The 55,517-nt window shown below is 41.7% G+C and overlaps 3 protein-coding genes across 3 annotated transcripts; 2 read left to right on the top strand and 1 right to left on the bottom strand.

The window, feature by feature from the left end:
• Positions 1 to 19,288: 19,288 nt before the first annotated feature.
• On the top strand, positions 19,289 to 24,869 carry ANP32D (acidic nuclear phosphoprotein 32 family member D; the record flags this gene model as incomplete). The annotated part of the gene is given in 2 exon segments (XM_032143884.1): positions 19,289 to 19,651; positions 24,852 to 24,869. Coding segments are annotated over 2 exon segments (381 nt in total), but the record flags the coding sequence as incomplete, so codon positions are not given.
• Positions 24,870 to 42,798: 17,929 nt separating this feature from the next.
• On the top strand, positions 42,799 to 45,859 carry LOC116461886 (olfactory receptor 8S1). The gene is made up of 2 exons (XM_032143883.2): positions 42,799 to 43,568; positions 45,697 to 45,859. Exons 1-2 carry the CDS (start codon positions 42,799 to 42,801, stop codon positions 45,857 to 45,859), a joined length of 933 nt encoding a protein of 310 aa, XP_031999774.2.
• Positions 45,860 to 48,486: 2,627 nt separating this feature from the next.
• Positions 48,487 to 54,303, bottom strand: LALBA (lactalbumin alpha). Its single transcript, XM_032143741.2, has 5 exons — positions 54,194 to 54,303; positions 50,711 to 50,862; positions 49,904 to 50,062; positions 49,332 to 49,407; positions 48,487 to 48,820 (listed from the first exon to the last, which is right to left on the bottom strand). Exons 2-5 carry the CDS (start codon positions 50,841 to 50,843, stop codon positions 48,760 to 48,762), a joined length of 429 nt encoding a protein of 142 aa, XP_031999632.1. The 5' UTR covers positions 50,844 to 50,862; positions 54,194 to 54,303; the 3' UTR covers positions 48,487 to 48,759.
• Positions 54,304 to 55,517: the final 1,214 nt, after the last annotated feature.

Below are 55,517 nucleotides of genomic sequence, written 5' to 3'. Positions count from 1 at the left end.
TGGCCTGCCTTGCTAGATTGGGGAAGTTCTCCTGGATAATATCTTGCAGAGTGTTTTCCAACTTGGTTCCATTCTCCCCATCATTTTCAGGTACACCAATCAGACGTAGGTTTAGTCTTTTCACATAGTCCCAAATTTCTTGGAGGCTTTGTTCATTTCTTTTTATTCTTTTTTCTCTAAACTTCCCTTCTCTCTTCATTTCATTCATTTCATCTTCCATCACTGATACCCTTTCTTCCAGTTGATCGCATCTGCTACTGAGGCTTCTGCAATCTTCACGTAGTTCTCGAAACTTGGCTTTCAGCTCCATCAGCTCCTTTAAGCCCTTCTCTCCATTGGTTATTCTAGTTATCCATCCTTCTAATTTTTTTTCAAAGTTTTTGACTTCTTTGCTATTGTTTTGAATTTCCTCTCGTAGCTCAGAGTAGTTTGATCGTCTGAAGCCTTCTTCTCTCAACTCATCAAAGTCATCCTCCATCCAGCTTTGTTCTGTTGCTGGTGAGGAACTGCGTTCCTTTGGAGGAGGAGAGGTGCTCTGTTTTTTAGAGTTTCCAGTTTTTCTGCTCTGGTTTTTCCCCATCTTTGTGGTTTTATCTACTTTTTGTCTTTGATGATGGTGATGTACAGATGGATTTTTGGTGTTGATGTCCTTTCTGTTTGTTAGTTTTCCTTCTACCAGACAGGACCCTCAGCTGCAGGTCTGTTGGAGTTTACTAGAGGTCCACTCCAGACCCTGTTTGGCTGGGTGTCAGCAGTGGTGGCTGCAGAACAGCGGATTTTCGTGAGACCACAAATTCAGCTGTCTGATAGTTCCTCTGAAAGTTTTGTCTCAGAGGAGTACCCGGTTGAATGAGGTGTCAGTCTGACCCTACTGGGGGGGTGCCTCCCAGTTAGGCTGCTCAGGGGTGAGGGACCCACTTTAGGAGGCAGTCTGACCGTTCTCAGATCTCCAGCTGCGTGCTGGGAGAACCACTACTCTCTTCAAAGCTGTCAGTCAGACAAGGACATTTAAGTCTGTGGAGGTTCTTGCTGAGTTTTTGTTTGTCTGTGCCCTGCCCCCAGAGGTGGAGCCTACAGAGGCAGGCAGGCCTCCTTGATCTGTGGTGGGCTCCACCCAGTTCGAGCTTCCTGGCTGCTTTGTTTACCTAAGCAAGCCTGGGCAATGGCGGGCGCCCCTCCCCCAGCCTCGCTGCCGCCTTGCAGCTTGATCTCAGACTGCTGTGCTAGCAATCAGCGAGACTCAGTGGGCACAGGACCCTCCGAGCCAGGTGCGGGACACAATCTCCTAGTGTGCCGTTTTCCAGGCCCATTGGAAAAGCGCAGTATTAGGATGGGACTGACCCGATATTCCAGGTGCCGTCTGTTTCCCCTTTCTTTGACTAGGAAAGGGAACTCCCTGACCCCTTGCACTTCCCGAGTGAGGCAATGCCTTGCCCTGCTTCGGCTCGCGCACAGTGCGCTTCACCGACTGTCCTGCACCCGCTGTTAGGCACTCCCTAGTGAGATGAAACCGGTACCTCAAGCAGAAATGCAGAAATCACCCATCTTCTGTGTCGCTGGGGCTGGGAGCTGGAGACTGGAGCTGTTCCTATTCGGCCATCTTGGCTCCACCTCCATCTCTTATTTTTTTAACCTGCTGCTGCAATTTCACTATTCTCAATGCTTCATCTATTCAAACTCTGAATCCAAATTTAGAATGGAAAGAGCTCTGAGAATGCTACCACTATGTTTAGTTATTGTTATAATCAGTTGGAGTCAGCTGACTAGATCTTTCCCAAAAAGGCCTGCCTGAGAGGAACTTTTTTAAGAACGAGACATACAAAAGTATCTAGCACTGTGGCAGTCACAAAAGTTGCTCCAAATATATTATTTAAAAATACAAATGAATGGCCGGGTGCAGTAGCTAACGCCTGTAATCCTAGCACTTTGGGAGGCCAAGGTGGGCAGATCACAAGGTCAGGAGATCGAGACCATCCTGGCTAACACGGTGAAACCCTGGCTCTACTAAAAATACAAAAATTAGCCAGGCGTTGTGGCGGGCGCCTGTAGTCCCAGCTACTCGGGAGGCTGAGGCAGGAGAATGGAGGGTGAACCCGGGAGGCAGAGCTTGCAGTGAGCCAAGATCACGCCACTGCACTCCAGCCTGGGCGACAGAGTAAGACTCTGTCTCTTAAAAAAAAAAAAATTAATACATTGATGAATGGATGAGTATGTGAATGAATGTGGCTCAGGAAGAGAATAGTCTAGGGCTTTGCTGCTCACCGAGAACAGACCTAATTGGGAGCCAGTCGAGGATTTTAGACTCCCTGGGCTTGCATTAAGCCAGATATAGTAAAGGTAATAGAGAAGAATTTCACCAACTGGACAGGTTTGCCCCAAAGTAGTGTGTTTTGCTCTGTTCTGCACTTCCACATACCTCAGAGTATATAATTATAGGGGATATCCATAAGTAAAGATATGGCTAGTTTCTGAATCTCTTGTTTGGAGTTCTGGGAGAGGGTTCTTTTCGAGTCACAAAGTGCCCAGAGTCTATCGCTGAAGTCCTCATCTCCTCCTACCCCTTACAGAGAATTCTCAAGTATTAGCCTCCCCAAACTTCCAGGTTTCTGGCATAATGCAGGCTTTCAGCACCAGAAACAAGGAATACAGCAAGCTGTAGGAAAGAGATCTTGTCTCAATTGTGCCATTCGTACAATGGAATCAAGCAATAACTACCCTGCAAAGTGGTGAGGTCTTAATTGCTAACTTGAATATAGTGCTGAAGACAATTGAGGGGCTGAAGAATCATCCATTTGTCTTTTCTTCACTCCCAATCCAAGTGTTTCATTTTCCCAAAAGGAGGAAGAGAAGTGATGTTGAGGAGCCGACCAAAACATCTTAGGTAACACAAATGAACACCATATTGAGAGAGCGGGGAGAGTACTCTTAAATACCTCTTAAATACCATGCGAACAAAGATCAGATGCGAGGACTGACAGGGAAAGGAAGTGCCTGATGGAAGAATGGCAGGAAGTGGTGGAAACAGAGGGGAACAAAGTAGCAGGGAAAATCCTGAAAGGACAGAGGGAAAACATTACCATACTTCTGTCTTTTCCTGGTGCACAATGTATCCTGTTTTTCTGAGTTGGTGGGTGTGCCTCTGAACTTGGGAGAAATTCACAGGCGAGAAAATGTACCACAACTGTCTGATCTTGTGAGCTGACATTGTTTTTTAAGAACTTTTTTGCATAAAGAGAAATATGTAAGCTCATTCCTCAAAAGCTTCAGGAAGTAAAGACTTTAAAAAGCTTTTCTGAAGTTTGACAGCATTTTTGCTCTTATCCTGTAACAACTCCAAAACTACAAAGAAAGGGAAACTAGAAACCTTCAAATTCTTAACAGCAACTTCTTTCATACTTCCCCTGGCATAATTACACAATCATTTCTCTATGCCTGTTAATACAGTACTAAGAGCACCATGCTAACAAAGGAGGCTCAGGTCTAGCCATTCAGAAGGGCTGCTGGGTTAAGTTGGCCAAAGGGATGGCAAAGTATGATCTGAAAACCCTGGGGGAAGCTGGGCCCATCCTGATTAGAAAGCTCAGCCTGAAGCAAATGCTAGGCTCATTAGCTAAAAATGATTACTAACCGATTCCACTGGGAATTCCCATTGAAGCTAACTGACTCATGGCTTATTTTTAGATCATCTTGCCAATATTGCCATGTATTTAATTACTAGATATGTTAAAAATAGTGATTATTATATATATGATGTTATTATTATTAGGCAATCAATAATAATTCAAATCTACCCACATATTTAACTTTTGGTTTTTTGCTCAACTTTTCTGCATCTAGAACTGAAAATCTTAATAGCTGAAACTGAGATTTCAGTGGATACACTTGACACAAAATAGACAAAGCAGAAGAAATTTTAGTGACTCAAAAGATAGGTAAAAAGAAAATAAGAACTTCTGTCTATGAGAATTTTCTTTCTCCTTGAAGTCCTCCTTTTAAATTTTCTTAGTGCAAGTCTTTTAGTGATATATATATATTTCACCTTAATTCTTAAAGGATTTATTACTGGCACAGAATTCTAACAGGGAGTTATTTTTTATTCAGTAATTTGAAGATATCACTGCAGGATCTTCTGTCTTCTTGTTACAAGTCTAATGTGATGGGATTAGTGCCCTTATAAGAGACATGAGAGCTCGCTCTCTCTCTCTTTCTGTGTGTGTGTGTGTGTGTGTGTGTGTGTGTGTCCCCACCCCACGATGACACCTTAAGGAGGTGGCCTTCTACAAGCCAGGAAGATCTTGGACTTCCCAGCCTCCAGAACAGTAAGTATATAGATTTATGTTGCTTAAGGCACTAGACTATGGTGTTTTGCTATAGCAGTCCAATTGACTAATACAATAGAGAAGACATCTCTTCTCAGTTCAAAATAAATGCCTCTACTTATGCTTTAGATAGATTATTCTGCTTCCTCAGAAACCTTGCTCCTCCAGACTTGCCTTTCCTCTGCTTAGGATTCCAATTTTCAAAAGTAGGAAATTATAGAACTCAAGTCTTTTTTATACCATTCTCTAATCTATTCCCCCCTATCCATACATAACCACTATCCTAAAGTTAGAATATGGTTTCTCATGTAGCTTCTTCTGCTACCCATGGTAGCAGAATTGTCTTCTAAAGTTGTCCATGCCCTAATCTCTGAAATCTATGACTGCTACCTTACCTGGCAAAAGAGATTTTGCAGATGTCATTAAAGTTATAGACCTTAAAATAGGGAGATTATCTTGGATTATCCAGGTGGATCTAATCTAATCACATGAGTTTTTAAAAGCAGAGAAATTTCTCCCACTGGTGTGAGAGAGATGTGATAGAAATGGAAGTCAAAGAGATTTAGAGCATAAGAGGACCTGACCTATTGTTTGTTGCTCAATGAGGGACACACAGAATGCATGAGAAGTAATGTGGGACACACAGAATGCATAAGAAGTAATGTGGGCAGGATCTAGGAGCAAAGACCAGCCCCCAGCTGGCAGCTAGCAAAAAATACAGAGACCTCAGTCCCACAACTGAAAAAAATCAGCTATCAGTCTAAGCTTGGAAATAGATTCATTCCCAGAACCTCCAGAAAGGAATGCAGCTCTGATGACACCTTTGTTTAGCTTGGTGAGACTCTGAGCAGAGAAGCCATGTGAGCCACTCTGTATCTGGACTCCTGAATTATAGAGCCATGAGCTAATCAATACGTATTGTTTTAGGTTGCTATATTTGTGGTAATTTCATTTGTTACACAGCAACAGAAAATGAATATATTTCCCCATGTATGCTTTTATATTTTTATTACATATGTCTGTTTTTAAAGACTTTACATAAATGTCTCTTGTTATATGTGACATTCTGAAATTACCTTTTTTTCATTCAACTTGCTTTAGAAATTTATCCAGGTTGATATATGTAAAAATAGTTCATTCATTTAATTGCTTTAAAGTGTTGTATTATATGATTATACCACATTTCTACATTTTTTCAGAACAAGTAAGAATTTGAACATGTTTTGGCTTATCTGCATATCTTATAGGATTTTCTATGTAGACAAGCACATCATCTTCAAATAATAATAATAATATTATTATTATTATTAATAATAATATTATTATTATTAATAATAATAATAATAATGAATAAAATACCTAGGAATACAGCTAAGAAGGGAAGTGAAGGACTTCTTCAAGGAGAACTGCAAACCACTGCTCAAAGAAATCAGAAATGGCACAAATAGAAAAACATCCCATGCTTATGAATAGGAAGAATCAATATTGTGAAAATGGCCATACTGTCCAAAATAATTATAGATTCAATGCTATTCCCATTAAACTACCATTGATATTCTTCACAGAATTAGAAAAACCTATTTTAAAATTCATGTGGAACCAAAAAAGAGCTCAAGTGGCCAAGACAATCCTAAGCAAAAAGAACAAAGCTGGAAGTATCACTCTACCCAAATTCAAACTATACTACAGGGCTACAGTAACCAAAACAGCCTAGTACTGGTACAAGAACAGACACGTAAATCAATGGAACAGAATAGAGAACCCAGAAATAAGACCACACACCTACAACCATCTGATTTTCAACAAACCTTACAAAAACAAGCAATGGGGAAAGGATTTCTTATTTAATAAATGGTGCTGGGAGAACTGGCTAGCCATATGCAGACAGTTGAAACTGGACCCCTTCCTCACCCCATATGCAAAAATCAACTCAAGATAGATTACAGATTTAAATGTAAAACCCAAAACTGTAAAAACTCTACAAGAAAACTTAGGCAATATCATTCAGGACATAGGCACAGGAAAAGATTTCATGACAAAGATGCTAAAAGCAATTGCAACAAAAGCAAAAATTGACAAATGGGATCTAATTAAACTAAAGAGCTTCTGCACAGAAAAAAAACACAAAACAACAACAAAAACTATCAACAGAGTAAATAGACAACCTACAGAATGGAAGAAAATTTTTGCAATCTATGCATCTGACAAAGGTCTAGTATCCAGCATCTATAAGGAACTTAAACAAATTTACAAGAAAAAACAAACAACTCCATTAAAAAGTGGGCAAAGGACATGAACAAATACATCTCAAAAGAAGACATACTTGTGACGAACAAACATGAAAAAAAGCTCAACATCACTGATCATTAGAGAAATGCAAATCAAAACCACAATGAAATACCATCTCACACCAGAATGTCTATTATTAGAAATTACCAAATAACAGACACTAGCAAGATTGTGGCAAAAAAGAAACATTTTTACACTGTTGGTGGGAGTGTAAATTAGTTCAACCATTGTGGAAGACAGTGTGATGGTTCCTCAAAGACCTAGAGACAGAAATATCATTCAACCCAGCAATCCCATTACTGAGTATATACCCAAAGGGATATAAATCATTCTGTTATAAAGACACATGCACGTGTCTGTTCATTGAAGCACTATTCACAATAGCAAAGACATGGAATCCAGCTAAATGCCCATCAATGATAGACTGGATAAGGAAAATGTGGTACATACATGATGGAATACTATGCAGCCATAAAAAGGAACGAGATCATGTCCTTTGCAGGGACATGGATGCAGCTGGAGACCATTATCCTTAGCAAACTAATGCAGGAACAGACAACCAAACACCACATGTTCTCACTTATAAGTGGGAGCTGAATGATGAGAACACCTGGATACACAGTGGGCAACAGCACACACTGGGGCCTGTTGGAAGGTGGGGGATGGGAAGAGGGAGAGGATCAGGAAGAATAGCTAGTGGATGCTGAGCTTAATACCTGGGTGATGAGATGATCTGTGCAGCAAACCACCATGGCACATGTTTACCTATGCAACACATCTGCACTTCCTGCACATGTACCCCTGAACTTAAAGTAAAAGTTGGAAATAAATAAATGTGTATATATATACATACACATATATATACATATATATACACATATATACATATATACGTATATATACACACACATATATACATATATATACACACATATATACATATATATATACATGTATATATATATTCATGTTCTGATATTCAAAGAAACTAATTTGCCCAGTGCCTCACAGGTAGAAATTTAAAGATAATGAAGAGCTAGGATTTATCCTCAAGTTTATTTAAACCTAAGATATTTTTTAAAGAGTAAAACAAAATATTTTGCACATTGCCTGTTTCAAACACACACACACTATATATATGAAGCATATAAACATAATATCATATATCTATATTCATCTATTGACCTATCTATCCATATCCATATACATGTAATCATTCACAGCTCATTTATTCTGACCTTGAGAAAACAAAGAAGGTGATATTTTACTTCTCAACCAAACTGAAAAAAGAAATGCCTTCTTTTGATTTAGATTCATTGTACTTGAAGCCTTCTGTAACTTTGGAGCATCAGGATACCATGAGGTCAGGGAACTCCTGTTATTGTTGAAAAATAAATCAGGGGCTCTAAATTACAGGAAGCAAAATCAAGACAGTTCTCTCTCTCTCTTTTTTTTTTTTTTTTGAGACGGAGTCTCGCTCTGTTGCCAGGCTGGAGAGAAGTGGTGTGACCTCGGCTCACTGCAACCTCTGCCTCCTGGGTTCAAGTGATTCTCCTACCTCAGCCTCCTGAGTAGCTGGGACTACAGGCATGCACCACCACATTCAGTTAATTTTTTTTTGTATTTTTACTAGAGACAGGGTTTCACCATGTTGGCCAGGATGGTCTCGATCTCCTGACGTCGTGATCTGCCCACCTCGGCCTCCCAAAGTGCTGGGATTACAGGCGTGAGCCACCACACCTGGCCAAGACAGTTCTTTAATTCGATTAATCAGATTGGACAGGTTGCATAGTCATTTTTACCTGACATAGAAACAAGATGAAGACTATCACAAACTGCAGGCAGATTAGAAAGACCTAGGAGATGTGGGGTTTGCCTAAGCAGGTCTGATTGCTAAGAATAAAGCCTGTGGCCTGCTTTCTCTCCTCCTGCCCCTTCTTCTCTATCTCTTTCCTTCCTTCTTTAATGCAGCCTAAGAGGAAAGTTATTCAGAATAAAATAAGTGTTAAAAGAAAAATGCAAAATTATACTTTGACTTTTTAAGATTGAAATTATTTCTTTGTAACATAAATTGCAAGTATCATATTTTTAAAATACTGTTGGGTAACTATAGTAACTTAGTAAATGAAATATGCAAAGCTCAATGTTGTAAGTCTAGGGAAGGCATTAGAATAAATATGCCAGCATCTTCAGACCTTATGGCTAGGACACTACTGCTTCCTTGTGGCTCAGCTTTAGAATGACAAGTTTTGACTACTGCAAGTTTCTTCAAATCATAGGGGCTTCTCTTTGGGTTTGTTTTTCCTTCCAACTTTTAGGTTCAGAGGGTACCTGTGCAGGTTTGTTACATGGGTTAATTACATGTCACCAGAGTTTGGTGTAAAAATGATGTCGTCATCCAGGTAGTGAGCATAGTACCAGACAGGCAGTTTTTCAATCCCATCCTCCAACCTCAAGTAGGCCCCCGTGTCTATTGTTCTCTTTGTGTCCCTGTGTACTCAATGTTTACCTCCCACTTATAAATAAGAACTTGCAGGATTTGGTTTTCTGTTCCTGTATTAATTCGTTTAGGATAACGGCCGCCAGCTGCATCCATGTTTCTCCAAAAGCCATGATTTTATTCTTTTTGATGGCAGCATAGTATTCTATGGTGTACATATACCACATTTTCTTTTTCCAGTCCACTGTTAATGGGCATCCAGGTTGATTCCATGTCTTTGCTATTGTGAAAAGTGCTGTGATGAACATATGCATGCAAGTGTCTTTATGGTCAAATCAGAGTTTTGATTGCCAATTTTAAGCAGCTCACCAAAGCCATGGCTTGGGACGCAGATGGAGTTGTTACAGATCTCAGAGAAACATCAGCAGAACAGCAGTCTTTGTCAGAGACACAACCATAGTCAGCCAGGTTTTTCTTTCAGATCTCCCAGGTTTTGGGACAGAGAGGCTGAAGAAAAGATTTAAATAACAAGAAAATCTGGAGTTGAGCAGCACCTAAAGATCAGTGAGCAGCTCCAGCATGATTGTACAGAAGAGCTAACAGGCACTGGAAGTCTAGAGAACAGGCAGAGATACCCCCTGCGCTGTGTAAAATTGTGAAAAATGTATCCATGAGGTAAGATTTGATACATACACATAAATGATCAAAATCTGTCATTCATTGTCTGTTTGACAGTGAATAAGTTACTTCACCTTCTATTACTCAGTTGCCTTATTTATAGAACACTAACAATCATCGTAACTACTCAGTGAATTTTCACGATGGTTAAGTAGTCATAATAATAAAAAAAAAAGTGACTGAATCCTTACCATGTGCCATATGCTATTTTAAGTGTTTTACAGATTATCTCATTTCTTCTCACAGAAAGTATAAGAGCATATAAAGCTCTTAGCTAATATTATGTCAGTAGTTTGTACTCAACAAATTATCATTTAAAAGTCTGTAAAGCTTTCTCTATATCTCAATGAAGTAGGGAAAACACATTTTTTAAGCAGCTCAGCCAACAACAATTGTTTTCCAGGCATCGTACTGGGCCCTGGGTATATAAAGACGAGTAGGAGAGAGTCTCTGCCTTTAAGACACTCTCACTGTAATGAGGAATAAAGTTATACTGAGAGCTCTAATGCAGTATGGTAAGTTATACTCTACCAGTGTGACAAGGTTGCTATGGGAGTTCAGAGGAGGAAAAATTCAAGCTGTTTCAAGTGGTCAGGGAAACAGTTACAGGAAAGATACCATTTGACCCTGCCTTATCTAGAGAAGCAAGTCTTAGAACGAGGAGTGGCAGAAGTCTTCCCGGCAGAGGAACCAGTTTAGTAAAGGAAGACAGATGTGAACAGGTAGCATTTGAGATTAAGATCATGGACTCTGGAGCCAAAGAGGGTTAAATTTGAATCCCAACTCTGCTCCTCGCCTGCGGTGACCTTGGGAAAGCTATTTCTCTTTGTTTCTTTGCCTGGAAAATGGCTTTGACAATTGTTCTCTATGTTAGGTTGGTTGTGAGGATTAAATGAGATGTTCACATAACATTTAGCATATTGTCTAGCCCATTAGTGCTGTGTTATTATTAATATATTTCCCTCTGTCTAGGTTGCCATCAGTTGAAAAAACTGAACTATCTGTTAATTGTCAGCTTTCTTCTTCTTTGGCAAGCAGAATAAACCACATTAAATGCACACATCAATTGTAAGATGCAGCTGAATCTCAGAAACACCAAAGTCTGAAAAGTGTGCATCTTCAAATCAAGGAAAGCATATTATCATCATTATGAGGACCAGTCTGCCAAGAATCTTTCATAGGATGCTGAATATTTAGATGTGATCCTACTGTTAAAATCTTTCCTTTCTTGGTGGTTTCTAGATACTTTGTAGCTCTTAAATCATGCATTAAGTTTAGTGTGTAGTTAGTTGTGTCTGTCTCCCCTATTAATATGTGGTCTCTGTGTAATATGTCCCCAGCACATCCTGGGTAATCCATAGACTATGAAATTAAATGGAATCAGACCAAGCTGGGGGTGGTAAAGGGTGAGAGGTGACCGTAGGGCCCCAGGCCAGAACTCAGAACAATGGGCCATAAGCTTGGTGCCAAATGAATGCAACAAGCAATTTGTTGTTGGTGGTGGTGGTGGTGGTTTTTGATTTTTGTGTAGTTTTTTTTTTTTTTTTTTTTTTGAGACGGAGTTTCGCTCTGTGGCCCAGGCTGGAGTGTGATGTCTCAATCTCAGCTCACTGCAAACTCCACCTCCCGGGTTCAAGTGATGCTCCTGCCTCAACCTCCTCAGTAGCGCCGGGCGCGGTGGCTCACGCTTGTAATCCCAGCACTTTGGGAGGCCGAGGCGGGCGGATCACGAGGTCAGGAGATCGAGACCACGGTGAAACCCCGTCTCTACCAAAAATACAAAAAATTAGCCGGGCGTGGTGGCGGGCGCCTGTAGTCCCAGCTACTCGGAGAGGCTGAGGCAGGAGAATGGCGTGAACCCGGGAGGCGGAGGTTGCAGTGAGCCGAGATCGCGCCACTGCACTCCAGCCTGGGCGACAGAGCAAGACTCCGTCTCAAAAAAAAACAAAAAAAAAAAAAAAAAAAACCTCCTCAGTAGCTGGGATTACAGGTGCCTGCCACCACACCTGGCTAATTTTTGTATTTTTAGTAGAGACAGGGTTTCATCGTGTTGGTCAGGCTCGTCTCGAACTCCTGACCTTGTGATCTGCCTGCCTCGGTCTCCCAAAGTTGGATTTGCTCTAGTCCCGGGCTTCTCTGCCAGGGACAATTGTTCTGATGGTGTTTGGCCCCTACAAGCCTGCCTCCAATGGGACGGGGAAGTCGGGTTCGGCTTCGGCTTCGGTGCCCAGAAGCTGTGAGTCTCACCAGTCTGCTACCTCCTTGGCTTTGGGTCCTCTGTGTGGCATTCTCTACCTCCACAATGACACTGAAATTGTGTCCTGCGGGAGAAGCAGCTGTGGGCCCATTGAGCATCATTACCGAGAGGACAGGATGACTGGGGAGTGATGTTCTGCCTGGCGTTCCAGAGTCTCCTTACTGCAAGTTGGCGCTTGTCCCTTCAGGCCCCAGCAGCTTCTCCCTCCTCTGACAGATCACAGAAAGCTTAGTTGACAGGAGTTTGAGGAAGCAGCTCCCCAGTGTCTGAGTCCAGGAGCAATTGCTGAAGGCAAGGATGGCCTGTGCTTTACTTCCCTCACCTACAGACTTCTGAAGAAACTGGCCAGACGCCCACCTTGTTTTCGGCTTCCTCTCAGCAGAAATATCAGAAATGCAGAAAAGGAGGCAGACGCCCTTGAGGCTTTCCTAGTGAGCTCCAGCCTGACCTGCTGGAGTCAATTAAATGCACAAACTGCCCTTGGCCTCATTCACTGCAACTGCTCAGCAGCTAGTGGGGAGAATATTCTGGATTTAGAGAATATTTGTTGATTGGTACAGGAGAGGGATCTGAACAGTCAAAACTCTGAGCTATATGCATTGAAAACACATAACTCAATATTTGAGTTAAACATACATGGAATTTTATTATCGGGGTGTTTGGACAGAATAGGCTTCTCTTTCCCATAATTGTCCATATCACATTTCTACTGCTGTATTGTAACAGCCACCTCTCTGTTGACCTCCATACCTGATTCATATCGTCATTTACCGCATGGTTCACCCAAATGTTACTGTTAACTGCAAAGAAGCTTCTCAACGACAGGGACCAGTCTCCTCCAGTTATTTTATTCCCAACTTGTATCTTAGTGCTCAAGACATGGGTGCTTAATAAATGTTTACAAAATACTAGTGTTACCATCAACATCGTGATCCCTAGTCATTATTGTTTTATGCCTGACACCTGCTCCACAGAGGATACCTTGATTGTTCTTTTTTTTTTTTTAAACCAAACTTCATACCTCATCCTGATGGTACCTCACTTCCTATTTTGGAAAGACTGAAATGATTAAGCATGCATGAGCATCATGGACCTCTAGTCTTCATTGAAATATTCCTGTTTTACTTAGATTTTCAGAGATTTTAAGCATTTTAATAGAACTTATCAAATATTTTCTCTCATCTTTGCCGCCCAACTTTTCAAGCAGATGTCCAAGCATGCTGACATCCTTTCCTACCCATCAGTTCCTTTTTTGAACCTCACTTTCTCCTGTAAGCTGGCTTCCATCTATCCTCCTCTTCAGGAATCATACACCTTTTCTGCACCAAAATCTTCTCGATAAATTGTAACTACCCCTTTCTCCTTTTATTTCTTTACTTGCTTAAATATTATGAAATTGCACTTTCCTAGCTCTCCCTCATTCTTCTTATCATTTTTCTCTGCTTGATAGGTCCTGCTATCTCAGTGGTAGAAGACTCAAGCCAGGACTTTTAGAGCTTGTAGATGGTGAGGTAATCAGGAATGCTTTCACCAATATTCCAGTCCTCTGTCTGAGCACATGGTGAGATGGAACTTCTCACCTGCCTCAAAGGTAAGTGTAGCCAAATATCTAGTTTGGGCCAATGGAACGTGAGTGGTGGTGATGTGTCAGTTCAAGGCAAAAGTTTCTAAAACGGTGTGTGATTCATCATGTTTCTTTTTCCGTATCTCAACAATGCTGAAGCATGAAGGAGGAGGCTCCTTCGGCCTGGTTACCTGGGTGGAGATGATACAGAGCAAAGCCCTTCCTCCAAGCCCATCTAGAGAGGACATGTCATGTGAGTAAAAAAATAAACCTTTCCGATTTTAGGTCACTGAAATTTAAAGGCTGTGTCAGGGATTCCCAAGACCATTCTTAGGCTCAGTTATTCTCTAGAAAGACCCACATGACTCAGAAACCATTGTAATTACAGTTGCAGTTTATTACAAGGAAAGGGTACAAATCGAAATGAGCAAAGGGAAAGGGCACATCTCACCAAATCCAGGAGAAACCAGGTGCAAGTTTCCAGGTGTCCTTGTCCAGCAGAGTCACACAGGAGTACTCTTAATTCTCCCAGCAGTGATGTGTGGCAACGTGTAAAATACTGCCAAACAGGGAGGCTCTTGAGGTCTAGACTTTTTATTGGAGGTCAGTACCATAGGCATGTACATATGAATGACCTCAGTTACTCAGACTCCAGTCCACTCCAGATTAAAAAGAGGCATTCACCATAAAGATAAACTTGTCTGGTCAAACTGGTACAGGATGGCCCAAAGCCTCAGACGTACAAAAACACTCTTATCAGGCAGAATGTTCCAAAGGTTTGGGAGTTATCATCTAGGAGCAATCCAAGAACTAATCCTGAAGACAAGCCTTTCTTTGGAATATGCAGAGTATGAAAAACCTAGGCCTACAGAGTTTATTCTTTCCTGCCCAGGGAGTTGATTTTGGGGGTCATACAGCCTCTTCTGATTGTTACAGAAACCCAGGTCATTTCCAGTTTTAGATGATATCATGGCAGCAGAGGGGTGCCTCTCCTCTGTAGGATGCCCTTGTATCCTCATCGCTGGCCTGGATAATAATCCGATAGCTTCCCACCCACAGGAAATGTCACTATGTAGTATTCGTTGGCTCGTTTATTCTACATACATCTGAGTTCCTTCTATTTTTCAAATATAGATCTTGATAGTGTAAACACAATAATGATTAAGACAAAAGCCCTCATGAAGCTTACATTCCATGAAATGAAACAGACAAAACTATTAGGTATTTATAATGTCCAGTGGGGATTTAAAAAATACAAATCAGAGTAAAGGGGGCAAGTGGTGGCAGCTGATGCTTTAGAGAGGGGATATAAGAAGATCTCTCTGAGGATATGTCATTTGAGTGAGGGAGCCAAAACCTTGAGACAGAAGTGCACATCTGGCACACCTGAGGGAAAGGAAGCTAGTGTCACTAAAGCAGAATGGACAGGTGGAGTGGGCAGGAATGATGTCCAAGGGGTAGGCCTGGACATGGAAGGACTGTGTGCTTTATCCTAAGAATGATGCAGAGGGAACACAGGGTTTTGAGGAAGGCTGTGATGTGATCTATATGTGTTTTATGTATTTGTTTGTTTATTTATTTATTTTACAAGAGACACATTTTATGTATAAAGTTACAGATGGATCGAAAGTACAAGGACCAAAAAAGATATCATGCAAACACTAACTACAACAACAATAAAGCTGTTATGATTATATTAATATCAGACAAAGTAGTTGCTTTTTTTTCAACTTTTATTTTAGATACAGGGGATACATGTGCAGGTTTGTTACATGGGTATATTGCATTCAGGTAGTGAGCTTAGTACCCAATAGGTAGTTTTCCAGCCCACACCCCCCTCTGTCTTATCGGGGGAACAAGCCCCCAATATTTCAACGTAGGTTCTTTTTTATTTTCCTTAAGTGTCGGCCTGTCTGAGAAATAAAGAGAAAGAGTACAAAAGAAAGAAATTTTACAACTGGGTCTCCGGGGGTGACATCACATGTCAGCAGGTTCCGTGATACCTGAGCCACAAAATCAGCAAGTTTTTATTAGTGATTTTCAAAGGGGAGGGAGTGTATGAATAGGGTGTGGGTCACAGAGATCACATGCTTCAAAGGCAACAAAATATCACAAGGCAAATGGGGGCAGAGCAAGATCACAAGGCCAGGGCAAAATTAGAATTACTAATGAGGTTTCATGTCCTGCTGGGCACACATTGTCATTGATAAACATCTAACAGGAAACAGGGTTCGAGAGCAGACAACTGGTCTGACTAGAAGTCGCCAGGCTGGAATTTCCTAATCCTAGCAAGCCTGGGGGCGCTGCAGGAGACCAGGGCATATTTCATCCCTTATCTACAACTGCATAAGACAGACACTCCCAGAGCGGCCATTTTAGAGACCTCCCCCTGGGAATGCATTCGTTTTCCCAGGGTTATTCCTTGCTGAGAAAAGAATTCAGCGATATTTCTCCTATTCGCTTTCTGAAAGAAGAGAAATATGACTCTGTTCTGCCTGGCCCCGCAGGCAGTCAGACTTTATGGTTATCTCCCTCGTTCCCTGAAAATTGCTGTTATCCTGTTCTTTTAGGATGCCCAGATTTCATATTGTTTAAACACACATGTTTTACAAACAGTTTGCACAGATAACGCAATCATCACAAGGTCCTGAGGTGACATACATCCTCATCTTATGAAGATGATGGGATTAAGAGATTAAAGTAAAGACAGGCATAGGAAATTATAAGAGTATTGATTGGGGAAGTGATAAATGTCCATGAAATCTTCACAATTTATGTTCAGAGATTGCAGTAAAGACAAGCGTAAGAAATTATAAAAGTATTAATTTGGGGAACTAACAAGTGTCCACAAAATCTTCACAGTTTATGTTCTACTGTGGTTTCAGCCGGCCCCTCCGTTTGGGGTCCCTGACTTCCCACAACACTGTCTCTTCCCATTCTAGTTGTCCCCAATGTCTGTCATTCCCATGTTTATGTTCATGAATGCCCACTGTTTCATTCCCACAGGTGAGAACATGCAGTATTTGCTTTTCTTTTCCTGCATTAATTTCCTTAGGATTATGGCCTCCATCTCCAACCGTGTTGCTGCAAAAGACCTGACTTTATTCATTTTTATGGCTACATGCTATTCCATGGTGTCTATGTACCACATTTTCTTTATCCAGTCTACCATTGATGAGCACCTAGGTTGATTCCATGTCTTTACTATTCTGAATAGTGCAGCAATGAACATATGCATGCATGTTTCTTTTTGGTAGAATGATTTATTTTCCTTTGGGTAGATACCCAGTAATGGAACTGCTGGATCAAATGTATTTCTGTTTTAAGTTCTTTGAGAAATCTCCAAACTGCTTTCCACAGTGGCTGAACTAATTTCCTTTCCCACCAACAGTGTAGAAGTGTTCTCTTTTCTCTGCAGCCTCACCAACATCTGTTATTTTTTTTACTTTTTGGTAATAGCCATTCCAACTGGTGGAAGACGGTATCTCATTGTGGTTTTGATCTGCATTTCTCTGATGAGCATTTTTTCATATGTTTACTTGTGTGTGTTCTTTCGAGAAGTATCTGTTCATGTCCTTTGCCCATTTTTCATGGGGTAGCTTTTTGCTTGTTGATTTAAGTTCCTTATAGAGTCCTGATATTAGATCTTCGTCAGATGCATAGTTTCCAAATATTTTCTCCCATTCTGTAGGTAGTCTGTTTACTGATGGTTTCTTTGGCTGTGCAGAATCTCTTTAGTTTAATTAGGTCCCACTGTTCCATTTTTTTTGTTTTTGTTGCAATTGCTTTTGGGGACTTAGCCAAAAATTTCTTTGCCAAGGTTGATGTCAACAAGGGCATTTCCTAGGTTTTCTTCTAGAATTTGTTTTCAATTTTTATGTTTATTTATTCTTTTTTAATTTTTTAAAATTTTGTGGGTGCATATTAGATATATATACTTATGGCATACACGAGATGTTTTGATACAGGTATGCAATGTGAAATAAGCACATCATGGATAATGGAGTATCCATCCCCCACAAGCATTTATCTTTTAAGTTACAAATAATGCAATTACACTCTTTAAATTATTTTTAAATGTACAATTAAGTTATTTTTATTATAGTCACCCTGTTGTGCTATAATAGTAGGCCTTATTTATTCTTTTTATTTTTTTGTGCCCATTAACCATCCTCATCTCCCCCAGCAGCCCCCACTACACTTCTCAGCCCCTCCTTCATGAGTTCTATTGTTTTGATTTTTAGATCCCACAAATAAGTGAGAACATGCAATGTTTGTTTTTCTGTGCCTGTCTTATTTCACTTGACATAATAATCTCCAGTTCCATTCATGTTGTTGCAAGTGACTGGATCTCATTATTTTTATGACTGAAAAGTACTCCATTATGTATATGTACCACATTTTCTTTATCCATCCAGCTGTTGATGGACATTTAGGTTGCTTCCAAATCTTAGTAAACAGTGCTGGAACCAACATAGGAGTGCAGATATCTCTTCTATATACTGATTTCCTTTCTTTGGGGTATATTTTCTAGGATTTTTATAGGTTGAAGTCTTGCATTTAAAACTTTAATCCATCTTCAGTTAGTTTTTGTATATGGTGAAAGGTAAGGGTCTGGTTTCATTCTTCTGCATATGGCTAGCCCGTTATCCCAGCACCATTTATTGAATAGAGAGTCCTTTCACTATTGCTTGTTTTTGTTGGTCTTGTCAAAGATTAGATATTTTTAAGTGTAAGGCTTTATTTCAGAAGTTTATATTCTGTTCCATTTGTCTATGTGTCTGTTTTTGTGTCGATACCATGCTGTTTTGGTTACTACAGCTTTATAGGATAGTTTGAAGTCAGGTAGTGTGATGTCTCTGGCTTTGTTCTTTTTGCCTGGGGTTACTTTTGCTATTCAGGCTATTTTTTGGTTCCATATGAATTCAGAGTAGTTTTTTTCTAATTCTGTGACGGATGACATTGGTAATTTGATAGAAATAGTGTTGAATCTGTAAGTTGCTTTGGGGAATATGACCATTTTAATAATATTGATCTTACAATTCATGAACATGGGATGTTTTTCCACTTATTTGTGCCATCTCTGGTTTCTTTGAGCAGTGGTTTGTAGTTCTCCTTGTAGAAATCTTTCACCTCTCCTTGGTTAGCTGTATTCCTAGGTATTTCATTTTCTTTGTGGCTATTGTAAATGGGGTTGTGTTCTTGATTTAACTCTCAGCTTGAATACTATTGGCGTATAGAAATGCTACTAGTTTTGTATATTGATTTTGTGTCCTGAAACCTTACTAAAACTGTTTATCAGTTCTATTAACCTTTTGGCAGAGTCTTTAGGGTTTTCTGCATTTTAAAATGAGCATTCTGGCTGCTGCAGGAAGATAAGAATGAGCCAGTTAGGAGGCTTTGACAACAGTCCATGAGATATATAGTATGGCGTGGCCTAGAGATGATGAGAAGCGATCAGATTTAGGATACACTGTAAAGGTACAGCCGATACATCTATCTGATGTAAAATAGAAAAATAGAGGAAGTAGTCATTATTCTAAGGTTTTGGAGCAACTGGGTGAATGATAGCACAATTTAATGTGATGGGAGATAATAGATTTTGGGTGTGGGTGGAATTAAGAATTTACTTTTGGAGAAGCCAGTGGAGCTGGTTGAACTTTCAAACGTGCGGTTGTGGGTTCGGAGTTTATTGATTGAATTCCGCTGGCTCGGGAGCCTCTGCAGAGAAAGCATGAGAGATGGAGATGGGCAAACAGATTCATTTAGAGCTGTGGAAGAGGACGCCCTCTGATGTGAAAGAACTTGTCCTGGACAACAGTCGGTCGAGTGAAGGCAAATTGGAAGGCCTCACAGATTAATTTAAAGAACTGGAATTCTTAAGTAAAATCAATGTAGCCCTCACCTCAATCGCAAACTTGCCGAAGTTAAACAAACTTAAGAAGCTTGAACTAAGCAGTAACAGAGCCTCAGGGGGGCTAGAAGTATTGGCAGAAAAGTATCCGAACCTCATACATCTAAATTTAAGTGGCAACAAAATTAAAGACCTCAGCACAATAGAGCCCCTGAAAAAGTTAGAAAACCTCGAGAGCTTAGACCTTTTCTTTTTATTATTATTATTATTATTATTATTATACTTTAAGTTTTAGGGTACATGTGCACAATGTGCAGGTTTGTTACATATGTATCCATGTGCCATGTTGGTGTGCTGCACCCATTAACTCGTCATTTAGCATTAGGTATATCTCCTAATGCTGTCCCTCTCCCCTCCCCCCACACCAAAACAGTCCCTGGAGTGTGATGTTCCCCTTCCTGTGTCCATGTGTTCTCATTGTTCAATTCCCACCTATGAGTGAGAACATGCGGTGTTTGGTTTTTTGTCCTTGCGATAGTTTACTGAGAATGATGGTTTCCAGTTTCATCCATGTCCCCACAAAGGACATGAACTCATCATTTTTTATGGCTGCATAGTATTCCATGGTGTATATGTGCCACATTTTCTTAATCCAGTCTATTGTTGTTGGACATTTGGGTTGGTTCCAAGTCTTTGCTATTGTGAATAGTGCTGCAATAAACATATATGTGCATGTGTCTTTATAGCAGCATGATTTATAGTCCTTTGGGTATATACCCAGTAATGGGATGGCCGGGTCAAATGGTATTTCTAGTTCTAGATCCCTGAGGAATCGCCACACTGACTTCCACAATGGTTGAACTAGTTTACAGTCCCACCAACAGTGTAAAAGTGTTCCTATTTGTCCACATCCTCTCCAGCACCTGTTGTTTCCTGACTTTTTAATGATTGCCATTCTAACTGGTGTGAGATGGTATCTCATTGTGGTTTTGGTTTGCATTTCTCTGATGGCCAGTGATGATGAGCATTTTTTCATGTGTTTTTTGGCTGCATAAATGCCTTCTTTTGAGAAGTGCCTGTTCATATCCTTCACCCACTTTTTGATGGGGTTGTTTGTTTTTTTCTTGTAAATTTGTTTGAGTTCATTGTAGATTCTGGATATTAGTCCTTTGTCAGATGAGTAGGTTGTGAAAATTTTCTCCCATTTTGTAGGTTGCTTGTTCACTCTGATGGTAGTTTCTTTTGCTGTGCAGAAGCTCTTTAGTTTAATTAGATCCCATTTGTCAATTTTGGCTTTTGTTGCCATTGCTTTTGGTGTTTTAGACATGAAGTCCTTGCCCATGCCTATGTCCTGAATGGTAATGCCTAGGTTTTCTTCTAGGGTTTTTATGGTTTTAGGTCTAACATGTAAGTCTTTAATCCATCTTGAATTAATTTTTGTATAAGGTGTAAGGAAGGGATCCAGTATCTAGAATAAATAAAATACCTATAGTGACAAATTAAACAGAGGAAGTGAAAGATCTCTACAAGGGAAACAACAAAGCACTGATGAAAGAAATTGTAGATGACACAAACAAATGGAAAAACATCCCATGATCACAAATCAGAAGAATTAATATCATCAAAATGACCATACTGCCCAAAGCAATCTACAGATTCAATGCAATCCCTATCAAAATGCCAGCATCATTCTTCACAGAATTAGAAAAAGCAATTCTGAAATTCATATGGAACCAAATAGAGCCCAAACAGCCAAAGAATCTGGAGGATAAAGAACAAAGCAGTCCACATCACATTACCTGACTTCAAAATATATTACAACACTACAGTAACCAAACAGCATGGTATTGGTATAAAAATAGACACATAGACCAATGGAACAGAATAGAGAATCCAGAAATAAACCCACAAATTTATATCCAAATGATTTTTGACAAAGCCAGCTAGAACTTACATTAGGGAAAGGACAACATTTTCAATAAAAAGTGCTGAAAAAATTAGATAACCACATGCAGAAGAATGAAACTGGACCTATGTCTCTCACCATATACAAAAATCAACTCAAAATAGATTAAAGACTTAAATTAAAAGACTGAAACTAGGCCAGGCACAGTGGCTCATTCCTGTAATCCCAGCACTTTGGGAGGCCGAGGCAGGCAGATCACTTGAGCTGAGTAGTTCGAGACCAGCCTGGGCAACACAGCAAAATGTTGTCTCTACAAAAAGTATAAAAATTAGCCAAGCATGGTGGTGTATGTCTGTAATCTCAGCTATTCAGGGGGCTGAGGCAGGAAGATTGCTTGAGCTTGGGTGGTCAAGGCTGTAGTGAGCCACAATGGTGCCACTGCACTCACTCTGGGTGACAGAGCAAGACTCTGTCTCAAAATAAAAAACAGACTGAAACTATAAAAATACTAGAAGAAACCCTAGGAAAAACTCTTCTGAACGTTGGTCTAGGCAAAGAATTCATGACTAAGACCTCAAAAGCACAAGCAACAAAAACAAAAATAAATAAATGAAATTTAATTAAACTAAAAACCTTCTGCAAAGCAAAAGAAATAACCAACACATGAACAGACAACCTGCAGAATGCGAGAAAGTATTTGCAAACTATGCATTCAACAGGGCATTAATATTCAGAATGTACAAGGAATGCAAACAACAACAACAAAAACAAATAATCCTATTTAAAAGTGGGCAAATGACCAGGCGCAGTGGCTCATGCCTGCAATCCCAACACATCTGGATGTCGAGGCAGGAGGATCGCTTGAGCCAGGAGTTCAAGACCAGCCTGGGCAATGTAGCAAGACCCTATCTCTATTAAAATTAAAAAGTTAGCTGGGCATGGTGGTGTAAGCCTGTGGTTCCAGCTACTGGGGAGGCTGAGGTGGGAGGATCACTTCAGCCCAGGAGGTTGAGGGTGCAGTGAGCTATGATTGCACTACTGCACTCCAGTCTGGGTGACAGAGCAAGACTCTATCTCAAAAAAAAAAAAAAAAGTGAAAGAAGGATGTAAATAGATATTTTGCAAAAGAAGACATATGAATGGCCAAGTATAGGAAAAAATGCTCAACGTCACTAATCATCAGAGAAATGCAAATTAAAACTGCAATAAGATATCATCTTACACCAGTCAGAGTGGCTAGAATTCAAAGGACAAAAAATAACTGATGTTGGTGAGGATGCAGAGAAAAGGGAATGCTTATACATTGTTGGTGGGAATGTAAATTAGTACAACCTCTATGAAAAGCAGTATGGAGATGATGGATATGTTAATTAGCTCCATTACAGTGATTATTTCACAATGTATACATATATCAAAACATCAGTTTGCATATCTTAAATATATACAATTTTTATTCATCAATTATACCTCATAAAAGCTGGGGGGAAGGATGTATTGGTGTATTTAATGAAATATTGAAAAGACATTTATTCTTCCTATTTAAGAATGAGGATATACAAGGAGGCTGCATGCCTTCAAATGACCCCTCAGCGCCGTCACTGTGCCTAGGTATCTGTGTTTACATCTCAGACCCATAGGAATGACCCCACAAAAACACTGAATCTCATTTGAAGAGAATTACAAGTGTTTGGGGTGGGGATAAGTGTCAGAAGGGAGAGGAGATAAGGCAGGCAATCACTGACTCCCTTCTGATCCAGTGATACCATACTATATGTGATACAAGTGGTTTGGGAATAGAATTCAGTAGACATTTCAGAAGGGTCAGGCTTCTCTACTTAACTCTGACTTATTACATTAGCCCTAGAACTCAAGTGGTGGAACAATCAGTAGTTTAAATTAAGTATCTTTTCCCTTTACACAGAAAGTATCCATCAAACTCCAAAGAAAAGGAAAATGGTGGAAAGGCTAAATTAGCATGACTAGCAATAGTGGGAGTTCTCTTGCTGCCACCATTCTTAAGCCTTGGCCTCACCTCTGTTCCCACTCAGATTAGTCCCTAAAGAGTACATGAAAAGAGAAATGAGAAGTGGACTTGGGCAGAAAAATGAGCATAGCTAAATGAGCTAAATGGTAAGCATCATGTTTTCATTCCCCAAAACATGTCCTCTCTCTTTCTTATCATCATAAGGTTAGTTGGGACCCAGAAAATTGGCAAGTCCCTTGAGAACTTCCTTGCAAAATATGGTGCAACCACTATGAACAAGAAATGGAAGAATGAATTGTACAGGTATAAGAGGTAAGAGATCCTTTCCTGAGTTCCCCTTAGCCTTTGAATGACAGGGGAAGGCAGTGACTCTACTAGTAGGGCAAGAATGTCAGCTTACGTGCCGGGCGCAGTGGCTCATACCTGTAATCCCAGCACTTTGGGAGGCCGAGGGCAGATCACGAGGTCAGGAGTTCAAGATCAGCCTGGCGTGTATGGTGAAACCCCATCTCTACTAAGAATACAAAAATTAGCCGGGCATGGTAATGCACACCTGTAGTCCCAGCTACTCGGGAGGCTGAGGCAGAAGAATCGCTTGAACCCGGGAGGCAGAGGTTGCAGTGAGCCAAGATTGCGCCACTGCACTCCAGCCTAGGTGACAGAGGGAGATTCCATCTCAAAAAAAAAAAAAAAAAAAGAATGTCAGCTTACGAGAGAGTTAGCAGCCCACTGTAGTATGCTATAAGAGACATATTGCAGCTGTAAGATTAATGATAACCGTAAGGCCCACTCAAACATCTCACAGGACCTACACTATATATCATGATGCAACTTATCCTAGTAATACTCTGGCCAGAGTTGGAAATCCCCAGGCCACCTTGCATGATACTGCTAACTGACATATAGTGTGGGCCCTGTGTGATATTTGAGTGGGCCTTATGGTTATTGTTAATCTTGTAGCCACAGTGTGTCTCTAATAGTATACTACACCCACAAAGGGTCTTATGACCAGAACAAAAGGAAATTGACTTAGCAAATATGCCTTGGACAGCCTTGCCAGCAACTGGATGAGGATCATCTACGCCATGCTAGATTACCAGGAGAGAGAGGGCCACAGCTGAGGACCAGAGGGGATGAGTCACATGTGGAGCAGGAAATCAGCATAGAACCAAGGCAGGCCACCAGTGAGTAGATGCCTGTGGTCACCAACACCACAGTTACTCTGGGGTCAGCATAACATCAGCCCCCAGTAAGAGACAAGAAGGGGGAAATCTTAATGTATAGTTATGAAACCTTAAATGACTGAGAAATCACAGAATTTTTCACTGAGTTCATACTTAACATGACTGAATTAAATTTTTGCTTCAGACATAAACAGAAGCTTGAAAGATAAATTAATACAGGTTGAGGATTTCTAATCCAAAATTCTCCAAAATTCAAAACTTTTTGAGCACCAACATGAAGCTCAAAGGAAATGCTCATTGGAGCATCTGAATTTTGGAATTTAAGATTAGGGATGCTCAACTGACAAGTGTGATGAAAATATTCCAAAATCTGAAAAACTGTGAAATCCAAAACATTTCCACTCCCAAGCATTTTGGATGAGAGATACTCAACATGTAGCAGGTGTTTAAAAGAAAATTATATTTTGCATACCTGAGTCTGTGGGCTAAAAAATTACAATACACCACTGATCAAGAAAATGCAACTTAGACCAGGCACAGTGGCTCACACCTGTAATCCCAGCACTTTGGGAGGCTGAGGAGGGTGGATCACCTTAGGTCAGGAGTTCGAGACCAGGCTGGACAAAATGGTGAAACACTGTCTTTACTAAAAATACAAAAAACGGCCGGGCGCGGTGGCTCACGCTTGTAATCCCAGCACTTTGGGAGGCCGAGGCGGGCGGATCACGAGGTCAGGAGATCGAGACCACGGTGAAACCCCGTCTCTACTAAAAATACAAAAAATTAGCCGGGCGTGGTGGCGGGCGCCTGTAGTCCCAGCTACTCTGAGAGGCTGAGGCAGGAGAATGGCGTGAGCCCGGGAGGCGGAGCTTGCAGTGAGCCGAGATTGCGCCACTGCACTCCAGCCTGGGCGACAGAGCAAGACTCCGTCTCAAAAAAAAAAAAAAAAATACCAAAAACTAGCCAGGCGTGGTGGCAGGCACCTGTAATCCCAGCTACTTGGAGGTTGAGCCACGAGAATCACTTGAACTTGGGAAGTGGAGGTTGCAGTAAGCTGAGATCATGCCATTGCACTCCAGCCTGGGCGACAAGAGCAAAACTCCATCTCAAAAACAAAAAAAAGAAAAAAGAAAATGCAAGTTTGTGTTGACATTACCTTTACTCCCTGAGACATCTTTGTCTTTGGACAAGAGACAAAAATGATGAACTACCTAGTGTCTTTACAGATTTTCAGACAGAATTCGAATTTTATCATTTTGTTGCTTGACTTCCACAATAATCAAGCTATAGATTATGAATTTTAAAAGTGTCACAATGCAGTCCTGCAAAGATAACGGCCTGGTCACACACAGAAACCATCGAGGTGCTAAGGCAGCTGACTAAGCCTGTCTTGTATAATAGAATTCACCAGATATTGTGGGGAGAAGATGGAGAAGGCCTTGCTCTTACACTTAGCTGAGCTCATTACCCATTGCTGATTCCTGATCTGAGGGTGAAGCAGGTCCTGGCATGGCCTTATAAAGAGAGGACAACTGGAACCCATGCCAGGTCTCTCTGGACACCTTGTGTGAGACATCCTTTGGCTGTAACATTTCTCCTTAATTGAAGTTACTGCTGTGTTGTATCCTTTTCCCGAAGTAACCATAGGTTGGTAAGCATCATTATTTGCGGTCCTGTGAGGGACCAGAAGTGTTTTTGGACTTTGCAATTAAAGAAAAATTAAGTGTTTTGGATTTAGCCATTACACTCTGCCTAACTGCTGCCATTAGTTCAGCCAGCCAGCATCATATGTGGGATTAGAAATTTGTCTCCCCAACTCATTTTTAGCTAAAACTATAACTAAGGCATTATTTAGATAGAAAAGGGGTGGTTCTGATAAAGAGGATGAAAATGAATCATTGACGCCATGTGGTTGGTTGCCTCCTTGCCCTTAGTTTGAAATAGCACATGCTTTGAAATCACTTGCTGATAATAAACCTTCCCAGTGAGATCTGAAAATTATAAAACTGAAACCCCAGGAGCAAGTAAAATGGATTGGCAGGAAATTTCAATCCGGTGGCAGGTCCACTAAAATTCAGTTCCACAGTTGCTGCATTAGCAAAGATAAAAGGAAGCCCAAAGATCTCCTTTGGTTGAGCTTCATCCTCTCTGGCCAGGAGACGGCGCTCCAACCAAAGGAACCTGGGCAACCATAACCTGACACCGGGCCGTGCCTATGAGACTAATTACTACTAAAAAGATATTTAGGTAAGTTGAAATGTATTTCTAATATGTAGGCAATTTTAATTTTGATGTAGTTGTTTAATTTTTCTGTAATTAATGGGCCATTGAAAATTACATTCTTGTTAATTGTTGGAATTTTCTTACTGGCCTTACATGGCAAGTTTTGGTTATTCCTCAGCCATTTTAGATATATATATATATATATGTATATATATATATACACACATATATATGTGTATATATATATATATACATATATATATATATAATCTGCCACCTTTTTATGGCAAAAATTACTTTTTGGTTGTAAAGATGTTTATTCTGTGTTCTTTGCTAATAAATAGTTGTTATTGGCTGGGCGCGGTGGCTCACACCTGTAATACCAGCACTTTGGGAGGCCAAGGGGAGCAGATCACGAGGTCATGAGATCGAGACCAACCTGGCCAACATGGTGAAACCCCATCTCTACTAAAATACAAAAAAAAAAAAAAAATTAGCTGGGCGTGGTGGCTCGTGCCTGTAGTCCCAGCTACTCAGGAGGCTGAGGCAGGAGACTCACCTGAACCTGGAGGCGGAGGTTGCATGAGCCGAGATTATGCCACTGCACTCCAGCCTGGTGACAGAGCGAGACTCTGTCTCAAAAAAAAAAAAAAAGACATTTCAAATGGGGCAAGCTGACTGATAATGGAGGGAGGGCAAAAGGAAACATGAAAGTAAGGGGTTGTTAGGTGAAACAATTGAGACATTTTGTAGTGTTAAAAGCAGCTTCCCTTTGAGCCCTTGTTGAAATGGCTCCTGAGGGTTTTAGATCAAGGTGCAGTGTTCCTGTCCTTGAACACTGCTGAGTAGGGAAGAATGTTTGCCAGCTCCTACGCTGGATCTTCACTTGTCTGCTACCTTTGCAGGGACAGTTCATGGGGCAGCTGCTAGTTCACTAGACTGGATCAAGGGAAGGACGTGTCATACATACCCAGATATGTCTGAGCTCCTGGTTCTGATGTGTTTCACGTACACATTGATGGTTTCTAATCAAGAGAGTGAGCACATGCTAGTATGACCTTGTAGGGAGAAGAATATTGGAGCTCCCTCCAGGGCTCGCTCCAGGACTCCTTGCTGGGAGGCAGCTTTTGGCTGTGATGCATATCCTTACTTTAATGCTGTTGCTACATTTGTATCATTTTTCCTGCAAATCATAGATTTGTAAGCAATGTCATTTTGGGTCCCTGGAGTCTTCTTTATCAACGGAGTCCTGTCTAACTGTCATCATTAGTACAAAAAAACCTCTCACCCTCAGGAAGTCTGCAGTTTAGTGGGAGCTGAATAGCAAGTGTGGCAAGGGAGGGTTTCTCATGAGCCAAGAAGCTCTCCCAGAAGCTTGGCAGGGAGGGTTTCTCATGAGCCAAGGGGAGAAATGGTAGGTTGGTCATTCAGATGCAATTAAGTCTAAATGAGCTAGGGTTATTTTGCCCTAAGCCCATAACCAAAGAGCTTGCTGGGGCTTTTGAGAAAGGCGGACATTAGAAGATATCTGGGTTTGAGGAAATTTTTTCTGGAGGGAGAATAAATCATAAGTACTCAAGGACTTCAATGAAGTCTCATAAAACTTGGAAGTGAAAATAATAGATTTTTCTATTAAATAACATAATTAGTATTTAATGGAATAGGCTAATGATATGCAAAATCAACTGAAGATGCAGCATGACTGACCATTAATATATCTAATATTATCTATATCTAACATGAACATGTCCCACTATACTCTCTAATCCCAAGTCCAAGGCTTTCCTGAGCTAAGCTGCAGCTACAGCAATCGGGAGGTGGGAGTGGTAAAGCCCCAGGTCCCATGGGAGTCCTGTCTGCAGCAGCAGCAGCAACTGCTGCAGCGTGTGTGACCCTTTCTCTCCAGGGGCTGAACATGGATGTTCCAGGAACATTAGCACTCGGGTGATGGACATACAGCTGAAAGGCTGGTATTGCCGCATGTAAATGCACCTCTCTATCTGACTCCCAAGCGTCTGAAGAAGAACTAAAACAGAGGAAGTTTTCCCTATCTTGAGGATGGGAAAGCATAAGACTGGAGTGCAGAGGTGGGTGCCTGGAAGTGGGACTGGCAACTTGTCTGCTGCTACACTACAGGCGGAGATTCCCTTCTCTCATGAGACCGTTACCACTTAAAGAACTGAAATAGCCAGTCTTTTGCCACAATGAGCAAACGAAACAATAGTACAAACAGGCAATGAGAGAGAACCATCAAGAGGAATAATCAGAACAACCCCATTAAAAAATGTTGAAGGAGATACACATGGACCAAAACAACTACCATGGAAAAAAATATATATATATATGTGTGTGTGTGTGTGTGTGTGTGTGTGTGTGTGTATATGTGTATATATGTATATATATATATAATTTTTTTTGAGATGAAGTTTCGCTCTTTTTGCCCAGGCTGGAGTGCAATGGCATGATCTTGGCTCACTGCAACCTCCATCTCCTGGGTTCAAGTGATTCTCCTGCCTCAGCCTCCTGAGTAGCTGGGATTACAGGCACCTGCCACCATGCCCAGCTAATTTTTTGTATTTTTAGTAGAGATGAGGTTTACCTATGTTGGCCAGGCTGGTCTCAAACTCCTGACCTCAGGCGATCCACCTGCCTAGGCCTCCCAAAGTGCTGGGATTACTGCGCCCGGCCCGAAAAAAAAATTACATGAAGAGGAATTACAGATTCAAATACAGCACAATAAAAGGCATCCTGGAACAAGGAGCTCTGATTTTATTATCTTAAAACTCAGACTTCCAGTTTCCACTCAAAAACGCAGAGGGCTAGGCCAGGCATGGTGGCTCATGCCTGTAATCCCAGCAAATTGGGAAGCAGAGGCAGGCGGATCACCTGAGGTCAGGAGTTTAAGACCAGCCTGGCCAACATGGTAAAACCCCATCCCTACTAAAAATACAAAAATTAGCCAGGCGTGGTGGCGTGCACCTGCGATCCAAGCTACTCAGGAGGCTGAGGCAGGAGAATCCCTTGAGCCCGGGAGATGGAAGTTGCAGTGGCTGAAAATGTGCCCCCTCCCCCCCCCCCCAATAGGCAAAGAAAAAAACTTTTTCAAAAAAAAAAAAAAAAAAAAGTAGAGGGCTGGAAAGATGTCACTCCCACTCTTATTAAAAAAAAAAAAAAAGCTGAAAAAATTGAAAATCAGCAACTTTTCTTGGACCATAAGAGAACTGAGGTCACAGGGCAGATGACCATACAGAAATCAATCTGGAGAGGCAGGTTCCTGCAAGGAGACACAGAACCTGAGCATTTGCTTACCTAGGACAGAAGCTGCTGGGTGTTATGTAAAGAAGTAGGAAGATTAAACTGGAAATTTTGACAAATTGCTGGTGACTGAGTGTATGGTAGTATGAGACTTTGAAGTTCCTGAGGGTCACAATCATAGAGGGGTTCCCAACTTTTTCCAGCCTTTTCCTCCAGGAGCCCCATGAGGCTCTCAAGAAAGTCTCTCCCCATAGTTCTAGCTGGGGTAGGAGAACAGAAGCCACTGTTAAATCCTCCCAGACCCGGTTCTCTTATCTCCCGTATAGAACAAAAGGCTAAACCAGAGGCAGGAAATTCGTCAAGGCCCCTACTCTGAGGGTACTGGTGCAATCCCACTGTAGCCAAGAAAACAGATTCAAAACCTTACCCTGAGGAAACTGGTGAATATGTAAAGGCAAAGGTACTAGGATAAGCCCAAACAATTCTGAGAAAAGAGAACAAAATTGGAAGATTCACATTATCCAATTCTAAGAATTACTACACAGTTATGGTAATCAAGACTGTCGTACCACACATACACAATGGAGTCTATTCAGCCATTAAAAAGATTGAGATCCAGTAATTTGTAACAGCATGGATGGAACTGGAGATCATTATGTAACGTGAAATAAGCCAGGCACAGAAAAACAAACATTGCATGTTGTCATTTATTTGTAGGATCTAAAAATCAAAACAATTGAACTCATGAACCTAGAGAGTAGAAGGATGGCTACCAGAGGCTGGGAAGGGTAATATAGGAAATGTAGGAAAGCTTATTTCTTTTTCTTTTTAATTTTATTTTCTTCTTTCTCTAATTTCTGCCTCAAAAGTATTGCCACTTGGTTACAAGTTATGTTCTCAAGGACATGAAACAAGATGGAGGCCTGTACCCAGTTTGTTACTGATCGTTTTGCTGGGCTGGCTTGAACAGCAGGCTTGTGGGATCCTGGGCCTGCTTCCTAACCTAAGATACTCTTTCTTTGACAGAACCAACGAGAAAGACATGCAAAGCACACCAGATAGTCTACAGCTTACGACCAACCTCACAAATTCTTTGTCATTAATTATAAATTTACAAAGAATATAAACAATGATTCTTTTTTTATTTCTTGCCATTGTAGACTGGATTTATTTTTTTTTTCATTTTTTTATTATACTGTAAGTTTTAGGGTACATGTGCACAATGTGCAGGTTTGTTACGTATGTATACATATGCCATGTTGGTGTGCTGCACCCATTAACTCGTCATTTACATTAGGTATATCTCCTAATGCTATCCCTCCCTCTTCCCCCCACCCCACAACAGGTCCCAGTGTGTGATGTTCCCCACCCTGTGTCCATGTGTTCTCATTGTTCAATTCCCACCTATGAGTGAGAACATGAGGTGTTTGGTTTTCTGTCCTTGCAATAGTTTGCCCAGAATTATGATTTCCAGCTTCATCCATGTCCCTACAAATGACATGAACTCATCATTTTTTATGGCTGCATAGTATTCCATAGTGTATATGTGCCACATTTTCTTAATCCAGTCTATCATCGATGGACGTTTGGGTTGGTTCCAAGTCTTTGCTATTGTGAATAGTGCTGCAGAAAGCATACATGTGCATGTGTCTTTATAGCAGAATGATTTATAATCCTTTGGGTATATACCTAGTAATGGGATGGCTGGGTCAAATGGTGTTTCTAGTTCTAGATCCTTGAGGAATCACCACACTGTCTTCCACAATGATTGAACTACTTTACAGTCCCACCAACAGTGTAAAAGTGTTCCTATTTCTCTACATCCTCTCCAGCACCTGTTGTTTCCTGACTTTTTAATGATGGCCATTCTAACTGATGTGAGGTGGTATCTCATTGTGGTTTTGATTTGCATTTCTCTGATGGCCAGTGATGATGAGCATTTTTTCATGTGTCTGTTGGCTGCATAAATGTCTTCTTTTGAGAAGTGTCTGTTCATATCCTTCACAGACTTTTTGATGGGATTGTTTGATTTTTTCTTGTAAATTTGTTTAAGTTCTTTGTAGATTCTGAATATCAGCCCTTTGTCAGATGGGTAGATTGTAAAAATTTTCTCCCATTCTGTAAGTTGCCTGTTCACTCTGATGGTAGTCTCTTTTGCTGTGCAGAAGCTCTTTAGTTTAATTAGATCCCATTTGTCAATTTTGGCTTTTGTTGCCATTGCTTTTGGTGTTTTAGTCATGAAATCCTTGCCCATGCCTGTGGCCTGAATGGTATTGCCTAGGTTTTCTTCTAGAGTTTTTATGATTTTAGGTCTAACCTTTAAGTCTTTAATCCATCTTGAATTATTTTTTGTATAACGTGTAAAGAAGGGATCCAGTTTCAGCTTTCTACATATGGCTAGCCAGTTTTCCCAGCACCATTTATTAAATAGGGAATCATTTCCCCATTTCTTGTTTTTGTCAGGTTTGTCAAAGATCAGATGGTTGTAGACGTGTGGTATTATTTGTGAGGGCTCTGTTCTGTTCCATTGGTCTATATCTCTGTTTTGGTACCAGTACCATGCTGTTTTGGTTACTGTAGCCTTGTAGTATAGTTTGAAGACAGGTAGTGTGATGCCTCCAGCTTTGTTCTTTTTGCTTAGGATTGTCTTGGCGATGCAGGCTCTTTTTTGGTTCCATATGAACTTTAAAGTAGTTTTTTCCAATTCTGTGAAGAAAGTCATTGGTAGCTTGATGGGGATGGCATTGAATCTATAAATTACCTTGGGCAGTATGGCCATTTTCACGATATTGATTCTTCCTACCCATGAGCATGGAATATTCTTCCATTTGTTTGTGTCCTCTTTTATTTCATTGAGCAGTGGTTTGTAGTTCTCCTTGAAGAGGTCCTTCACATCCCTTGTAAGTTGGATTCCTAGGTATTTTATTCTCTTTGTAGCAATTGTGAATGGGAGTTCACTCACGATTTGGCTCTCTCTTTGTCTATTATAGGTGTATAAGAATGCTTGTGATTTTTGCACATTGATTTTGTATCCTGAGACTTTGCTGAAGTTGCTTATCAGCTTAAGGAGATTTTGGGCTGAGACGATGGGGCTTTCTAAATATACAATCATGTCATCTGCAAACAGGGACAATTTGACTTCCTCTTTTCCTAATCGAATACCCTTTGTTTATTTCTCCTGCCTGATTGCCCTGGCCAGAACTTCCAACACTATGTTGAATAGGAGTGGTGAGAGAGGGCATCCCTGTCTTGTGCCAGTTTTCAAAGGGAATGCTTCCAGTTTTTGCCCATTCAGTATGATATTGGCTGGGCGTATGTCATAAATAGCTCTTATTATTTTGAGATACATCCCATTGATACCTATTTTTTGAGAGTTTTTAGCATGAAGGGTTGTTGAATTTTGTCAAAGCCTTTTCTGCATCTATTGAGATAATCATGTGGTTTTTGTCTTTGGTTCTGTTTATATGATGGATTATGTTTATTGATTTGCATATGTTGAACCAGCCTTGCATCCCAGGGATGAAGCCAACTTGATCGTGGTGGATAAGCTTTTTGATGTGCTGCTGGATTCAGTTTGCCAGTATTTTATTGAGGATTTTTGCATTGATGTTTATCAGGGATGTTAGCCTAAAATTCTCTTTTTTTGTTGTGCCTCTGCCAGGCTTTGGTATCAGGATTATGCTGGCCTCATAAAATGAGTTAGGGAGGATTCCCTCCTTTTCTATTGATTGGAATAGTTTCAGAAGGAATGGTACTAGCTTCTCTTTGTACCTCTGGTAGAATTCAGCTGTGAATCCATCTGGTGCTGGATTTTTTTTGGTTGGTAGGCTCTTAATTATTGCCTCATTTTCAGAGCCTGATATTGGTCTATTCAGGGATTCAACTTCTTCCTGGTTTAGTCTTGGGAGGGTATATGTGTCCAGGAATTTATCCATTTCTTCTAGGTTTTCTAGTTTATTTGCATAGAGGTGTTTATAGTATTCTCTGATGGTACTTTGTATTTCTGTGGGATCGGTGGTGATCTCCCCTTTACCATTTTTAATTGCATCTATTTGATTCTTCTCTCTTTTCTTCTTTATTAGTCTTGCTACCTGTCTATCAATTTTGTTGATCTTTTCAAAAAACCAGCTCCTGGATTCATTGATTTTTTTAAAGGGTTTTTTGTGTCTCTGATCTCCTTCCATTCTGCTCTATTCTTAGTTATTTCTTGCCTTCTGCTAGCTTTTGAATTTGTTTGCTCTTACTTCTCTAGTTCTTTTAATTGTGATGTTAGGGTGTCAATTTTAGATCTTTCCTGCTTTCTCTTGTGGGCATTTAGTGCTATAAATTTCCCTCTACCTACTGATTTAAATGTGTCCCAGAGATTCTGGTATATTGTGTCTTTGTTCTCATTGGTTTCAAAGAACATCTTTATTTCTGCCTTCATTTTGTTATGTACCCAGCAGTCATTCAGGAGCAGGTTGTTCAGTTTCCATGCAGTTGAGCAGTTTTGAGTGAGTTTCTTAATCCTGAGTTCTAGTTGATTGCACTGTGGTCTGAGAGACAGTTTGTTATAATTTCTGTTCTTTTACATTTGCTGAGGAGTGCTTTACTTCCAACTATGTGGTCAATTTTGGAATAGGTGTGGTGTGGTGCTGAAAAGAATGTATAATCTGTTGATTTGGGGCGGAGAGTTCTGTAGATGTCTGTTAGGTCTGCTTGGTGCAGAGCTGAGTTCTATTCCTCAATAACCTTGTTAACTTTCTGTCTCGTTGATCTGTCCAATGTTGACAGTGGGGTGTTAAAATCTCCCATTATTATTGTGTGGGAGTCTAAGTCTCTTTGTAGGTCTCTAAGGACTTGCTTTATGAATTTGGGTGCTCCTGTATTGGGTGCATATATATTTAGAATAGTTAGCTCTTCTTGTTGAATTGATCCCTTTACCATTATGTAATGGCCTTCTTTGTCTCTTTTGATCTTTATTGGTTCAAAGTCTGTTTTATCAGAGACTAGGATTGCAACCCCTGCTGTTTTTTGTTTTCCATTTGCTTGGTAGATCTTCCTCCATCACTTTATTTTGAGCCTATATGTGTCTCTGCACGTGAGATGGGTCTCCTGAATACAGCACGCCGATGGGTCTTGACTCTGTCCAATTTGCCAGTCTGTGTCTCTTAATTGGAGAATTTAGCCCATTTACATTTAAGGTTAATATTGTTATGTGTGAATTTGATCCTGTAATTATGATGTTAGCTGGTTATTTTGCTCGTTAGTTGCTGCAGTTTCTTCCTAGCATCGATGGTCTTTACAATTTGGCATGTTTTTGCAGTGGCTGGTACTGATTGTTCCTTTCCATGTTTAGTGCTTCCTCCAGGAGCTCTTGTAAGGCAGGCCTGGTGGTGACAAAATCTCTCAGCATTTGCTTGTCCGTAAATGATTTTATTTCTCCTTCACTTATGAAGCTTAGTTTGGCTGGATATTAAATTCTGGGTTGAAAATTCTTTTCTTTAAGAATGTTGAATATTGGTCCCCACTCTCTTCTGGCTTGTAGAGCTTCTGCGAAGAGATCCGCTGTTAGTCTGATGGGCTTCCCTTTGTGGTTTACCCAACTTTTCTCTCTGGCTGCCCTTAACATTTTTTCCTTCATTTCAACTTTGGTGAATCTGACAATTATGTGTCTTGGAATTGCTGTTCTTGAAGAGTATCTTTGTGGCGTTGTCTATATTTCCTGAATTTGAATGTTAGCCTGCCTTGCTATGTTGGTGAAGTTCTCCTGGATGATATCCTGCAGAGTGTTTTCCAACTTGGTTCCATTCTCCCCGTCACTTTCAGATACACCAATCAGACATAGATTTGGTCTTTTCACATAGTCCCATATTTCTTGGAGGTTTGCTCATTTCTTTTTACTCTTTTTTTCTCTAAACTCCTCTTCTCACTTCATTTCATTCATTTGTTCTTCAATCACTGATACCTTTTCTTCGAGTTGATCAAATCGGCTACTGAAGCTTGTGCATGCGTCACGTAGTTCTTGTGCCATAGTTTTCAACTCCATCGGGTCACTTAAGGTCTTCTCTACACTGTTTATTCTAGTTAGCCATTCGTCTAATCTTTTTTCAAGGTTTTTAGCTTCATTGTGATGGGTTCAAACATCCTCCTTTAGCTCAGAGAAGTTTGTTATTACCAATCATCTGAAGACTTCTTCTCTCAACTCGTCAAAGTCATTCTCCATCCAGCTTTGTTCCATTGCTGGTGAGGAGCTGCACTCCTTTGGAGGAGAAGGGAGCTCTGATTTTTAGAATTTTCAGCTTTTCTGCTCTGGTTTCTCCCCATCTTTGTGGTTTTATCTACCTTTGGTCTTTGATGTTGGTGACATACAGATGGGGTTTTGATGTGGATGTCCTTTCTGTTTGTTAGTTTTCCTTCTAACACTCAGGACCCTCAGCTGCAGGTCTGTTGGAGTTTTCTGGAGGTCCTCTCCAGACCGTGTTTGCCTGGGTATCAACAGTGGAGGCTGCAGAACAGCAAATATTGCAGAACAGCAAATGTTGCTGCCTGATCCTTCCTCTGGAAGCCTTGTCTCAGAGGGGCACCCAGCCATATGAGTGTCAGTTGGCCCCTACTTAGAAGTGCCTCCCAGTTAGGCTACTCGGGGGTCAAGGCCCCACTTGAGGAGGCAGTCTGTCCATTCTCAGATCTCAAACTCCATGCTGGAAGAATCACTACTCTCTTCAAAGCTGTCAGACAGGGACATTAAAGTCTGCAGAAGTTTCTGCTGCCTTTTATTCAGCTATGCACCTGCCCCCAGAGGTGGGGTCTACAGAGGCAGGCAGGCCTCCTTAAGCTGCAGTAGGCTCCACCCAGTTTGAGCTTCCCGGCCGCTTTGTTTACCTACTCAAGCCTCAGCAATGGCAAGGCCCCTCCCCCAGCCTCGCTGCCGCCTTGCAGTTCGATCTCAGACTGCTGTGCTAGCAGTGAGCGAGGCTCCTTGGGCGTGGGACCCTCTGAGCCAGGCACAAGCTATAATCTCCTGGTGTGCCATTTGCTAAGACTGTTGGAAAAGCACAGTATTAGGGTGGGAGTGTCCCTATTTTCCAGGTAGCGTCTGTCACGGCTTCCCTAGGCTAGGAAAGGGAATTCCCCCACCCCTTGCATTTCCCGGGTTAGGCAATGCCCCACCTTGCTTTGGCTCACGCTCCATGGGCTGCACCCACTGTCTGACAAGCCCCAGTGAGATGAACCTGGTACCTCAGTTGGAAATGCAGAAATCACCCATCTTCTGCATCACTCATGCTGGTAGCTCTAGACTGGAGCTTTTCCTATTTGGCCATCTTGGAACCTCTCCAACAATGATTCTTATTATCCCTTTTGCCATTTTGCACAGTGAGAGAGAAGACAAATGCCTGACTGGTAAGAAATTTTTACCCTTTTGCCAGCATATTAGTCTTCTGGGTTCCCTTCCCCCAGCTCAACTCTAAGCCAAATATTTTTAAGTTTTGGAAAATTAACTTTTCCAGGTTGGGAGAACATTATAAAAGAGATAGAAGCCTTTTTAAACCATGAAAGAAGGAAAAACACCACGGAATGAAGTTCCAATTTGGGTTGTCAAGAGGTATTGCCTCTTTTCCTATTGGGAATGGTGTTTCCCCTATTTCTTTGCCTTCTCTATTTTCTCTTTTCCCTTTTGGCCTACTATAGAAGACATATTGCTCATCTCCAAAATTTTCTCCTATTTGCAGAGCTGCCTGTTTTAGCTGCAGCAGGGTTTGGCTTAGGAGCAGCATAGCATTCCTCCATGAGAAGTCAAATACCTGAGTTAAACTTTGGAAAGCTTCTATACACCTATCAGTGTTATCAGAAAATTGGCCTAAGACTCCTTTACTTGACTAAGGTCCTGCAATGAGAAGGGAACGTGAAGGGGCCCAAAATAAGGGGGACACTCAGATTATTTCCCTGAATGTTACTTTTTTAATTCTGGGAAACTATTTTCCCTGGGTCTGCCCAATGTGGTTGCTAAAAGAGCTGGGTTGATTTTGCAACACTTGCAAAGGTCTAGTAAAAAGGCCATGCCCTTTTGCAAAAGAAAATAAGCCACTTTTTCTTCAAAGTTTAAAGGTCAAAGAAGTCCCAGTGCTTCAAAATACAATCCAGGGGAGTGCATGTTGAAGATGATCTGTTACCCATCTAGAAAGAGAAGTGAGAAGAAAAGCATCCTTTTAGTCTTCTTCCTTTTAGTATGTGATCCAGAACGGAGAAGAAAGCAGTAGGAGGCGTCCCCCCAATTATTTTCTCTCCTTGGCTCCTGAATCCCTGGCACCCATTTAAATGTGCCGCCCATGACTGCAGGCATGACCCTCCAAGCCATGACACCAGAGGAACTATACTTTTGGGCCTTAGTCATGCTGTCCCCAAGAAGTCTTAGTCCTCTGCCTTTTATTTCCGTTTGACCTCCTAGACTTCTGTGGCCTGTGTGTCTTCCAAAAAAAAAAAATGGATTTCAATAAAAACCACATAATTGGGCAAGCCCCCTTTAAGGCGGGGGGCATGCTAGATTGAACTTTATATGCTATTATGGCTCATACTAAAGCACTTACCCATAGAAGAATGGTTCTGGTTAACTTCCAGACTTGAAATCCCCTTACTAATTAAGTAGTCTTAATAGGAGACACAATAGGTGCCTTAAAGGAACGTAGAAACCGAATGGCCATTTTCCTGCCAGTGGGACAATATCAAGACTAAAATTTGGCTATGGAAGACATCTTACTCCTAACTGTTAAAAGCAGAGCTTTCCTGCCTACAGAAGTAGCATAGAAAAGCGCAAAATAGAAAAGTTCCAAAGCTGCAATGTACCGCAGAGAACCAGCAATGTGTCTTATGAAGAGGACTTTTATTTCCACTAGGTGGCTTAGAAATACCACGTGCTCACCAGAGAAGTTGTAGCAAGTAACCTCTCCTCAGAGGAAAAGGGGAAAACGCTGTTCCTAGACTGTAAAAATCCTTGCACATTTCACGCAGAGGAAGAGTAAGAGGCCACAGATAGAGAAGGCAGAAGAGTTTTGCAACAGGACGGTTGAGGATTCTCTACCAACACTGGAATGGCCTGTCAGAGGCTGCATTCGGTCCAGAGGCATTTGAATCACACGAGGCCCTGGTCTGTAATTCTCAGTTGCCTCAGAACTTTTCCCACCCTCGCATGATAGCAAAGTCTCCCTGTAAAAAGAAGCTAGTTCAAACATGGCCAACATTACCAGTACCCGTGGGTAATGGGGGATTCTCCATGTTCTTCCCAGAAAGCTTCACATCTGTGTCTTTAGTACGGCAGCCAATGCTAAGCATATGTACTAGGCTGACAGATTTCCATTGATTTGTTTGATTTATTCTAATATAGAGGCTAAGAGCACCTCTGAATGATAGAACAGGTTTTAAGCTTGCTTTCATATTCACCACTCCAACGAAGGCTGTACCTCAGATTCCCAGCCAATGCACCAAACTGATATGGCTTTGATAAGCAGAGGAACACCAGGGTTCTTGGTCTCCATGCTGAATTAGATAAAACGGCAGGGACACACATGGAGTGTTTTTAAGGAGCAGAGAGTTTAATAGGCAAGAAAGAAGGGAGAAGAAAGAAAGAAGAAGCTCCCCTGTACAGAGATAGAGGGTGGGGGCCTCTAAAGCCAACAGAGGAGACCCCAGGTGTGGTGGAAAGCAGCCAGGTATATGAAGAGGCTGGAGGAAGTGGTGTCTGCTTTGCATAGGGCTTAGGGGATTGGTTTGACCAGGTACATCATTCACATAGCCCACGAAAAAAACTGGCCCTCCCACTCTAGCCTTTTAATACACAAATGCAGGGCACCATGATGTTCTACAAACATGGGGATATGTGGGGGTGGCCTTGTTGCCAGGCACATAAGGGGGCAAGGGCAAGAGGACAATAGTGGGAATCACCATGTTGGGTGGACCCAATTTCTAATGGCTTGCATTTGCATATCAAAGGTTGCCAACCTGGCTCTAAGACAGGCAACATTTCTGGAGCTGCTTTAAAAGAGATGAAAACTTTCCAAGGACCCCTTTTCCTCTCTATCTGCCTAAAATAATTTCTTAATAACTCCTACCACACTGTTTCCAAGAAATGCTGAAGGGGAAGAACATGAGTAGTTTATTCCGGTTCAAGACTTCCCACGAACTGTGGACCAAGTCCAAGACCAGTTGAATGACCTTATTATCAATGATGACTCCTCTCTAAAAGACCCTGTGATCCACAGCAATCAATCCCAATGCAGAGGAGTTTGCTCCTGGGGTGAAGTACTCACATATTTGAGCAGATGGGGCTCTCTTTTGCTGGGGGATTTGGATTGGCTTTTTGGAAACTAAAATGGTTCTTTAGGGTTAACTAACAATTGTTAAAGCCTAAACTTTTTTTAAATGCAGAAATACAATTAAGTTCTAACTGTTAAGCAGATTTCTCAGTTCAGACTTAAACTCGCATTTCTCCCAATCAAAAAGAATCTCCTCTTTGTGAGAAAGGCTGGTTAGTTAATTTGAAATAATTCATTATAGACCAGTATGTCTTTGGTTACTGAAGTTACAAGGTGGGGCTCAGATAAGAACTAGTCCTGACTTTTATGGTGTATTATGTTGAAAATGCTAAATTCTGCCCCTAATATTACATCTGAGGTAGTATGTGATTTGAGAATTTCGTCTTCTTCTGAGGAATCACTGCATCGTAGCTATGCCTGGGTGAAGTCTAATGTTTGACCAACCCATAATCCAACTGAACAAAGAGATTGTAACATTATGATTTGAGTGGTGCTTCTCCTCACTTTGTTAACCATTATAACAATAGCACAATTTTTTAAAACAAAGCTAGATTAGTTTTGACTTCCTAAACTTTATATTCGGGTAGTTAAGCTGCCATACATGCTCAATGGGAATACTGTGTAAGTTGAAAATACCATAAAAATTTTTTTTTTCAAAGATACTTTAAAACATAATAATAGACCTGAAAAATGAAATTATTGGCCACCCTAGGGCCCTCTTGATGATGTAACCCACTGAAACAAGAATGATACAAGGGGGATGTAGTTGGCCCTGGAGAACCGGTTCAGAATCAGAACAGGTCTCCTGCTTAAGGACCTCTCCAGGGACCTCCCTCACTCTCCAAGGCCTAGAGCTGAGACCAAGTCCCTCTGGCCATTATTATTTGGGAGGTAGATTTAAGGCTTCCCCTTGGACAGAAAGGCTATAGGGATATTTTCTTGCTCAGAAGTTTCACCCCTGCATTCTCTAAAGGAAGGACAAAGCCGAAGGAAGCCCACAGAGCCCTCTCCTATCTGTGGCTTTTGCTCCACTCTTGGAAAGGATGCCATACAGGGATCTTCCATTCAGGGCATCTCGTTGGCCTAGGGAGCCCAGGTGAAGGCAAATTTCCTTCTCATTCAAATCCATCTTCTCCTAAAACTACCCACTCTGGGAACCCACGAGGGTACAAGTCATGAATTGAGATCAGATTCTCACTGATAACCTTCCTGAGTTAACCATCAAGGGGAGGGGGACTAGCCACTTTACCTTCCTCTGATCTAGACTAAATCCTCTAACTGTCCATTTTACCACGTGTTCTTTTATTTCTCATCCCTATTTTTGGTCTTTAACTTCCCTCTGATGCACAAAAATTATCCAAGTTTGACTTGGCTTTTTCCAAATCTTTTTCCAAATATTCCAAAGAATAGCATAGTCTCTGTGGATGCCCATGTTAAGAACTGAAATTGCAGTGAAAACAGTGGGCATCATAGATTCACAGAAACGCTGAAATGGCAAGGCCTTGGAATGACTGATGTTCACAATCTTCATTTCCATTCAAGGGTTTCCCTCTGCCTGGCTTCCGTGAAACCAATACACTCGTGTTATTTCTACTTGGATTGACACAGAAGGGGAGAAGGGGCTTCTATTTAGTACCAGAAACACCCCAGGAAGACTGTTTCCCCATCTTTTTAATTTCTAAGCTGGTAGTAGGTATATTGACTCACCTGTAATCCCAGTACTTTGGGAGGCTAAGGAGGGATGATCACTTAAGGCCAGGAGTTTGCAGCTAGCCTGGGCAATGTAATGAGACCCCATCCCTAGAAAAAAATTAAATTAAAAATTAAATTTAAAAAATCTAAGCTGGACTGAGGCACGAGAATAGCTTCAACCTAGGAGGTGGAGGCTTCAGTGAGTCGAGATTGTGCCACTGCACTCCAGCCTGGGCAAAAGAGTAAGACTCTGTCTCAAAAAAAAAAAAAAAAAAAAAATCTAATCTGGAATGAACTTTAGAAACCATCTATTTTTCCCAGACTTTTTTTTTTTTTAAGAAACTTAAGTGGCTTATGAGCTTACAGTGGCTGAGAGACAACTTGCACCATGACCAGGTCTCATAATACTTCTATCAGTCACTCAGACACTCATCATGGTCTGCCACCCAGATGGTCAGCCAAAATGTTCATTGCTTATTCACTATGCCAGTTAGCCTTCCTGTGGTTTGAGCTCGGTTCCTTTTGGAAGTAGAGAATAGCACTTCTCAGCGCTCAGGAGTCCCAACTCCCTTCCCTTCCTTCTCCAGACTGAATAATCCCTGCTCTCTTCTCCTTTCTTTCTAGGTCTGATTCTCTGAACTTTTCCTCCCCACCTTCTCTACCATGGCCAATAGGTTACTGCCCTGAGCTGGAAAGGACTGGCACAGCCTGACATGGCAAGGCTTCCTCTGCTACAGAATCTGTCCTGGGTCTGCCCTGAAGCTTTACTGCCAATGCCTGATCCCCAGGCATACCCTGACACTGATAACCCATTGGAGCATTCTTTTCAGTTCTTGTCAGTCAAAAGGGAAACTTGAATGCTCCATGGAAGTCAGCAACATGACCACAGTCACTGTGTTTGTTCTCCTAGGACTGTCCAACAACCCTCAGGTTCAGGCGCTGCTCTTTGTTCTGTTCCTGGTGATTTACCTCTTGACTCTACTGGGGAACCTGCTGATGGTGCTGGTGATCAGTACTGATTCCCACCTCCACACCCCCATGTACTTCTTCCTGGGACACCTCTCCTTCCTGGATGCTTTCTATTCCTCCATTATTGTGCCTAAACTGCTAGAGAACCTTCTTTCTAAGGGGAAGACAATATCCTTCCTTGAGTGTTTCACTCAGATCTCCCTGGTCATATTTTCTGGAGCTACTGAGGCTTGCCTCCTCTCGGTCATGGCCTACGACCGGTTTCAGGCCGTGTGTCATCCACTGTTGTATGTGGTGATTATAAACAGGAGGGTGTGTGCTGGCCTGGTGGGGGCATCCTGGGCCATAGGAATGGGGACTGGTCTAATTAACACCTTCCTCCTGGCTCAGCAGCACTTCTGTGGCCCTAATGTCATCCACAGTTTTGCCTGCGAGCTTCCTCCGGTGCTCTCATTGACCTGTTCTGACCCCTGCGCTAGCATCGCCTCCATTCTCACCACCATGTCAGTCCTGGGCCTTGGCACCCTTGTCCTTTTGCTGGGTTCGTACAGCTGTATCATCATGACAGCCCTGAGGATCAACTCTGCCACAGGTCGGAGCAAGATCTTTTCCACCTGCTCTTCCCATTTCCTTGTCACCATCTTTTATACTTCAGGAGTTCTCAGGTATGTCATACTACACCCCTGAATACAAATGTGGGATATTCCTTACCCTAAGTGGTCTCCGTTGGCAGAAGAGAGCATTACAAAATAGCAGGACATTCAAAAGGCCTAGGCTCTAGTGCTGGCTCTACCATGGACTAGCTGTATGAATTGTAAAGAATCTATTTTCAGCTGGGTACAGTGGCTCATGCCTGTAACCCCAGCACTTTGGGAGGCTGAGATGGGTGGATCGCTTGAGCCCAGGAGTTGGAGACTAGCCTGGCCAACATGGTGAAACCCCATCTCTACTGAAAATATAAAAATTAGCCAGGTGTGGTCACGTGCACCTGTAGTCCTAGCTACTCGGGAGGCTGAGGCAGGAGAATTGCTTCAACCTCGGAGGCAGGGGTTGCAGTGAGCGGAAATTGCACTACTGTACTCCAGCCTGGGCGACAGAGTGAGACTAGGTCAAAAAAAAAAAACCAGAATCTATTTTCTTTCTAAGTCTTCAATTGTCCATTCTGGAAAATGAGTTTAGACCAAGATAAAGATTTTTCTACTTCATTAACCTAAGATTTGGGAGTTTGCAAAAAGAAATCAGAGAAACTTTGTTAGATTTTTATTCAGTGTTAGACAAAAAATAAAACCTTTCTTTGAAACATATGCCATCTTTATTTCCTACTGGGAGATGTCACCAAAGCTTACATATGTTGTAGCAATTTACTAGATACCAGCTGCTTTACATCGCCAAGCCAATTTTAGTATCCATCACACTGCAAGAGAAATATTATCAACCCACTATTAGGTAAAGAACCTGAGTTTGGGGAGTGATCAGGTAATTTCTCAGCAGTCCCAGAACAAGCTAGTAATGGAGCCATAAGTTGGACCAAGATCCGTGCCCTTCCTTACCATGCTTCTCAAACATCGACAGCTCTGGCTGCCTAGTCCTCCCTCACTAGGAGACAAAACAATCGATGCCTGTGCTTTCTACTAGTAAATTGAAGGTGGATTTGCACAAATTGTTCAATATTTTTCTCACCTGCCTGTGATTCGGAGAGAAGTCAAGGATGGAAATGGATGGTAAGAATAGTCCAGTACCTGTAGTCCAGTGGCTAGGAAAGAAAAAAAAAAATAAGTAAAAGAAAAAAATAAATAAATAGCCCAGGAGAGCTCAACTGAGCTGTGCACCAATCTCTTCATCTCCCTTTGTCTCAGTCTCCTCATCTGCCATAAGGGATGTGACTACTTACTTCATAGAAATGTTAGAAAGAATAAGTTAGATGACAAAAAATAACAGTAAAGTGATGATTTTTTTTTATAACCAAACACATTGGAACCCACAAGGAACATCCTTGGGATAGTCTATTCCAATAATGATGGTGCTATTGCAAATAAATAATAATACTAGTGCTTCTTTGGAAGATACTCCGGGTGGTACTTAGCAAAATGTGCCCAAGAGTTTAATCTTATTATTTTGGAATCATATTATGTGCTTAACACATTTTTATCTCCCATTTTACCAGTTTTAGCTTCTTTTCCAAACCAAAGAAAAATGCAACTAAAAGGACAAATGTTTGTTCCACTCAACTTTATACAAATAATAGGCAAGGATTCTGAGGGTAATTCCCAGGGCTATAAAAGTTGGGAATAATGACAATATTTTAAACTAAGTGTACAGTTTTACATGAACAGTCATCACAAGGTGAGAACATTGCGTTTCCCTACTGTTGTGTATAAAGAGAAAAATTCCTCATAGGGTCATCATAGCTATTAAGGAAGAATGCTTTGAAGAGTATGAAATGCTATGGAAATGTATGAAATTATTATTAATTCTATTTTTTGGTTTTACTTTTTATCTGTCCCTAATATTAATTCTGTTCTAACCCGCAACCTTTGATATGCTGCAGAACTGCTTGTTCTTCGGGGCAGCTCCTATAACTTTCTGTGTGAGCTCACTTACGTTTGGAAGTGTCTGAAGGCAGAAATGACTGACTTTTCACAGATCAGCCGTTTCTAGATGCTGCCACCAGAGAAAGTCAGCTCTGAAGACCTCCTTTGCAGAGTCTTTGCAGGGAGGGGATGAATTATTGCTGCCAACAGTGAGAATTGTCACCATTGTCATAAGTTGCTTTTCTGTGCAATTCCCTTCAAGGTATATGACTCCAGCATCCGGCTCAGCCCTAGAGCAAGTGCTCTCCGTGCAGTACAGTGTGATAACCCCCCTGCTGAACCCCCTCATCTACAGTCTGAAGAACCAAGAGGTAAAGGTGGCCCTGAGGAGGATGCTGGCCAGGAAGTCCAGGCTTCCCTTGTAGCCCAGTGCCCCTGCCTCAGCAGGAGGAAAAGTTATGGGGAAAAAAGGAGGGAGGAAGAGCTATCACCACTCAGCTATCTCAACATTCATCTCTTTCCAAAACAGAGACCTTAGTTTCTCTTCCTCCAATGCCCTGCTCCCAGCCAAAGGCAATGAGGAAACTGTCACAGAGCAGGTAGCACCCATCAGAGGGGGCCCAGTCATTATACAAGAAAATCCTCAGGGCCTCCCTGGCCATTTCTATAGCTAATGCTTTTTCCTCTCATTTCTTGCCTTTTTTATCCCTCTTCTTCCTGCCTCTCCCTCTCCCTTTTACTTATGTCTATGCACAAAAGGTAAATCAACCTATCAGAGCACTAGCAAATGTCCTTCTGCATTCTGGGATAGTCCCATCTTGGCACTGTGACCCAACTCCTCTTTTGTTCTCATGCCAAAAAGTCCCTGGAAAGATCTATATCCCATAACAACTTAGAAAGAAATCAAATAGGCCAGGCGTGGTGGCGGGCGCCTGTAGTCCCAGCTACTCGGAGAGGCTGAGGCAGGAGAATGGCGTGAACCCAGGAGGCGGAGCTTGCAGTGAGCCGAGATCGCGCCACTGCACTCCAGCCTGGGTGACAGAGTGAGACTCCGTCTCAAAAAAAAAAAAAAAAAAAAAAAAAATACAAAAATTAGCTGGGCATGATGGCAGACGCCTGTAATCCCAGCTAGTCAGGAGGCTAAGGCAGGAGAAACGCTTGAAACCAAGATGTGGAGGTCGCAGTGAGCCGAGATCGTGCCACTGCACTCCAGCCTGGGCAACAAGAGCAAAACTCCATCTCAAAAAATATATATACATAAACTAGTGTGGGGAAAATAAGTACAGACTAGGAACAAGAGAGAGTTTGCCTGAGAATTCCAAATGCAGACCCCAAATGCCTTTTGTAGTGTTGCTTGTACCAAAGAACATGGCATTTTGTTTGTTTATTTGATTTAATATGTGGATTATTTTACAACTCAACACACTACAATTGAACTGAATAGAAACACAGAAAAACTGCTCTGTAGTACTAGTACAGAGTAGGCATCTATAAACATTTGTATCATAACCCACTGTAACAAATGAATAATTGAAAAAAAGAAAAAGATCTCTTTCATGCCAATTCCCTGGCTTCTATCTGTTCTTGATCTTCTGACCTCAGGCTGAGGTTCTCTCTACAGATAAATCTCTTACTGTCAATTCCTTCAGCAACGGCTCCTGAAGATCATGAACTCACATACGGTATACTTGCCCTCACAGGTGAACTTTCCTGTCTTCTCTGTGGAGTGAAGGCCAGGGCTGTGGAGCTGAGCAACAATGCGAATGTCATTCTTAGCTCATTCAGAGTGTGACAAATTAAACTGTAGTTTGGAATGCTGGATTGTTAAGGCAGGAAGTGATCTCAGAAAACTATCTAGACCAAAATCCTCATTTTAAGATGAGGAAACTGAGGCACAGAGAATGGAGATTACCTGCCTAGGTTCAGACCATCAATAAGTAGCAGAAACAGATTTTAGGACCCAAATTTCCTGATTCTTCTTCTTTCACATATCCCATAATTATTTACATGAATGAAGTTCTGCAAACATTCTCCTTAAAAACAAGCACAGCACAAGAAATAGTGGAGTGGAGGGTCCAAACCAAAAGGTCCCATGTTCTCAGATTCTTCAGCACCACTGTGCTGTCAAGGTCCCTGTTCTCTCTCTGGTTTCTAGAGACAGAAAGGGTTCCCTTCACAGCTCCTCATGAAGGATAAAGAAATCCTTCAACCCCCTCAAGTCACCCATTTCAGATTCTTGGGTTCCCGCCCATGCTCGTCCTTTTCCCACCCCACATCTCCACTTGTCAAAATCCCACACAGACTGTAAAACCAGCCTAAATACTCTCCCTTTCAGGAACCCTTTCTTGATTCCTTTTTCCCAACATCCCCTCCAAATATAAGTTATCTTTCCTTTTGTGAATGCCCAGCACACATTTCTAACTCTCATGATGCTTATAACTCTCTTCCTTATATTATAACTATTTATTTATGTTTATCTTGTCTTTCCCATTAGTCCTTGAGGGAAAAGGTCATCCAGCCAACTTTGTGTTTTTGTTTTTTGTTTTTGTTTTTGTTTTTTGAGATGGAGCACCCAGGCTGGAGTGCAATGACGTGATCTCAGCTCACTGCAACCTCCACCTCCCAGGTTCAAACAATTCTGCCTCAGCCTCCCAAGTAGCTGGGATTACAGGAGCCTGCCACCATACCCGGATAACTTTCGTATTTTGGGTAGAGACAGGGTTTTGCTATTGGCCAAGCTGGTCTCAAACTCCTGACCTCAAGCGATCTGCCCACCTCAGCCTCCCAAAGTGCTGGAATTACAGGTGGGAGCACCGCACCCGGCCAGTGTTCAGCCAACTTTGGATCCCTCTACAGTTCCTTGAATAGATTAGGTGATCAATAAAAGTTTGTTGCATTGAGTTGGTATAGAAAGTAACCTTCACCTTTCTGTTGTAAATTCAGCCTACTTCTTCAGTAGAGATGGAAGGTGGCTATGACCTATGGCTTCAGTGTCCATCTACTCATCCTATTTCTTCCCCTTCCCTCCAGGGGGGAAAAAAATTACAGCCAGTGACTTCAAAGTGGGACCTTTATTCAAGACAGAGGTGAAATCTGTGCTGTAGTGAAAGTGCCATCGGGAGCACTGAGCAAGGGTCTAGAGCTCAGTGCACCACTCAGGCATCCCTGGAAAATAGTCCTCAAGAGTTCGGTGATGTCATTACAGGGCCCAAGGCTCAGAGACAGATAAGCTTTGGGGGAACAGAAAGAAGCAAACCGAGGTGGCATTAGGGAAGAGGTATTCCAGGAGTGTGGAGTGGGCAGGGGTGCCAAGGACAGCAGACGCTCACAGCTTCTCACAAAGCCACTGTTCCAGCTTCTCAGTGCAGAGGGCTTTATGGGCCAACCTGATAATGGAGAAGGGGACAAGGTGAGTTAGCTGACTGAATCTTGGCTTGAATTTCCATCTAGATTCATTCCCAGGAGGGCTGAAGTGGAAGAGTGTGGATGAGAATTACAGAAAGACATTCCTGGCCTGATGTCAAGGGACACAGCCATCAAGTGGAATACAGTCCATAAAAAATAATCCAAGAAAATTGTGGGGTTCAAAAGGAGACGCAATGTTACCAACAGCTTGCTTTAGGGCATAGAACTAAACAAGTGGAATTAGATGTCCAAGTCTAAGTGAAAGGAGGCCTGGGTCTGAGCCCTCCATTAGGCAACCCCTTATTAGGAAAATTGCTACCAAGGAGTGGAGCGAGAGAGGCTTAATAACGAAAACCTGAGTCTCTAGGTAAGTTTTGTTTCGGACACTGTATCCTACATTAAATGACCAAGAGATAGGGTAAGAGGAAAGGGGTGCTGGGCTAATGGGGTAAGGAGGAGGATGGGGAAATAGAAAATAGAATAAGGATTCACCAGTAGTCAATTCCTTTAATATCCAGGATCTTCTTGGCACACATTATGTCATCAGTAATGTCATCATCCAGGAACTCTGGCAGGAGTTACAGGGAAAGGAATGAGACAGCTGAGAAGTATTACCCAGAAAGGCACTGAGTTCCCCTAACCCCTGGATCCAGTGGGTTCTCTCAAGGCTTGTGCCTGTTGTCTTTCTATATGAAAGGACCAATGTGGTAATGTCTAACCCTGGGTAGGGACTTCCTTCATTTCCCTGGGATATCTCTGGAGGAATCATCAGCTTCATCAACTGACTTCATCAACTGATTGTCTGAAAATGCAGACAATCAGATTCCGAGATTCTCAGACAGCTCAGATTGTCTACCCCTGAACCTCAAGGAACTGTCTGGGGATTTGATGACCATGAAAAATCCAAACAGCTTCTTGCTCAGTACTGCCAATTCAAGTCCCACAATTTTTGTAGAGCCCAGCCAAGGCAGTGAAGCCTGAGGTCTGCTTGGCACGAAAAAGGAGACTATCCCAAGGGCAGGCCTCAGAAAAAACAGAGAAAGAGGGTTATAGGGGCTACTCACTGTCACAGGAGATGCCACAGATGTTCCTTGACTGAGGGACCTGGCTGCTCTTGCACCAAAGCTTATTACTGATCTGGAAGAGTCCATATTCCGTGCTTTCACTGTTTTCAACTGTGGCTTGTGTGTCATAACCACTGGTGTGAAATATGGTACAGATCACTGAGGGAAAGATGAGAAAGAGACACCACAGAGATGTACAGGATCTGCATAAAGGAGGAACTGTAATTCTCAGACATAAAAATGCTTTCAAGCCAGTCTCCAAAGATGGCAAACCTCAGAGTTTCTTGATAAGATGATATGGAGAATTCCAAAAAAAAATCAGACAATAAGAGAAAGAAAGGATAGGAAAATAAATGGGGCCAGGCGCGATGGCTCCCGCCTGTAATCCCAACGCTTTGGGAGGCTGAGGAGGGCGGATCACCTGAGGTCAGAAGTCTGAGACCAGCCTGGCCAACATGGTGAAACCCTGTCTCTACAAAAAATACAAAATTAGCCAGGCATGGTGGTGGGTGCCTGTAATTCCAGCTACTTGGGAGGCTGAGGCAGGAGAATCACTTGAACCGACGAGGCAGAGGTTGCAGTGAGCTGCGATTACACCATTGCACTCCAGCCTGGGCAACAAGAGCAAAACTCCATCTCAAAAATAAATAAATACATACATATATACATACATGAAATAAAAGAGCATGCAAATGAGCAGAAAATAGGATGATAATTAAGTAAAAGTGGGGGGCGAAGTGGAAGAAAGAGGAGATGGAGGAGAGAAGCATATGAGGAATGGATGAAACAAGGAAGCAGGGAACTCACATTCAGGTAAAGCGATGCCTCCATAACCATCTATGTCTTTCAGCAGCTGGGACAGTTCACATTTTGTAAATTGCTTGGCCGGGATGGCAGGGAACAGGATGCCCACCAGGAACAGAGGGACAAAGAACCTCATTTTGGCTGCCCCCAAGAACCTGAAATGGAAGCATCACTCAGTTTCACTTATTTATATTCATGCAGAAAGCCTCAGGGCTCTGGCACCAAGCCCTACATCTAGGAAGAGAATGAAGAGAGACTGGTCATGCCAAGACAGAAATGCTGAGCCTGCCAGCTTCCTTCCATAATTCACCCTACTTTTCCTTTCCCTCTCCCAGTATCTAGTCCATACCAGGTATTGTTCTCTGCCCAGGAAGAGTTCAAACCATGATCCTGCTTCCCATTTGGCTTTGTTTATCCCTTTGTTTCTTGTAGAGTTGGTTCTGGGAAGCACTGTCTCTGGTTACTTTAGGAACAAAGAAGGGCATGGGGGCAATATAAGTGAGGCAATCAGAAAATCCAATAAAGTTCTATACCCAGCTTCCCCCCTCCCCCTAGAGACATACAGAATGTGGAGAGGGGGTGTATGTCATCACATGCCACAGTCCCAGGACCAGAGCTGGCACTCGTCCAACCAATCCAGCCATATAAAGCCCAGAATTAGTTCCTTAATATGGTAGCTTATGACTGAAGGCTCAGAAATAGGAATAGAATATGGGAACGTAGACTACAACAATCCAATATAACTTGGATCCTAAGACTTCCTACTTAAGGAAAATGCATAATTGAAAAGCCTGTATGAAAGCATCTAGGCCAGGCACAGTGGCTCACACCTGTAATCCCAGCACTTTGGGAGGCCGAGGCTGGTGGATCACTTGAGCCCAGGAGCTCGAGACCAGCCTGGGCAACATGGTAAAATCCCATCTCTACAAAAAAAATTACAAAAATTAGCTGGGCATGGTGACATGTGCCTGTAGTCCCAGCTACTTGAGGGGCTGAGGCAGGAGGAACACTTGAGCACAGGAGGTCGAGGCTGCAGTGAGCCATGTTCACTCCACTGCACTCCATCCATCCTGGGAGACAAAGTGAAACCCTGTCTTTAAAAAAAAAAAAGAAAAAAGAATCTAGCTATCTTACGAGCCACCCCTAACCACTCCTACCATAAATAACCAAATACTACATTGGCATTGAGACATTACATAAATCTAAGACCAATAACTTGTAGACAACCTCAGAGTTGGCCACAGAAAGTGGGAACGACCCAAGCCAGTAGAAAGATTGGACTTTAAGGCTGAACAAGCTTATGTCTGGAAACTCAATAACGTCAGTACCCCTGAGCAAGTAGAGTTGAGGATACTAGTTCTAAATAGTTCCTTTAATTTGCTGGCATCAAGCTTCATGTCATGGTGACAAGTAGCTCTTAGCTCCTTCATGCCACCATTTGTCTTCTTTGTCCTCATCTCTAAACCTGATTTCTTCTTTCTTCTTCTTACTTTTTTTTTTTTTTTTTTTTTTTTGACCAACTCTCACTCTGTTGCCCAGGCTGAAATGCAGTGGCACGATCTTGGCTCACTGCAACCTCTGCCTCCCAGGCTCAAGTGATTCTCCTGCCTCAGCCTCCCGACTAGCTGGGACTACAGGCACATGTTACCATGCCCGGCTAATTTTTGTATTTTTAGTAGAGACGGAGTTTCTGCATGTTGGCCAGGCTGGCCTCGAACTTCTGAGCTCAGGCAATTTGCCTGCCTCGGCCTCGGCCTCCCAAAGTGCTAGGATTACAGACATGAGCCGCTGCGCCCAGCAACTTGATTTCTTATGTTTCAGGGAACATTTATCTCAACCAATCTATTTAAGACTTACAAACTGAAGGCCTTCCATATCATTACCTCCTACATGTATTCAGAGTCAGGGAAAAGTCCTCTCAGTTAAATCCTGTCTTCTATACCATGGATAACCAGTATATGAAGTGGCATGAGTGAAGGGAAGGTGGAGGATCTTGGTGTGCCAGAAGGGATGAGCAGAAAGTTCTGATAGCAAGAGATACATGTTCAGAAACACAACAAAAGTGGAGCCACTCCATTTCTCCGCATCCACCCAGAGGCACTGCAAGGGTACGCGACAGGAATGGGAATTCTATCATGCTAAGCTTTGTTGAGAATATGGCTGAGGGTGACCTTGAACCATGTGGGAGAGGGACAGATAAGAAAAGCTAGTCCTGAGGACTAGTCCTTCCAATAGTGGAGTCTTGTGTAAAATGCCTCCTGCCCTAGGCTATTGACTAAGTACCTGTGATAGAGTAAAATGGTGGGCCAGGGTCTCAAGAATCACAGGGGTTTTCTACACTTTCAGCCAAGTCAAGACCTAAGGCAGCTGCCTGCTTGCCTATAATTTGATTATACCTTGGCCCTTCCCTATAAGCAATAAAAATCAGCATACAGGTCAGGAATCACAACTAAGTGCAGAAAAGAAAATAAACATGCCTCCGGCAAAAGGAACCATTATTTCCCTAGAAATGTTTGTAAAATAGGATACCTGGGGGTCGTCTGAAAAAGAGGATAGGAAGTGTCTAATGGGAACGACTGCAAACATCCAGAGAAAGATGCAGCCTCTTGGAGATTGTCCAAAGGAGAACAATACACAATGATCACAGCACTGAAAGAGGAAGTATGTGGAAAGACGTTAAGCACAGCTCGTGGAAGAAAGCTCCTGCTCAACTCTTCCTGTCCAGGAAGAAAGCTCCTCCAAAATCTCGCTTTCCAAAGAGGTTTACTCAGGGTGCTCTGCATGCAGGTCCAGAGCTGAATCAAGATGGTGAAGAGGCATTTACAATACACTTACCTGGATTTTGTTAGAAATAGACTAGAAAATTATGTTCATTCTCTCAGATGCTGTGGGAAAAAAATCCAGGTTTCTAAAACCAGGAATCACCTTTTTGGAGATGAACAAAATAAAAATTTTATTTCTAAAAATAAATTTATTTATAAAATAAAAAGTTCAGGCCAGGCATGGTGGGTCACGCCTGTAATCCCAGCACTTTGAGAGACCAAGGCAGGAGGATTATTTGAGGTCAGGAGTTCGAGACCAGCCTGACCAACATGGCAAAACCCCATCTCTACTAAAAATACAAAAATTAGCTGAGCATGCTGGCAGGAGTCTGTAATCCCAGCTACTCGGGCGGCTGAGGCAGGAGAATAGCTTGAACCCAGGAGGTGAAGGCTGCAGTGAGCCAAGATCGCGCCACTGCACTCCAGCCTGGGAAACAGGGCAAGACTCCATCTCAAAAAATAATAATAATAATAAAAATAAAATGTCTTTATTTCTAAAAATAAAGAAATTGAAAGCATGTGTTTCAAGGCACGTTTTCCATCTGAAACTGTAGTCTGTAGGTGACTTGGAGTTTCTACACAGAGCCTAGGCCTACCATTTAGAGGGAACACCCTGAGAGCCACAGTCATAATGGTCATCACATCTTACAGTTAATATCCTCACCTTGTGCCTGCGGTGGTTCATGCCTATACTGCCAACACTTCGGGAGGCTGAGGCAGGAGGATCACTTGAGGCCAGGAGTTGGAGACCAGCCTGGGCAACATAGCAAGACTCTGTCACTACAAAAAAAAATAAAAATTAGCCAGGCATACTGGCACATGCCTATAGTCCTAGCTACTCGGGAGTCGCACGTGCCTATACTCCTAGCTACTGAGGTGGGAGGATTGCTTGAGCCCAGGAGTTCAAGAATGCAGTGGGCTTTGATTGTGCCACTCACTCTAGCCTGGGCAATAGAGCAAGACTCTGTCTCTATTTTAAAATACATTTATATCTTCATCTTGTTCTTCTTTCTCTCATAATTCAGGAAAATTATCACTAGGTAGACAATGTTGCTAGATCTTGAAACCCAAATTTCATGCAAATGTTTAACCAAATTAAAGAGTTAATTAAAGCAATTAAGATTTAGAAAGGGAATGATTTTTATTGGCATTTTTCTTTTTCAGCTGCTTGTCCAAAAGTCCTTACAAAGTTACTTAGCATTATAGATTCACATTCTACATCCCACACCAAGGGCCTGCTTGCAATTTATATGGGCTTATTTTGGATTGCTATATTTGCATTACTATTTATATCACTGTTTTTATACTTAAACGAACCATTGATTCATTTGTGTGAATTGGGGATAGTATCAACCAAAAAATGCAAGCATGGAAATATAAATTATAACACAAAAATGATTTTAAAAGATACTAAATTTTACCTTTTTAACTGAATATTAGCTAAAACAAACCGATACACATGTAATTACCAAGAAGCTAACAAAATTTCTATGCAAATTTTAATTGATTTTTCATTTTTAATTTATAAAATGTTTATTTTTAAATAAACAGTTACATAATTTTACATCAACACCTTTAATAGAATCTTACATCCTATTTTTTGTTAACATGGTAGTTTTTCCTTTCCTTTTAGGAATGGCTTCCCTTTCTTCCTCCTCATTTCTTCCCTGCCAAATATCATCCTGTCAACTCATATTCACAATCTACCACCCCATTCCCCATAATGTGTTAATTTCACATTGCATGCCTGTATCAAAACATTTTATGTACTCCATAAATATACACAGCTATGATGTACCCACCAAAATTTAAAAAACAAGGGAAAAAAGTCTACCATATGTTAGTCCATATTTTTATCAATTGTTGTATTTATATAAACACATATTGTTTTGCTATTCATTTTAAATTTGTAATCCATCTGCAATTCTGTCTGGGTTTTGTCTTCAACTTATCATATTTGTCTATTCTGACACAAATACCTTACTGAT

Source organism: Hylobates moloch, unplaced genomic scaffold (assembly GCF_009828535.3).
Source record: "Hylobates moloch isolate HMO894 unplaced genomic scaffold, HMol_V3 SCAFFOLD_22, whole genome shotgun sequence".
Classification (NCBI taxonomy): Eukaryota; Metazoa; Chordata; class Mammalia; order Primates; family Hylobatidae; genus Hylobates; species Hylobates moloch.
Note: the sequence above shows the minus strand (reverse complement) of the source record. Positions and strands in the feature narration are given on the sequence as shown.

Excerpts from the sequence above, each read along its gene's own strand:
- LOC116461886 (XM_032143883.2), top strand. The coding sequence starts at position 42,799 with ATGGAAGTCAGCAACATGACCACAGTCACTGTGTTTGTTCTCCTAGGA. Across the intron at positions 43,569-45,696 it reads TATACTTCAGGAGTTCTCAG|GTATATGACTCCAGCATCCG; the intron begins GTATGTCATACT and ends ATTCCCTTCAAG.
- LALBA (XM_032143741.2), bottom strand. The coding sequence starts at position 50,843 with ATGAGGTTCTTTGTCCCTCTGTTCCTGGTGGGCATCCTGTTCCCTGCC. Across the intron at positions 50,063-50,710 it reads AGGCATCGCTTTACCTGAAT|TGATCTGTACCATATTTCAC; the intron begins GTGAGTTCCCTG and ends TCTTTCCCTCAG. Across the intron at positions 48,821-49,331 it reads ATTAAAGGAATTGACTACTG|GTTGGCCCATAAAGCCCTCT; the intron begins GTGAATCCTTAT and ends CTCCATTATCAG.